This window comes from Pelobates fuscus, chromosome 3 (genome assembly GCF_036172605.1).
Source record: "Pelobates fuscus isolate aPelFus1 chromosome 3, aPelFus1.pri, whole genome shotgun sequence".
Classification (NCBI taxonomy): Eukaryota; Metazoa; Chordata; class Amphibia; order Anura; family Pelobatidae; genus Pelobates; species Pelobates fuscus.
Window position 1 is genome coordinate 416,097,370 of NC_086319.1, and position 72,089 is coordinate 416,169,458.

The 72,089-nt window shown below is 42.6% G+C and overlaps 1 protein-coding gene across 1 annotated transcript; it reads left to right on the forward strand.

Moving 5' to 3' along the window:
• The first annotated feature begins 30,959 nt into the window (after positions 1 to 30,959).
• Positions 30,960 to 33,500, forward strand: LOC134601556 (uncharacterized). Its single transcript, XM_063446075.1, has 5 exons — positions 30,960 to 31,022; positions 31,878 to 31,941; positions 32,050 to 32,118; positions 32,200 to 32,346; positions 32,483 to 33,500. The coding sequence occupies exons 1-5, from the start codon at positions 30,999 to 31,001 to the stop codon at positions 33,439 to 33,441; spliced, it is 1,263 nt and encodes a 420-aa protein (XP_063302145.1). The 5' UTR covers positions 30,960 to 30,998; the 3' UTR covers positions 33,442 to 33,500.
• The last annotated feature ends 38,589 nt before the right edge of the window (positions 33,501 to 72,089 follow it).

Below are 72,089 nucleotides of genomic sequence, written 5' to 3' on the forward strand. Positions count from 1 at the left end.
GATCAGGCCCGGTGCTTGTCAGCAGAATTAATAGAACTCAAAAGTAGGAAAAGCACTCCAAGGACTTCTTTCAATGTTGAAAAATAAATAACTTAACTTTATTCGGCAACTGCCATGAAAAATCAACGTTTCAGTCCTGTGTCAGGACTTTCGTCAGGATCCTGACGAAAGTCCTGACACAGGACTGAAACGTTGATTTTTCATGGCAGTTGCCGAATAAAGTTAAGTTATTTATTTTTCAACATTGAAAGAAGTCCTTGGAGTGCTTTTCCTACTTTTGAGTTCTATATATATGTGTAAATTTCTGTATTATTTTTACATAATTATGTGTTTTTATGAATTATATATTGAAGAATCTGCCTGAAAACCCAGGCAGAAAGTCCAGAGAATTTTGATGATATCATTAGGGAATGAGCTGTTTATGTATGAAAAATACAAAAAACAAATATGAGCACCAAATTCGCCTGGGTTTGTTAGTGGTTACTAAAATAATATTATTTTTATATAATTATGTGTTTTTATTAATTATATATTGAACAATCTGCCTGACAGCCCAGGCAGAAAGTCCAGAGAATTTTGATGATACCATCGGTGAATGAGCTTCTTTATGTATGAAAAATGCAAAAAACAAATATGAGCACCAAATTCGCCTGGCTTGTTAGTGGCTACTAAAATAAATGCAAATGGTATGCTATGATGGGGTAAATGTAACCCCTTGGCTGCCATATAATCTTAAATGCAACTCAATCTGGCAAATGTTAGTGTATAAAAACTGAAATTGGCAAGCTCTGTAGCTTTCCTAAACCCCCCAAAAAACCTGTAAATAGCGGATTTTGTTATACTCATGAGACATCACTGAACACAAATATGTGTAATTTATTGCAGTAAAAGCTAACAATATTATGACATTCACAGTTAAAATGCCATTCAGAACTTGGAAAATAAAAACATTTCTTAATTTCTTACACTTGTTTGGATTTTATTCTTTTTAAATTATGTTTCATATATAACTATTTGATGTGAAACAAAAGTCCTGTTTCTCCTTAACAAAATGATCTAATAAGTGCGGGTGCATTTAATATGAAAGAGGTAAATTATGGTTAAACAGACATATAGCTCAAATTCCAGGTTTTGTTTTGGTCCACTATTATATTTGGGGACAGGAGATATCAATACAATACATGACAAATATGCTGTGGTAATAAGATGTAGAGCCTTTTCGTTTTTGGCACAATCTGGGTGACTATGGCTCCTTTCAGGTATGATATACATTACAGATGTCTGTCCCAGGTTATCAGGGCCAAGTTTATCGTAAAACCTATTTTATTCAAGAATTTGTGATAGAATTTATCTTGATTCCAAGGCTCAAGCTTATAGGTGTCATATAATGATATCCTATATTAAAATTGGCTAATTTGGACTCAGGAAATGCTTGATGCTTAACACAACACTTAAGACCATATATGTCTAGTTCCGGGAGCAGAGAGCCCCCACCTGAGATTTCTCTTCTCTAATATTTTTCTTCCTTCTTACCTTGGAACTTATTTGTTATTTGTACATGCCGTTCATCCCTATGTCTTATCTGTACTCCCTTCCTATTACTGTTCTATGAGTATACTTACTTTTTAATGTATAAAACCCAGCTGATGAATGAAACGGCGGAGGCTTATTTTGAATACCAAAAGGTGTCTGGTGTCTAATTCTCGCTTCTCCAAGTGAGCTTGTAATAATAATTTGGGCTTCCTCTGAATAAAACAAAGATCATTATTTGGATGCACAACAAATTCTATCTGATTATTAGGTATAATAATTATCTTCAGAGCTCTAAGACCCAGGAGACACGGTGTAATTATTGTAGAATAAATGTGACAGTAACAATAGCAGAATAAAGAAATTACTTTATAACAAAATTATCTTAAAAGCAGAAATGATGTGATGGATTGGGGAGCAGATAATGTGTGTGGGGTGGAGTTAATAAATGTACGTATGAATGACGGTTTCTATCTATAGTTGTCTTGGATGTATGTTATTTCCTTTCTCTCCAAAAAAGTTAAAGTATATGTCTAGACTCATAGTTTGTTCCCTTGTCTGACTAAATGATGGACAGAACTGTATATCTGTAATCAGCACATAGTCTTGACTCCAAATAGAAGAGAAGAGGTGTACGGGTGTCTTGTTTGACATGTAGCTAATGGCAATGTGTGTGTAATGTGTGTAATACATTTATATATAATATTACATACACCACAGAACTATAAATATTAATCATGTGAAAGAAAACTATAAAATCCAGTAGCTCTCAGTGCTCAAAGGGCCACTGGTAAAATCCATACCAAATATGATATTCTGATTAGTGATGTACCGAACTGTCCGCTGGCGAACAGTTCCCGGCGAAATTAGCGTGTTCGCGTTCGCCACGGCGGGCGGACACATGCGCAGTTCGATCCTCCCCCTATTCGTCATCATTGGGCAAACTTTGACCCTGTGCCTCTCGGTCAGCAGACACATTCCAGCCAATCAGCAGCACTCCCTCCCTTCCACACCCTCCAACCTCCCTCCCAGAATCCATTTTCGATTCATTCGGAAGATGCATGCTTAGTGAGAGGAGGGAAAGTTTAGCTGCTGCTGATTAGATAGGGAAATTGATAGCTAGGCTAGGGTATTCAGTGTCCACTACAATCCTGAAGGACTCATCTGATCTCTGCTGTAAGGACAGCACCCCAAAAAGCCCTTTTTAGGGCTATAACATCAGGCTGCTTTTTTTTTTCCCCTGTGTAATGTAATTGCAGGTGCCTGCCTGCCAGCTTCTGTGTGAGGTTCACATTGGATACTGTGCCTACTTGCCCAGTGCCACCACTCATATCTGTTTTAACAATAGGTTAAGCTTTACATTTAAAATAAATATTTTTTTTTCACTGTAATAGAAGAGCAGTTGCCTGCCTGCCAGCTTCTGTGTGAGGTTCACATTGGATACTGTGCCCACTTGCCCAGTGCCACCACTCATATCTGTTTTAACAATTGGTTAAGCTTTACATTTAAAATAAATATTTTTTTTTCACTGTAATAGAAGAGCAGTTGCCTGCCTGCCTGCCAGCTTCTGTGTCAGGTTGGATGCCTTGCCCATTTGCACAGTCAGTGCCACCACTCATATCTGTTTTAACCATTGGTTAAGCTTTAGATTTTAAATAAATAATTTTTTTCACTGTAATAGAAGAGCAGTTGCCTGCCTGCCAGCTTCTGTGTGAGGTTCACATTGGATACTGTGCCCACTTGCCCAGTGCCACCACTCATATCTGTTTTAACAATTGGTTAAGCTTTAGATTTAAAATAAATAATTTTTTTTCACTGTAATAGAAGAGCAGTTGCCTGCCTGCCAGCTTCTGTGTCAGGTTGGATGCCTTGCCCATTTGCACAGTCAGTGCCACCACTCATATCTGTTTTAACAATAGCTTAAGCTTTAGATTTTAAAGAAATCATTTTTTTTCACTGTAATAGAAGATCAGTTAGTTGTCTGCAAGCATCTGGGTGTCAGGCCTACTTCAGCGTGTGCTCTGCAGACCTGTGCCAGCGTGCTTTGACAGTTGCCACTCATATCTGGTGTCTCTATAGCGTGCTTTTACAACCAAAATTTTGTTTCCACTGTAATAGAAGAGCAGTTTCCTGCCTGCCAGCTTCTGTGTGAGGTTCACATTGGATACTGTGCCTACTTGCCCAGTGCCACCACTCTTATCTGTTTTAACAATTGGTTAAGCTTTACATTTAAAATGAATATATATTTTTTTCACTGTAATAGAAGAGCAGTTGCCTGCCTGCCAGCTTCTGTGTGAGGTTCACATTGGATACTGTGCCTACTTGCCCAGTGCCACCACTCATATCTGTTTTAACAATTGGTTAAGCTTTACATTTAAAATATATATATTTTTTCACTGTAATAGAAGAGCAGGTGCCTGCCTGCCAGCTTCTGTGTGAGGTTCACATTGGATACTGTGCCCACTTGCCCAGTGCCACCACTCATATCTGTTTTAACAATAGCTTAAGCTTTAGATTTTAAAGAAATCATTTTTTTTCACTGTAATAGAAGATCAGTTAGTTGTCTGCAAGCATCTGGGTGTCAGGCCTACTTCAGCGTGTGCTCTGCAGACCTGTGCCAGCGTGCTTTGACAGTTGCCAATCATATCTGGTGTCTCTTTAGCGTGCTTTTACAAAGAAAAAATGTTTCCAGTGTAAGCTAATAGCAGACAGTCAGTGTCCTTCAAGCGGCTCTGTCAGGCCTTCCTTCAGCGTGTGCCCTGCACAACCCTGCCAGCGTGCTTTGACAGTTGCCACTCATATCTTGTGTCTCTATAGCGTGCTTTTACAACCAAAATTTTGTTTCCACTGTAATAGAAGAGCAGTTGCCTGCCTGCCAGCTTCTGTGTGAGGTTCACATTGGATACTGTGCCTACTTGCCCAGTACCACCACTCATATCTGTTTTAACAATTAGTTAAGCTTTACATTTAAAATAAATATTTTTTTTTCACTGTAATAGAAGATCAGTTAGTTGTCTGCAAGCGTCTGGGTGTCAGGCCTACTTCAGCGTGTGCTCTGCAGACCTGTGCCAGCGTGCTTTGACAGTTGCCACTCATATCTTGTGTCTCTATAGCGTGCTTTTACAACCAAAATTTTGTTTCCACTGTAATAGAAGAGCAGTTGCCTGCCTGCCAGCTTCTGTGTGAGGTTCACATTGGATACTGTGCCTACTTGCCCAGTGCCACCACTCATATCTGTTTTAACAATTGGTTAAGCTTTACATTTAAAATATATATTTTTTTCACTGTAATAGAAGAGCAGGTGCCTGCCTGCCAGCTTCTGTGTGAGGTTCACATTGGATACTGTGCCCACTTGCCCAGTGCCACCACTCATATCTGTTTTAACAATAGCTTAAGCTTTAGATTTTAAAGAAATCATTTTTTTTCACTGTAATAGAAGATCAGTTAGTTGTCTGCAAGCATCTGGGTGTCAGGCCTACTTCAGCGTGTGCTCTGCAGACCTGTGCCAGCGTGCTTTGACAGTTGCCAATCATATCTGGTGTCTCTTTAGCGTGCTTTTACAAAGAAAAAATGTTTCCAGTGTAAGCTAATAGCAGACAGTCAGTGTCCTTCAAGCGGCTCTGTCAGGCCTTCCTTCAGCGTGTGCCCTGCACAACCCTGCCAGCGTGCTTTGACAGTTGCCACTCATATCTTGTGTCTCTATAGCGTGCTTTTACAACCAAAATTTTGTTTCCACTGTAATAGAAGAGCAGTTGCCTGCCTGCCAGCTTCTGTGTGAGGTTCACATTGGATACTGTGCCTACTTGCCCAGTACCACCACTCATATCTGTTTTAACAATTAGTTAAGCTTTACATTTAAAATAAATATTTTTTTTTCACTGTAATAGAAGATCAGTTAGTTGTCTGCAAGCGTCTGGGTGTCAGGCCTACTTCAGCGTGTGCTCTGCAGACCTGTGCCAGCGTGCTTTGACAGTTGCCACTCATATCTTGTGTCTCTATAGCGTGCTTTTACAACCAAAATTTTGTTTCCACTGTAATAGAAGAGCAGTTGCCTGCCTGCCAGCTTCTGTGTGAGGTTCACATTGGATACTGTGCCTACTTGCCCAGTGCCACCACTTATATCTGTTTTAACAATTGGTTAAGCTTTACATTTAAAATAAATATTTTTTTTTCACTGTAATAGAAGAGCAGTTGCCTGCCTGCCAGCTTCTGTGTGAGGTTCACATTGGATACTGTGCCCACTTGCCCAGTGCCACCACTCATATCTGTTTTAACAATAGCTTAAGCTTTAGATTTTAAAGAAATCATTTTTTTTCACTGTAATAGAAGATCAGTTAGTTGTCTGCAAGCATCTGGGTGTCAGGCCTACTTCAGCGTGTGCTCTGCAGACCTGTGCCAGCGTGCTTTGACAGTTGCCAATCATATCTGGTGTCTCTTTAGCGTGCTTTTACAAAGAAAAAAGGTTTCCAGTGTAAGCTAATAGCAGACAGTCAGTGTCCTTCAAGCGGCTCAGTCAGGCCTTCCTTCAGCGTGTGCCTTGCACAACCCTGCCAGCGTACTTTGACAGTTGCCACTCATATCTTGTGTCTCTATAGCGTGCTTTTACAACCAAAATTTTGTTTCCACTGTAATAGAAGAGCAGTTGCCTGCCTGCCAGCTTCTGTGTGAGGTTCACATTGGATACTGTGCCTACTTGCCCAGTGCCACCACTCATATCTGTTTTAACAATTGGTTAAGCTTTACATTTAAAATAAATAATTTGTTTTCACTGTAATAGAAGAGCAGTTGCCTGCCTGCCAGCTTCTGTGTCAGGTTGGATGCCTTGCCCATTTGCACTGTCAGTGCCACCACTCATATCTGTTTTAACAATAGCTTAAGCTTTAGATTTTAAAGAAATCATTTTTTTTTCACTGTAATAGAAGATCAGTTAGTTGTCTGCAAGCGTCTGGGTGTCAGGCCTACTTCAGCGTGTGCTCTGTAGACCTGTTCCAGCGTGCTTTGACAGTTGCCAATCATATTTGGTGTCTCTATAGCGTGCTTTTAAAACCAAAATTTGTTTTTCACTGTTATAGATTGAATAGCAGTTACTTGTCTTCAAGCGGGTGTCTCAGGCCTACAGTGTGTGCTCTGCAGAACTGTTCCAGTGCACATTGCCAATCATATCTGGTGTCTCTATAGCGTGCTTTTAAAACCAAAATTTGTTTTTCACTGTTATAGATTGAATAGCAGTTACTTGTCTTCAAGCGGGTGTCTCAGGCCTACAGTGTGTGCTCTGCAGAACTGTTCCAGTGCACATTGCCAATCATATCTGGTGTCTCTATAGCGTGCTTTTAAAACCAAAATTTGTTTTTCACTGTTATAGATTGAATAGCAGTTACTTGTCTTCAAGCGGGTGTCTCAGGCCTACAGTGTGTGCTCTGCAGAACTGTTCCAGTGCACATTGCCAATCATATCTGGTGTCTCTATAGCGTGCTTTTAAAACACACATTTGTTTTTCACTGTTACAGATTGAATAGCAGTTACTTGTCTTCAAGCGGCTCTGTCAGTCCTTCCTTCAGCGTGTGCTCTGCAGAACTGTTCCAGTGCACATTGCCAATCATATCTGGTCTCACAGTAGCTTGCACGCATAGTACCACTAATCCCCCAAAAAATGACAGGCAGAGGCAGGCCACCCCGCAGGGGCCGTCGTGGTCGTGGTGCTGTGATTCCCTTTTGCCCTAGAATAATGCCCAGTTTTCAGAAGCCACGTACCCTGAACTTGAAAAGTTCTGAGGACTTAGTTGACTGGCTAACACAGGACACCCAATCTTGTACAGCCTCCGCTCGGAACCTTGACGCACCATCCTCCTCCAGCTTAGCTTCAGGCACCTCTCAAGATAGCACTCACCCGCCTGCCGCCACCACCAAAACTAGCACCACAGCCGCTTTACTTGGTATGTCAGAGGAGTTATTCACACACCCGTTTGAAGAAATGAGTGATGCGCAACCATTATTGCTAGAGGATGTAGATAACAGGGATATGTCTCAGGCAGGCAGCATTAAACACATGCAGGTACGGTGCGATGATGATGATGTTGTACCCGCTGCTGCTTCCTTTTCTGAGTTGTCAGATACAAGCGAAGCGGTTGATGATGACGATGCGTCCATGGATGTCACGTGGGTGCCCGCTCGGCAAGAAGAAGAACAGGGCGAAAGTTCAGATGGGGAGACAGAGAGGAGGAGGAGACGAGTTGGAAGCAGGGGGGGGTCGTCGCAAGGAGCTAGTGGCACAGTCAGACAGCATGCATCGGCACCCGGGGTCAGCCCGACAGCACGCCAATCAACGCATGCTGTGTCCACCACCAGAATGCCGTCATTGCAGAGCTCAGCAGTGTGGCATTTTTTTTGTGTGTCTGCCTCTGACAACAGCGATGCCATTTGCAAAATGTGCCAAAGGAAACTGAGTCGTGGGAGGTCCAACACCCACCTAGGTACAACTGCTTTGCGTAGGCACATGATCTCACATCACAAACGCCTATGGGATCAACACATGAGTACAAGCAGCACGCCTACTCTAAGCCGCCATCCTCCTCCTGGTCCAGCATCTTCAGCCACGTCAACCACTGCTGTCCTTCTTGCCCCCTCTCAACCATCCGCCACTCCGTCTCCCGCCTTGAGCAGTTCCCGCTCATCTGCCCACAGTCATGTGTCTGTCAAGGACATGTTTGAGCGTAAGAAGCCAATGTCACCAAGTCACCCCCTTGCCCAGCGTCTGACAGCTGGCTTGTCCGAACTATTAGCCCGCCAGCTTTTACCATACAATCTGGTTGAGTCTGAGGCGTTCAAAAAATTTGTAGCTATTGGGACACCGCAGTGGAAGGTACTAGGCCGGAATTTCTTTTCACAAAAGGCAATCCCCAACTTGTACTCGATTGTGCAAAAGGAAGTCATGGCATGTCTGGCACACAGTGTTGGGGCAAGGGTCCATCTGACCACTGATACCTGGTCTGCAAAGCATGGTCAGGGCAGGTATATCACCTACACTGCGCATTGGGTAAACCTGCTGACGGCTGACAAGCAAGGAATGCGTGGCATTGCAGAGGAGTTGGTGACACCGCCACGAATTGCAGGCAGTCCTGCTGCCACCTCCTCTACTCCTCCTACTCCATCCTCTTCCATAACCTCCTCGGCTGAGTCCTCTTGTGCCGCTGCTTCTTGCTCCACATCAACGGCACCCCCCCAGCTCCCCAGGTACTATTCCACATCCCGGATACGGCAGTGTCACGCCGTCTTGGGTTTGACTTGCTTGAAAGCAGAGAGTCACACAGGACAAGCACTCCTGTCCGCCCTGAACGCACAGGTGGAAAAGTGGCTGACTCCGCAGCAACTGGATATCGGCAAAGTGGTGTGTGACAACGGAAAAAATTTGATAGCGGCATTGAAGTTGGACAAGTTGACACATGTGCCGTGCATGGCACATGTGTGTAATCTGATCGTACAACGCTTTGTGCATAAGTACACAGGCTTACAGGACGTCCTGAAGCAGGCCAGGAAGGTGTGTGGCCATTTCAGGCATTCCTACACGGCCATGGCTCACTTTGCCGATATCCAGCGGCGAAACAACATGCCAGTGAGGCGCTTGATTTGCGACAGCCCTACACGTTGGAATTCAACACTCCTAATGTTCGACCGCCTGCTCCAACAAGAAAAAGCTGTTAATGAATATTTGTATGACCGGGGTGCTAGGACAGCCTCTGGGGAGCTGGGAATTTTTTTGCCACGTTACTGGACGCTCATGCGCAATGCCTGTAGGCTCATGCGTCCTTTTGAGGAGGTGACAAACCTAGTCAGTCGCAGTTGTGTGTGTGCGCGTGTGTATGGCTGTCTGCCTGTGTGTGTGTGTGTGACAGGGTGAAGATTTCTTGCACGTGGGTGTGACAGGGTGAAGATTTCTTGCACAGGGCGCCCAAAGGCCTAAGGCTGGCCCTGCGCATGGGTCAGTGGCTCTGCACCAGACTTCCCTCCAATTGATCAAAGTTAAAGGATTTCAAGTGGACTGATTACAATTACAGGGCCTCTAAAGAGTCCTGTATTTTTATTTGTCGTCACTACCTTCCCGCGTCGGGAGTCGGTCATTTGCGCCCCTGCTGCCTTCCTTGCATGTGGGAGTTGTTTGTCAGGGATTTGTCAATCCATATCTGCCAAGTGACCCTATGTAGGGGTAACAGTCCCTATTCTGCTCTGTGTCAGTGTGTATCATGGTCTCTGTGGACAGGGAACAGTCTCTATTCTGCTCTGTGTCAGTGTGTATCAGGGGTTTTGAGGACAGGTGTCAATCCATATCTGCCAAGTGACCCTATGTAGGGGGAACAGTCCCTATTCTGCTCTGTGTCAGTGTGTATCAGGGGCTTTAAGGACAGGTGTCAATCCATATCTGCCAAGTGACCCTATGTATATCTGCTGTCAGTACACAGGAAAAGTTTAAATATTTCTTGTTCTACGTTCTCTGCAACTCCACGCACCGACTCATCCAATACGTGAAGATCTGGGGTTTCTCTGACTCTCCTCAGTAGTGTATCAAACAGAGTCTGCACTGTGGTAACACGGACTTCTTCAGGACATAACTCAACTATTTGCAGATAGGCAGTCTGCAGCTTCTCTTTTTCACCTGTTCTCTTCTTTCTCTTATGCGTATTCTTGTCTATATGCAGGTGGTCTCTTGCCTTTCTTTTAACCAATTCGTTCCTTCCATATGGTTTCAAAAGATCTCTGGCATCATTACTTTCAACGCAAATAACGTCATCATAGTTAGTCTCCTCATTATTCACCGGGAAGAGAGTGTTTGCACTGACTACCCACAGCATGCTCTTGCCATTGCCTACTCCACCTTCAACGACAGGGTGCAAGTCCCAAGGAGAAGGATCATTCACTTTATTATCTGTCTTTATTTCACAAGTAGTGCCTGGAACATCCTCATGGGTCACAAGATGTAAATCTGGACTAATGTCAACCCCAGGGTCTGGAAAATCATCAATTTGACATTTTTCGAATAATCCCAGTGGGCTGCCACATTCTTCCTCCTCTGATGGTATTAAAGTTTGCAGAGATTCACTATGGGGTGGTGTCAAGCATTTTGGAGAACAATTAAGCATCTCCATCCCAATACGTTTCAGGTGTCCTATCAGCTCTTCCACCCTATGCGATACTATGGGCAGGCTACCCGTGACGTCATTACTCACGGCCCTATTTCACGCGGACACTCTGTGTCAGTGTGTATCATGGTGTCTGTGGACAGGGAACAGTCTCTATTCTGCTCTGTGTCAGTGTGTATCATGGTCTCTGTGGACGGTGAACAGTCTCTATTCTGCTCTGTGTCAGTGTGTATCAGGGGTTTTGAGGACAGGTGTCAATCCATATCTGCCAAGTGACCCTATGTAGGGGGAACAGTCCCTATTCTGCTCTGTGTCAGTGTGTATCAGGGGTTTTGAGGACAGGTGTCAATCCATATCTGCCAAGTGACCCTATGTAGGGGTAACAGTCCCTATTCTGCTCTGTGTCAGTGTGTATCAGGGGTTTTGAGGACAGGTGTCAATCCATATCTGCCAAGTGACCCTATGTAGGGGTAACAGTCTCTATTCTGCTCTGTGTCAGTGTGTATCAGGGCTGGGCTTTGAGGACAGGTGTCAATGTTAGGTGATTTCTGCCCTTTATGAATTAAAAGCAGACTCTGCATCAACTGTGCAATTTTCCATGGGAGTTTTGCCATGGATCCCCCTCTGGCATGCCACAGTCCAGGTGTTAGTCCCCTTGAAATAACTTTTCCATCACTATTGTGGCCAGAAAGAGTCCCTGTTGTTTTTAAAATTCGCCTGCCCATTGACGTCAATGGCGGTTCGCGCGGTTCGCGCGGTTCGCCGGTTCGCGAACATTTGCGGAAGTTCGCGTTCGCCGTTCGCGAACCGAAAATTTCGGGTTCGCGACAACACTAATTCTAATATGCAGGACGGGATGCAATGATTCCTCACTTTAGGCTGTCCATTAAGTACAGCACTTATATTTCCTCCAGAAATGGAAGCTATACCTGATAGAAGGCTTGTGCATTTGGTTTGGGGCAGAATTGCTATTCGGATGAATTTTAGCAGATAGACGGGTCATCCTAAATTCTGAATTTCAACCCACCACATGGCAGAATCTTAAAGCAAAGAAAATGGACAATGGATAAACTGTAATTAAAAACTAGCAATTTGACAGCAAGTCATTAATTAAATATAGAGGGGTATCTGGCACAGGTGTGGCAAGTGGAGGGGGAGGTGTGGCAAGTGGGAGGGGGGGGATCTATTAAACAAAATAAATTATCCCAATCTTGAAGCCGGACAAAGATCCAGCTAAATTGGTGAATTACCGCCCTATATCTCTCCTCAACAGAGATGTAAAGATCTATGCCTCGATCATAGCAGACCGCATAAAAATTTGTATTCCCGCCTTGATACACCAGGACCAGGCTGGATTAATTCCTGGCAGAGCAGCTTCAGGTGGTCTCAGAAGGATATTGGATGTTCATGATGTTGCATCGAGGAAGAATGTTCCCCTTCTGACCCTGTCACTGGATGCTTAGAAAGCTTTTGACAGGGTCAGATGGGATTTTCTGGGGAATGCATTGAAGTCATATGGCATAATGGGGGCAGTCTATGATGCCATTATGGCGTTATATACTATACCTTCAGCAAGGATGGTAGATCCAGGAATAGATGCAATCTGGTTTATCACGAATGGCACTAGGCAGGGCTGCCACCTGTCCCCTTTGCTTTATGTTTTAACCATCGAACCCCTGGCGGAAGATTGAAGGCAAAATGGAAAAATTAAGGGACTCAGGTTAAAAAAAGTAGAACACAAGATCAATTTATATGCTGACGACGTCATGCTTATGTTGCAGAATCCTAGATCCTCGCTGCCGGAATTGATAAAGATACTAGGTCAGTATAGTGAATACTCAAATTATAAATTAAATACTAATAAGACTACAATAATGACAACTAATATATCTAGTGAAGATCAGCATTATATTAAAATATCTTAGGATTTTGTCTGGGCAAAGGATAATACTATGTTCCTTGGTATTAAAATACCCTCCCCCTCAAAAAATATATAAATAAGACCTTAAAAGAATGGGCTAGTAGGGAGATTTCCTGGATAGGGCGTATAAACACTATTCGCTCATACATTCTGCCCAAATGGAATTATCTTTTTAGAATGCTACCAATACAAGTCTCAATTCCCTGGTTAAAAATGATACAGTCAGCGTTCTCTAAATTCATTTGGAAGGGGAAAAAACCCAGAATAAGTTTACATTTGTTATCTAAGAAAAAAAAAAGATGGGGGTCTTGCTGCCCCAAATATAATAGAATATCACAATGCCTGTATGTTGGCACATGCTGTTAATACCTTAAGTACAGATCAAAAAGACCAAGCCTGGTACCAAATAGAGCAATCTTTAGTAGAGACAGTCTGTCCGCCCTATTTTGGGCAACAAGAAAGGAGAAAAATAAGAGCAAACCAGTATGTCCAGGAAATTCGATTATTATTGACAGTATTTTGAGATACTGGAATAAAATCAAGAAAGACTTTAAAATAGAATACAGACTGTTTCCATTCTTACCCATAGAGGTGATTAAGGGGAATATTGAGGATATTAATATCAGCGGATGGTCACAGAAGGGAATTAAGAATATTCAAGAGATTATAGATAGAAAGGAAATCAAGCCATTCAACCAGCTACAAATAGAGTTCGAGATTGATAACAAGGAGATATTTACAAATTTAAGAATTAAGTTCTATTTGGCGAAATTCTTGGATTTCCAGCTCAATAAAAACTCAAGTAATCTTAAAAAGATTCTGGAAACTCGAGAATTAAAGGCCATATTACTAGATGTTACGAGTTCTTAAAGGACTCTCAGAAGCCCTCTGTCTAGAAATCTAAGATCAAGTGGGAAAAAGATCTACATATTGAAATTACTGAGCAAGATATGATAAGTGCGATAGTTAAGGTCAATAAATCGGTACATTGTCTGAATATAGTAGAGATTTTTTATAAACTCATAAACAGATATGGTCCCAGAAAAAATGGCTAAAATTTATAAAGATCAGAATCATGTTTGTTGGAGATGTAATTATGGGAAAGGAGATTATCTCCATGTATGGTGGCAATGTAAATGTTTAAGCAATACATGGAAGAATATCTATCAACATATTTACAATACCTGCCAGATATACAGTTGCAAGAAAAAGTATGTGAACCCTTTGGAATGATATGGATTTCTGCACAAATTGGTCATAAAATGTGATCTGATCATCATTTAAGTCACAACAATAGACAATCACAGTCTGCTTAAACTAATAACACACAAAGAATGAAATGTTGCCATGTTTTTATTGAACACACCATGTAAACATTCACAGTGCAGGTGGAAAAAGTATGTGAACCCTTGGATTTAATAACTGGTTGAACCTCCTTTGGCAGCAATAACTTCAACCAAACGTTTCCTGTAGTTGCAGATCAGACGTGCACAACGGTCAGGAGTAATTCTTGACCATTCCTCTTTACAGAACTGTTTAAGTTCAGCAATATTCTTGGGATGTCTGGTGTGAATCGTTGAGGTCAGGACTCTGACTGGGCCACTTCAGAAGGTGTATTTTCTTCTGTTTAAGCCATTCTGTTGTTTATTTACTTCTATGCTTTGGATCATTGTCCTGTTGCAACACCCATCTTCTGTTAAGCTTCAGCCGGTAGACAGATGGCCTTAAGTTCTCCTTCAAAATGTCTTGATAAACTTGGGAATTCATTTTTCCTTCGATGATAGCAATCCATCCAGGCCCTGACGCAGCAAAGCAGCCCAAAACCATGATGCCCCCACCACCATACTTCACAGTTGGGATGAGGTTTTGATGTTGTTGTGCTGTGCCTCTTTTTCATCTGTCCACAGAATATTTTGCCAGTACTGCTGTGGAACCATCCAGGTGCTCTTGTGCAAACTGTAAACGTGCAGCAATGTTTTGTTTGGACAGCAGTGGCTTCCTCTGTGGTATCCTCCCATGAAAGCCATTCTTGTTTAGTGTTTTACGTATTGTAGATTCGCTAACAGGGATGTTAGCATTTGCCAGTGACTTTTGTAAGTCTTTAGCTGACACTCTAGGATTCTTCTTCACCTCATTGAGCAGTCTGCACTCAGTCATCTTTACAGGACAGCCACTCCTAGGGAGAGTAGCAGCAGTGCTGAACTTTCTCCATTTATAGACAATTTGTCTTACCGTGAACTGATGAACAGCAAGGCTTTTGGAGATACTTTTAGAACCCTTTCCAGCTTTATGCAAGTCAACAATTCTTAATCGCAGGTCTTCTGATGCGAGGCATCATTCACATCAGGCAATGCTTCTTGTGAACAGTAAACCCAAAACTGGTGTGTGTTTTTTCTATAGGGCAGGGCAGCTGTAACCAACACCTCCAATCTCATCTCATTGATTGGACTCCAGTTGGCTGACGTCTCACTCCAATTAGCTCTTGGAGATGTCATTAGATGTCATTAGTCTAGACTTTTTCCACCTGCACTGTGAATGTTTACATGGTGTGTTCAATAAAAACATGGCAACATTTCATTCTTTGTGTGTTATTAGTTTAAGCAGACTGTGATTGTCTATTCAAAAGATTGGAAATAGGTCGCGCTGCAGTAACAATGTATAGTGGTAATATACTCACATATATTATTATATATTGTACTCACATAAAATGTAAAAGGCAAGAAGATGAATTAAAAATAGTCCTAATACTTAGTAAACTTCTATAGGGTCCAGTTGACCTGTAGAGACTTGAATATGTAATGAGTGCAATAGGGTATTATTATTATTATTATTGCCATTTATATAGCGCCAACAGATTCCGTAGCGCTTTACAATTTTATGAGAGGGGATTTAACTATAAATAGGACAATTATAAATAAACTTACAGGAACAATAGGTTGAAGAGGACCCTGCTCAATCAAGCTTACATTCTATAGGAGGTAGGGTGTAAAACACATTAGGACAGGAATTTGCAATCAAATAAGGTGGGCTGCCCTTTAGGAGAGGGCAAGAGACAGGTATGTGAGGTATTGGTTAGTCTTGGAGGCCATAAGCTTTCCTAAAGAGATGGGTTTTAAGGCACTTCTTAAAAGATGCAAGACTAGGGGAGAGTCTGATGGCGGTAGGCAGGCTATTTCATAGGAAGGGAGCCGCCCGCGAGAAGTCCTGCAAGCGCGAGTTGGCCATACGGGTGCAGACAACGGACAGGAGGTGGTCACGGGCAGAGCGGAGAGACCGAGAAGGGACATACCTATGGATCTGTGAGGAGATATAAGAGGGGCTAGAGTTGTTCTGTGCTTTATAGGTGTGAGTTAGCACCTTGAATTGACTCCTATAGCATACAGGAAGCCAATGTAAGGACTGGCAGAGGGGTGATTTGTGAGAGAAACGACTAGAGAGGAAAATCAGTCTAGCAGCAGCGTTCATTACGGACTGTAGGGGTGCAGTACGGCTTTTGGGAAGACCAATCAGGAGAGGGTTACAATAATCTATGCGGGAAATTACTAGAGCATGGACATGCTCCTTGGTAGTATCTGTGCAAGAAAGGGGCGTATGCGGGCTATGTTTTTAAGATGGAATATACAGGATTTGGCAACATGCTGGATGTGAGGCTCAAAGGGGAGACCAGAGTCAATTATGACGCCAAGACAGCGCGCTTGCAAGGATGGACTGATGTTGGTACCACATACTTGAAGGGAGAGCGAAAGAGGAGGATCAGTATTAGGAGGAGGAAAGACAAGGAGCTCAGTTTTTGAGAGATTGAGTTTCAGAAAGCGGGAGGACATCCAGTCAGAGATGGAAGAAAGGCAAGCAGTGACACGTTGCAGGACGGCAGGGGAGAGGTCCGGGGAAGAGAGATATAGCTGGGTGTCATCAGCGTACAGGTGGTAGTGGAATCCAAAAGAGGTAATAAGTTTGCCAAGAGAGACAGTATAAAGAGAAAATTGAAGGGGACCAAGGACGGAGCCTTGGGGGACTCCAACCGAGACAGGGCGAGGGGAGGAGGTATCATTAGAAAAAGAGACACTGGGAGAGATAAGAGGAAAACCACGAGAGGACAGAGTCACAGAGACCAAGCGATTGAAGAGTTTGAAGAAGGAGAGCATGATCAACGGTGTCAAAGGCCGCTGAGAGGTCAAGAAGAATTAGTATGGAGTAGTGGCCTTTGGATTTAGCTGCGATTAGGTCGTTAGTAACTTTGATAAGGGCAGTCTCTGTAGAGTGGAGAGGGCGGAAGCCAGATTGAAGGGGGTCAAGGAGAGAGTTGGAATTGAGGAAATGAGACACACGGGTAAAGACAAGTCTTTCCAGAAGCTTTGAGGAAAAAGGGAGCAGGGATATGGGACAGTAGTTAGAGAGGGTGGATGGGTCGAGGGATGTTTTTTTTAGTATAGGTACTATAGTGGCATGTTTAAGGTCAGCAGGGACGATGCCAGAAGAGAGTGAGCAGTTGAAAATGTGTGTTAGAGAAGGCACGAGACAAGTGGAGAGAGATCTGATAAGGTGAGATGGGACAGGATCGAGCGGGCAAGTGGTGGGGCGAGAGGAGCAAAGAAGAGCAGCCACCTCTTGGTCAGTAGCTGGGGAGAATGTCTGAAGGGTAGGAAAGGCATGATCTATGTGTGATTGAGAAACAGAAAGGCAAGGAGGGGAGAATTCTTTCCTTAGCTGTTCGATCTTGTCAGTGAAGTAACATGCAAAGTTATCAGCAGTTAGTTTTGGGGGTGGCCACAGCAGGGCGAAGAAGAGAATTAAAGGTTGCAAAGAGATGCCTGGGGTTGCGGGAACATGAACTAATGAGAGAGGAAAAATAGGACTGTTTGGCAAGGGCAAGGGCTGCACTGTATGAACACAATATGAATCTATAATGGAGAAAGTCTGATTGGGTACGATACTTCCTCCAGGAGCGTTCAGCACAACGGAAGCATCTTTGCAGGTAGTGCATTGATTTAGTATGCCATGGTTGGGGGCGGGTCCTCCTTGAAGTGCTTGTTTGGAGTGGCGCTGCAGTGTTCAAGGCAGATGTAAGAGTAGAGTTATATATGTAGATGGCCAGTGAAGGACAGGAGAGGGAAGGGATGCACAGCAGTTGTGAATCAATGTCAGCTGACAACTGTTGGAGATCAAGAGAATTAAGGTCCCTCCTTAGTTGAGGGGGGTTAGGCTGAGGTTGTTGGGTGAGGGGGTACGCAAGAGCAAATGATAAGAGATTAGATACTGTACATGCATAAGTGAAGATTAGGTCAAGGGTATTGCCAGCTACATGGGTGGGAGAATTTGCCCACTGCGATAGCCCGAGGGAGGAAGTAAATGAAAGTAATTTAGTGGATGCAGAGGTCAAAGGTGGGTTTATAGGAATATTGAAGTCCCCGAGAATTAGGGATGGAATGTTAGAAGAGAGGAAATAGGGTAGCCAGGCAGCAAAGTGGTCAAGGAAGAGAAGAGGGGAACCAGGGGGACGGTAAATAACAGTAATGTTAGCAGTGAAGGGTTTGAAAAGTCAAATTGAGTGTAATTCAAATGATGGGAAAGAGAGGGAAGGGGGGGTGGGAAGAGGTTTAAAAGAGCAGTAAGGGGAGAGGAGAAACCCAACACCACCACCTTTACATTCAGAGTTTCTTGGGTTGTTGGTAAGTTGGAGACCACCGAAGGACAAAGATGCAGGGGTGGCAGTGTCAGAGGGGGAAAGCCAGGTTTCTGTTAAGGCTAGTAAATCTATTGAACGAGAGATGAAGAAGTCATGGAGAGTAGTGGATTTAGTTATATTGCAAACAGAGCGTGCGTTCCAGAGGGCAGTATTGAAGGAGGATTTAGAGGAACATGAGATGGGTATGAGATTAGTGTGGATCCTTGGGTTAGTATGTGCTGAGTTTGTTGAGAGGGGACCGGGGTTTGGAGAGACATCACCAGCTTCTAGGAGCAGAAGGATAGAAAGTAAGTGAAGGTGGGAGTAGGATTTGAAAGTTTTGTAGGAGGGTATGTATGTAGAGGATTTGGGAGGAGTTGGTGGAGATAAGCTGGAAAGGTATGTGTAGAGTGCATGGGATGAATAGAGAGGGGAGGGGAGTAAGGTGGAAGTAATGATGATGGTGTTGCCAGAGACAGGTGAGTGAAAGGATAGGGATATTTTAGTGATGAGAGAAGTTAGTGTTACAGTGAAAAATAGAAGGGAGAACATTAGAGAAAATGTGTATTATATAGATATGTAGATCATATATACAAACACACACAAATATCAATGAGTGTTTAAACCATTGTAAGGATTCAGTGTGTTAAATGATTTCAGGTGAGGAGAGGTTTAGTGACTTGATTGGTGTGTTAAGGGAACCAGCTGATGTGCACTATTTATAAGTAAGTTGATGACCGTGGGGTGGGCAATCTTAGAGAGATGATACCTCTGCTCTGAAGATTCAGCAGGACTTGGTTGCTTGGGAGTGCTGGGTGTTAATGCTGTTTTAAGGGGCCCAGTCTGAAATATAAGGTCTGAGGTTAGAAAAAAAAAAGAAATAAAACACACTATTATGGGTGGGGAGACATGGGGCTATTGAGGTAATTAATTAGAGATGAAAAACTAAAAGGAGAGAACATTTGGGACAAAAAATATAGGAAGGATCAGATAGGTGAAAGTCATAAACCATGAACATAAATTTACTAGACTAGAGAGTAGTAACACTAGCTAAACAAACAATTAACAAAGAGTCTTAGAGAATGAACATAAAATAACATGATCATACCAGCTTTAAGAAAAACAAAAACAGAAGATCAGGATGGGAGATATAGTTATCAATTAAGTAGTGATAGTATAGGGAGGGAGATGGAATAGAACACAATTTTACAATAGGAGTTTAAAGGAAACAGTAATACAGGAATGCTTGAGTAGATCTTCCAGAGATGATACCTCTGCTCTGAAGATTCAGCAGGACTTGGTTGCTTGGGAGTGCTGGGTGTTAATGCCGTTTTAATGGGCCAAGTCTCTGCTCTGAAGATTCAGCAGGACTTGTTTGTTTGGGAGTGCTGGGTGTTAATGCTGTTTTAACCCCTTAACACCGCAGCCAAATGTACAAGTTGTGAACGAAACAAAACGTAAACAAAACCTGGCATTTGCGCTATATGTCTGTCCAACCGTAATTCACCTCTTTCATATTAAATGCACCCCCCCTTATTATATATCATTTTATTCAGGGGAAACAGGGCTTTCATTTAATATCAAATATTTAGCTATGAAACATAATTTAATATGAAAAAAATGGGAGAAAATAAGATTTTTTTTGATTTTTTTCGTTCTTCATGACATTTTAACTGTCAATGTCATAATACTGTTTGCTTTTACTGCAATAAAATACACATATTTGTATTCAGCAAAGTCTCACGTGTAAAACAGTACCCCCTATGTACAGGTTTTATGGTGTTTTGGGAAGTTACAGGGTCAAATATAGCGTGTTACATTTGAAATTGAAATTCGCCAGATTGGTTACGTTGCCTTTGAGACTGTATAGTAGCCCAGGAAATACATTTACACCCATAATGGCATACCATTTGCAATAGTAGACGACCCAAGGTATTGCAAATAAGCGATGTCCAGTCTTTTTTAGTAGCCATTTGGTCACAAACACTGGCCAAAGTTAGCGTTTGTATTTGTTTGTGTGTGAAAAATGCAAAAAACGCCAATTTTGGCCAGTGTTTGTGACTAAGTGGCTACTAAAAAAGACTGGACATACCCCATTTGCAATACCTTTGGTTGTCTACTATTGCAAATGGTATGCCATCATAGGGGTAATTTTCATTCTTGGGCTACCATAGGGTCATAAAGGCAACGTAAGCAATCTGGCGAATTTTAATGTGAAAAAAATTAAACACAAGCCTTATATTTGACGCTGTAATTTTTGAAAACACCATAAAACCTGTACATGAGGGGTACTGTTGTACTCAGGAGACTTCGCTGAACACAAATATTTGTGTTTCAAAACAGTAAAAAGTATTGCAGCAATAATATCGTCCCTGTAAGTGCTGTTTGTGCGTGAAAAATGCAAAAAATGTCACTTTTACTGGCGATATCATGGTTGTAATACATTTTACTGTTTTGAAACACTAATATTTGTGTTCAGCGAAGTCTCCCGAGTAAAACAGTACCCCCCATGTACAGGTTTTATGGTGTCTTGGAAAGTTATAGGGTTAAATATAGTGCTAGCAAACTAAATTCCCTATACTTTCGGCATGGGTGGTCAGGCAGGTCCCGCTAATTGTAATTAATTAGGATACCTAATTATGTAAAATTATTACATAAATATATGTGTAGAATTAATATATGTATATATATACATATGTGTATATATACGTATATATATATATATTTTTTTAAATATTTTTATTTATATATAGGTATATATATAGTGATATATACGTATATATTTATGTATATAGATATATATATTATTTCATTATAAGTGTATTTTGATATAAATATATATATTAATATCAGAATACAGTTAGAACGAAATAAAACACATCTATATATTTTTTAATATTTTATTTTTAATTATTTTTTTTATTTAATTTTTTTACGTATTTACATATTTTTTTTTTATATTATTTATAAATATATATATAACAATAATTATATATATATTTAATCAGTATCAGTCTACGTGTAATTTGATATTAATATATATATATAATTATATATATATTAATATTAAAATACACCTAGACGGTGTATGTGTATGTGTGTATATGTGTATATATATACTTAGATCATATATATATATAATAATATATATATAATAATATAATATAATATATATATATATGATCTAAGTATATAATTTATTTATTTTTACACTGTTTTAAAACATTTTTATTTGATTTTCAGCCAGCAGGGGGACCAACTGTCATTACAGTTGGTCCCCCTGCTGGCAATGCAGCAGGCAGCTATACCGGCCATGTGATTGTGAGGTCCTCGCAAGGACCTCACTCTCACATGGCCGGGAGGGCTCCTGGAGGGCGGACGTGCCGCGGGGGGCTCCCTGGGAGTCCCCCGAACCGCGATCGCCGGCGTGGGACCGCCAGCGACCGGGTAAGTTACTAAAAACCGGAGGGCGTACTATTACGTCCGGCGGCGTTTAGAGCCGCTTTTAAAAGGACGTAATAGTACGCCCTCCGGTCTTAAGGGGTTAATGGGCCAAGTCTCTGCTCTGAAGATTCAGCAGGACTTGTTTGTTTGGGAGTGCTGGGTGTTAAAGCTGTTTTAAGGGGCCCAGTCTATGCTCTGAAGATTCAGCAGGACTTGGTTGCTTGGGAGTGCTGGGTGTTAATGCTGGGTGTACTGATCTACTGGAGTCTACTGGAGTCTACTGGAGTCCATGGGAGCATGGACTAGCTCAAGTATTTCTGGCATTCAGTGGCATCGATCCCCCACTGGTAGGATATAGGTGTTGTTGATCTGAAGAGCTCCTCAGTGTGTAGAGAGATAAAAGCCAAATATAGTGCTCACTTTTAGAGCCAAATGGGAATTTCACCTTGGATTATTAGACCATGTTATGCATCTGCAAGAAAGGTCAGAGACTTGAAACACTGCTGCAGGTCTAAACTGAAACCTGTGATTGTCTATTGTTGTGACTTAGATGATGATCAGATCACATTTTATGACCAATTTGTGCAGAAATCCATATCATTCCAAAGTTCACATACTTTTTCTTGCAACTGTATATACCTTTCACACCACAGAGCTTTTTGTTACATCAGGGATGGCCCTCTATGCCTAGTGAAAAAAGCATGTTAATAAAACACATTTTAATGGCAGCTAAGATCGTTCTAGCTAGGCATTGGAAAAGCAATAAAGTGTTACAGTGAGCTGAAATTAAAAAAACAAGTAACATACCAATGCAAAATGGAAATTGGAACAATTCAAGGAAACTCTGTCGGTTTAAGGAAAATTAGTAGGTGGAAAAATATAGTTGATAAGTTTATGGTTAGTAATGAAGGTTTATAATATAGAAGGTTTCTGATGCCCCCAGTGTGTGTTTGACTTCGGAAAGAAACTAGCGAAAGATGCACCCATTTGGTAAGTAAATGCATAAATGGCTAAAATAATGCTAGTTCCTCAGGACTGTATGTGTGTTTCAGTGTGAATGTTGTTTGGTGATACCTCAGTTCTGCTACTCATGTAATTTATAGATACTGTAATCCTACTGCAGTTTATTTTAGCTCTGCAATATATGGATTTTTATGTGTACGTATTTAAAGCTATATGAAGCAATGTCTGTATTAATGCACTTTATAGACATTTGTTTTAATGGAAACACATTTAATTGTATATTTGTATCGCTCATTGAGGTATTGTACGTATTTTTGATAATTGTAAAAAAAATTTTGGAAAAATAAAAATATATTAAAAAAATAAATAAATAAAAAAAATGAGGTGATATGCCAATGTTTCATTCAGCCTCCACCTATGAGCAACTGGTGGAGGTAATTCATTAAATAATGAAGTTGGGGAACATCCTAGTATCCCCAAGCCCTCATCAAATAATGGAGTATGGTGGACATGCAGGTTTTTGATTCGGGGATAATAATGACAATAGGGCTGAGGTAGACATATTATTGTGGTCATGTCCTGGGTCCCTTGAGTTTGTAAGCCCCTTGCCAAACAATTAAAAATATTTTACCTACCAGACTTATCCTAATAATTGTGAGGGAAATCCAATACATCTAATACATAAACATTAGATGCCCAGGCAGTAGTTTTTAATTACAGTGAGTAGTCACTCACTGCAGACGTTTCCCTAGACATTCCCTCTCCTGCTGCTCAAAGACGTGTGAAACATAAGGGAGATTTTAGCATCCTTTCTACTAATATGTAGGTCATTCTGACCCCCGTCGGCTCTTTTCTAGTGTTTTTTTTTTTAACATTTTCAGTTCATCCAGAGGATTTCCTCTGGGAAAGTGATTAGGAGAAACTGAAACAGCAGATAATTTGGTTGGCCGAATGAAAAAAAAAAAAAGAGGGAAATTAATTTAAATTAATCAATTTTTTTGCCATGCACAAGTCCTGTTAGTCCCAAAACAATATTCTTAGCATTGGGCAGTTCGTTTATTTTACATGTTTAACTTTGGTTTGAAGAAAAAAAACATATTTATTGTTAAAAGTTAAAACACCGTACAATTGCATTTTGCACTTTATTTGGGAACTGTCACTTCTCTGAAATGTATTCCATCGAATAAAACATTAAAAATCCTATAAGTTGTTTTAATCTTTTATTAATGAGATGTGTAAACATCACATCCCGGTTCAGACAAGACACAGTCACAGCAAACATTGTACACAATGAGGAGAAACATTAATAATATCAAATTATAATCCAGGAAAGGTACATTAGCTTTTTGCTTATTTCCTAATAAGATAGCTGAATGTATAATTAGGTAGAGTAGAAACATGCAGCATCATATAAGGGATATGCAGAATACATTTCTCTGAGTATAAGGGGCATGAAATTTTTACCCCACAAAAAAACACCAGGCATTATATGTCAGAGATATCTATGGTATACTCCTTTGTGTAAATTAATAAAGGAAAGTGATGGGTTAATAGATCACATTCCACCAAATATTTAACAATAGCCATGGTTCTGAGATTGTTGGCCATTCGGCAGAAACACCATACGTACAGAAAGGGATCTGAGAGAGAAAAGGAGGACACTGTTCAATAGGGGGCATGTGAGCTCTTGCACAGCTTGATCTGCTGCTAATGTCTTGGTGCCAGATACGGTAGGACATGTTCAGAGGTCTTGTGGAGTCCATGCCTCAATGTATCAGAGCAGTTTTGGGAGCACAAGGGGGGATTTAGATGATATTAGGCAGGCGGTTTTAATATTGTGGCTAATCAGTGTATATATGTAAATTAAACAAGGTTTCCATTTATTCTCTTTATTTGCAATGTTTACCCTGGATTTATCTTGTCTCAACTGGATTACGATGTCATTTACTAAATCTTTAGTAAAAATTTTAAAGAAAACAGAGCGTCTCGTGATAAAGATTAGCACAAGCTATGGGTGATTTTCAAGGTTTTATTGAGTGTCGTTAATTCCAGACAAGTGACAGTTTCCCTTTAATGCTTTTTATCAAAATAAAAATACTGCGTATGTACCTCTCCGTAGGAATTTTATTTACTATAATGAACAGCCAGAAAACTTCCCAAATAAACCCCTTCTCATTGTGAAGTATTCCCCACCAAACAATGCGTCGGACTCGGAGATAAAGTACTCAACTTGTCATGATATCATTCACAACACATTTATATGCAGGGCCATGGCTTCCTCTTTTACTTCCACTTAGTTCTGATGTTAAGTTTTATATATTTTATATCTCCCTTCTTGATTATTTGTTCTAGTGTCCAGATTGTGTATTGAGTGTAAAATATAGAGGGCTGTATTGTCTGCACACTTTTTGCATGTTAGTAGTAGTGTACAGCTACACAAGTCATCAAACTAACTTTTGACAGGTGCCCCGCCCCTTTTTAGTAAACCACGCCCACTGCGCAATATAACCCCGCCCAGTGCGCATTGTTGTGTGATCCGCCCCTTTTTGACTAAACCACGCCCATGACACCTTATGGGCCCCGCCCCTAATACATTTTTATTTTGTCAGGTGCCCCACCCCTATTTATTAAACCACGCCTGTTGCGCAATATGACCCGCCCATTGCGCGACGATGTGTGTACCGCCCCTTCTTTACTAAACCATGGCACTAAACCACAACCATGGCACATTACGTCCCCAGTGCTATTTTTGACGTAGTAACGGCCATTTTTATGAGTCCACACACACGGCGTGTTATGACCACGCCCATGATCTTTATTACATATTAGCGAACATTTTAATGAAGCCACATCACGGGGTGTTATAGACACGATACAATGTTCATAGAGTGTGCCACCATATGGTTGTATGAGGTATTACATTCTTTGATTGGATTTTTTACATTTATTTTTAATTTCATTTAGAGGAAGGATATTGCTGAGTAAAGGGATTGTGTCTGGGCATGTTTTTGAAAGATGTGTCTGGGATCTTTTTTAACCCCTTAAGGACACAGGACATGTGTGACATGTCATGATTCCCTTTTATTCCAGAAGTTTGGTCCTTAAGGGGTTAAAGTATAGAACAAACACAGAGGACAGATTTATATAAATCGGATAAATAAATAAATGCCAAATTAACTCATATAGCAATGTTTATTAGACAAAAAAAAAGTCAATGCAATATTCACAGGAAAAACAATAATACAATATCCGCAGGAAAAGCTATAATACAATATATGTAGGAAAAGCAATAATCATCAAATGTATTAGTCAGAAAAGCAAGGAATAAACATCACAAATTCAACCAATCAGCAGGATGCTTTAGTATACGTGGGCGCTTCTTAGGTAGCAAATAGCCGTGAGATGTAGTTAATCCCGGGGTGCTAAAAGAAATATTTGGTAACGATTGTCTCTTTTGAAAATGGGGTGTTATGTCCCGAGTCTCACTTGGAAGGCTCTGCAATTTCAATCGTTCCAAATATTGCTGAGTAAAGGGGATGTGTCTGGGCATGTTTTTGAAAGATGTGTCTGGGATATTTTTTGAATGCATAGAACAAACACAGAGGACAGATTTATATAAATCGGAGAAATAAATAAATGCCAAATTAACTTATGTAACAATATTACTAGACACGTGTGGCAATGCAATCAGATCTAAAACCAAAAGTGTTTAGATGAGCAATGACAGACAGATGGCATTTACAACCAAGACAGGGGTTCCCAGGATGACAGCCGTAACAGAATCAACAACTTAAATGTTTTCCTTAAACACATGGGACAGTATGACTATTGACAGACAGCCGGCATTTACAACCCAGGGGTGGGGTCTCATGGTGACAGCTGTAACAAGATAACCAACTGAATAGTATTCTTTAATCATGATGCCCAACAGCAATAATATATCAGCATTAAAATCAATATATTACACACCAAGAGAATCAGGTAGCTACAGCGGTATTGATAAATTCTATAACTCAATTAAAAAACATAACATAAAAAGAACAGTTGTTAAAGAATGGTTGGCAGATCAGGACACTTACACGTTACACAGGCCAGCAAGACGACGATTTGAACGCAATAAGATTTGCGTCTCTAATATTGACGAACAATGGCAAGCTGATCTTGTCTCAATGATTGACTTTGCTAAGCAAAATGATGGTATAAAATATATACTGACCGTCATAGATGTGCTGTCAAAATATGCATGGGCTGTGGCTTTGAAGAATAAATCAGGAAAAAACGTTGCTGCTGCTTTTCAGAATATTTTCAGGTCGGGACGTGTACCTCAAAAGTTGCAAACAGACAAAGGCAAAGAATTCCTGAACAAGAGTGTAAAAACAGTCCTAAAAAAATGTGAGGTTATACACTTTACAACCAATAATATGGTGAAGGCCGCTATTGTCGAGCGTTTTAACAGAACATTGAAAACTAAAATGTGGCGCTATTTTACAGCACGCAATACATACCGCTATGTAGATGTTCTGGATGATCTGATATATAGCTACAACCACACAGTACACAGAACAATACGGTGCGCTCCTGCAGCGGTGACGCAGAAAAACACACGCACGGTGTGGAAAAACATTTACGGGGAGTATTTCAATCATAAAAGGATTAAACCAGCGCTGAAAATTGGAGACCAAGTCAGGATATCAAAGTATAAAGACATTTTCAGTAAAGGGTATGAGCAGACCTTCACTGATGAAATATTTGTAGTGGACTCATTAAATACCAAAGGTATAAAACCACTCTATATGTTAAAAGATTGTAACGGCGATTTAATTGAGGGATCATTCTACGCTGAAGAAATACAGAAAATACCTCCAAATCACAATCGTATTTACAGAATTGAAAAAGTTTTAAGACAGAAGAGCGACAAAGGTAAAATATTGTACTACGTTAAATGGTTAGGTTACCCAGCGTCATGCAATAGTTGGATTGACAAAAAGCAGTTAACCACCCTCTAAACAACAACACGACTATGGAGGACACAGCATTTTACGTAACACTGCCTAGTAACGCATCGCACGAAATATACCCTCAAAACGAAATATCCAATTATACGACAAAACTATCCAAGCCGATTATCTTAAAAGGTGAATGGGAAGTTGGTTTAACAGAAATACAATATCCCCATACATGGAACACTTTTGAAACCGCTGAAGGCTACATATATGTTGGTTTAGCCGGCGGACCCCTAAAACAGCTGAACGTAAAATCAGGGTATTATGATGATGTTCAGAAGCTGGTTCGGAATATTAACAAGATTATTGCCGCGAATAATGATCTGCCGGTGGATATTAAACTGGAATATGACGTTTTGGAGCGCTATGTACATGTTGTCGGCCGTGATACATTTATAGCCAGCGACAAATTGACTCATATACTTGGAATTGACTCTAATCATTTTGATAGAACTATTTCAGGAACTATTTGTGCAGATATAAAAAGCAGTTTTTATACCCTGTTTGTATACACAGATATAATAGAGCATCAGCGGGTGGGTGATAGCTTTGTACCGCTGTTACGGTCCGTTGAAATTACAGGTAATAACAATGAGATTATAACTCAGAAGTACATCAAACCGGATTACTTACCAGTAAGTAAGCATCATTTCGATACTATCACAATAGAGATAAAGAACGACCAAAATAGAAACGTCTCATTCAAGTACGGAAAGTCTATCGTTAAGCTTCACTTTCGCCCCCGTCGCAGCGTCTACTACTAGCAAAACAAACATGGTTGCTGTTAAAATCTATGGCGAACCACACATTTACAGTAATTATTATAAGACACAGGCTGGTCAGGGACTGCCGGGATTTCATGGTAGTACGTATATGTACGGTCGTGGTTTAGGGGGCATATTTAGAAGCTTATTCCGGAGAGCCGTACCATTGTTCAGGCGCGGTTTAGAATTGGTGAAACCACACGTGAAAACAGCGGCTAGGAACATTGCAAAGGATGTTGTGGGTAGAGTTTCAACGGCTGCGATGAATAAAATAGTGGGTGAACCCCAGGACGGCTCTGGTTTAGTATACATAGGTACAAATAATCCTAAAAGGAAACGGAAACGATCAGGAGTATTTCCTGCAAGTACAACGTACACCCGCAACAAAAAGGCTTGCACTCCTGCTAGAAAGAAGAGAAGAGTATCACGAAGGAACGCTAACAACATATTTTGAACAGCTGACATGTCATTTATACTGCATCCGTAGAATGCGCCAAATCAGAACTGGATCTTTTTGAAATAAAGCCTACTCAGACCAGCATAGAAAAAAGCCTGTATGTGGAAGTACAACCGTTGGCCGCCATTTCGGAAACTTCACCACTCGAATTCTACATAGCATGAAGCGGTGAACATTATTTCGATTTGAATAACACGCTGTTGTACATTACGTGTAAAATTGTTAAAAATGACAATACGCCGATTGCAGATGGAGCACGAGTGAGTCTAATCAACTACCCGATAGCGACACTGTTTAATCAGCTAGATGTTACACTCGGGGATAGGCTGATATCACAATCTAATAATCTCTACGCTTACCGAGCCTACATTGAAACACTGCTCAATTACAGCGCTGATGCTTTATCAACTCAGTTTACAGCCGGATTATTTTACAAGGATACTGCGGGAAAACATCAAGACAGAGTTTTGGATGGTGACAACACAGGATTTACAAAGCGGGCACATATGACAGCACGCAGTAAAACTGTTGAATTACTTGGACATCTACATAGTGATCTATTTTTTCAGGACAAACTAATACTGAACGGTCTGGATTTGAAAATAAAGCTTACCAGAAATAAAGACACGTTTTGTTTAATGTCCGCAGACGCTGAACCGTATAAACTTCAAATTCTAAATGCATCTCTGTTTGTTAAAAGAGTCCAGATATCCCCGGCAGTGCGAATAGGTCACGCGCAAGGCCTTCTAACAGGCAACGCTAAATATGCCATAGAGCGCGCTAGTATGAAAGTGTTCAGCGTACCCACAGGCAGTCGTGTTTGCAATCAGGAAAATATATTCTTGGGACAGATTCCAAAGCTGGTCATTTTAGCATTTGTCGACAATGAAGCTTTTTCAGGCGCTTATGACAGAAATCCCTTGTGTTTCAAACACCATAATGTGAATTTTGCGGCACTCTATCTGGATAGTGAACAAATACCTGCAAAGCCTTTTCAACCTGATTTTGAACATTCTAACGCAGTGCGTGAATATATGTCATTTTTATTATTGGCACAGAAGAATTGTGGTGATTCTGGAATTATAATTAACAGAGAAGAATTTGTGGCCGGATATACATTATTCGCCTTTGATCTATCACCTGATCAGGAATGCAGTAGCCATTTTTCACTCATTCGTAGCGGTAACCTAAGGGCGGAAATACGTTTTTCGAGGGCCCTGGAACGCACTGTAAATTTGCTTGTCTATGGACTGTTTGAAAACATTATTGAAATTAATCAAAGACGGGAGGTTCTTTATGATTTTCTCTAAAACCTAACCATGAACACCTTAGAAATAACGCATATTTTACGCAGCGACCCATATTCCAGAGGTATATTCGTTGGTGTGTTCCCGTGCGATTTACTACCAACCTCTAAACTGGACAGCGTACCAGCGGCATTCATTATAAATACGGATCCACATACATTATCCGGGGAGCACTGGCTGGCTGTTTATATTGATGATAAGAGACAGGGATATTTTTTTGATTCTTACGGACTAGCACCGACAAGTGAAATATTCCCTAAAGAAATACTGATATTTTTAAAAAGAAATGTTAAACAGATATTCTTTCAAAATGTTCAGTTGCAAAGTACTCTGTCTACAGTGTGTGGGGAGTTCTGTATTTTTTTTATTCATCATATGTGTAAAGGGATTGCTTTTAAAGAGCTTTTAAGCCATTTCACAAGTGAATTAAAACAAAATGATCGTTTAGTATCCCGTTTTGTGTGGCAATATATGCGTGGGTTAAAAAATAGACGTGTTCATAGCGTTCATGTACAGAGATGTACGGCGTGTTATCGTCATTAGTATCTTGTTATGATTTTTCTTGATCTCAATAAAATCAGTTTTGTCTGTTACAATTAGTATGTATATATTTATTACTGATGACCCTCATGCACCTGTCTGACCACATCACAATGACCCTCATGCACCTGTCTGTCCACATTTACACAATGACCATCATACACCTGCCCGAACCCATCAAGAAAACACAAAAAAAAAAAAAAAAAAAAAAGGTATAAAAAGACATGGCTCAAGACTAGGGGTCATAAGGCATCTCCTGGTTACAACTACATAATGAATACCCAAGACACAGATATGGTAAGTAATTCTAAATCATCATTCTTTTATATTTAAAATTGTATGTTTTTTAAAATATGAACGTCTATGGGATTGTTTTATTTCTAACTGTAGGGGACTGTAGTATAGACTGTATGCCATTTGTATTTGTTTTTATTTTCAACAACGTAGGGGTCTATTATATAGAGTCTGCACTGTTTGTTTCCGCGTCTTTCTGTTCTAAAATGTTACGTACTGAACATAGTTAGTAATGTTTTTAATGTATGCAAAATCCTTATCTATGCATTTGCGGGGGTGTTATGCTGTGCTTCTCCGTGCATGTTATAGCATAACATTTTTTTAAATATGCTGTGATGCTACAGCATCAATGGGATTGTTTTATGTCTAACTATAAGGGTCTGTAGTATAGACTGTGTGCCTTATGTTTTTTGCGTTTTATTTTTAACAACGTAAGGGGCTATTATATAGAGTCTGCATTGCTTGTTTCCGTGTCTCTGTGTTCTAAAACGTTACGTACTGAACATAGTAATGATTTTAATGTGGGCAAAATCCTTATCTATGCATTTGCGGGGTCTTATCCGTGTATGTTGTTTAATATATTTGTTATACTGGGGTTATATATATTGTACATATGTGTTATGCTCAGCTTATCCTTGCATGTTATAGCATAACATTTTTAAAATATGCTGTGATGCTACAGCATCATACATATCACTGTGGTTGCTATACATTTCACTGTGGCTGATATGCATTTTACTGTGGCTGTTAGACATCTCACTATGCCTGTTTTGTCAAACAACTGATTGGTGTCATTAATTGTAAAATGCTGTCATAGTGTTCCCGTCATAAGTGTTCAAATACTTTATCGCGTTTCAGGGAAAAATCAGTCCGCCAACGAATGAAAATGGGTTACCCAGAAGGCTCACGGTCGCCTCACAAGGTTGTAAATTTTCTATGTTGATAAGTGTTGTTTAAAAATTCCAAATGTTTATTTTGGAGTCTTTTATGCATAAAATAAACTAAGTCTTATTGTATTTTATTTATTTAGGTCCTTTTAATACTGGAGTATTGGCTGACAGACCCACCAACATACATCCACGTAGACCATTAAAAGCAGGTGTGTGTTTATATAATGTTATATGCTGTTGTATCATACCCGGTTTTATCCCTGTGATAATTATATTTCTATTTATTTTAGAAACATCCATAAAAAGTACAAAAACCTCAGAAGTTTCTGATGCATGTACAGGCATTAGCCGCTTACCAACGGCGGATCACGGTCGTAAGACATACAGCGCGAATGCCGGAGAACGCAGGGACTGCAACCCGCATAAATTAAAACAGGGTAAGTATACGTATGAGTTGGTTTTTATTTGTATATTTATTTACTACATAAATATAGTATTCATATCTGAGGGTCTGTTTTTAGGCTCTGTATGTACATTGATATATTAACATATTCATTTATTTTTTCTATACAGCATCAAAGTTGTCTTTAACCCGGAGCCGCTCTACAAGAGATATTACAGTCACACGTGATGACGAACAACCGTCAACATCTACCTCAGGGGTTTTAAGGCAGCGTCCATCTAGTGCGACATGTGTAGCAAAGGAGCCTCTACAAATACAGTCATTAAACACAACAAAACATACATTTTGGGGTAAGTCAGCTGTCACATCACCAGTCAATGTATCAGGGTGTCGACATTTCACTGTAGCATCAAATATACCTGTGAAACAATCCATTACCCCTGTAAATGTTCCTATACAACCAATCCCTAAGAAAAGTAGAACTGTTTTACAGGATATAACACAAGCCACCAGCAACGATAACAATATACATAGAGGAACTACATCATTGACATCCAGAAATACCTCTGTAAAGGTGCCAACACCACCGCCACCTAAGAAAAGTAGATATGACAGCAAAAACACACACATTTATACAGAGACCACATCACCTCTTGATGTTAGAAAATGTATGTTGTGGTTCACGCGTTCTGCTCCTTTATGGTTTGAAGTCAAGGATGCGGTAGACCATACAATCAATGAAATACTCAAAATAGTGCATAATGCTGCTCTTTTAAAGCAAAGCAGGCCTCTGAGTCTAAAACTTTACGCCGCTAGGCGCCCATTTAGTATTGGCCATTCATTGTTATCCCACGATGGCCGTGACAGTCCATTGGGAATAAGAGGTCTTATACCAAACCATAAATTACCCCGTGACAACGTCGGTGATTTATTACAGTGGTTTTTAAGGGAATTTGGTTTTTGGTTCGCTTTAGAAACCTTTATTGACTCTGTAATTAGTGAGATCCGTAACATTGTTATTGTGACTGATGATGAGCTTAGACAAACTCATTTTTTAAACCGTTTAGAAAGACTTGACCGTGCTACCGATGCCTTTCGTTCAGGTCTAAATTTACTGACCCCCGCGTGACTAGTCATGGTTGGACGGGGTTTATTATCTCAATCCAAAAAATGGACCAGACAGAGACTTGTAGCTAAACGCCGAGCTAGAACCGTAAAACGTGCCATAAATACATTGCGAGGTGCATTACGTTCTCCGATGTCTAGGCAACGCCGTAAGACCCCTTGTGATACAGACAAATGCTTAACCCCTGTGGTACTTCCAGCTGAGGATGGCGTTGACACTCCTGTTACCCCTGTGACACCCCACACAAATGATACTGAAATAGCCCCATCACCTACAGATCTTTCCCCAGAGATACAACAAAGTCCATTTAGTCCTGAGAATATTAACGATTCGCAGGAGCACCCCAAAGTGCAGAACCCCAATGATGAACTAGAGGCTCCTGTATTTTTGGAGCGTGTTGAACAACGCCGCAGAGATATTAACAATTTCAATGCCGTGGAATATTATGAACATTTTCGGTTTGTAAATTTAGACAGAATAACATCGTTTTCAGACGCACTCCAGTCTGTACATGATGCTATTCAAGAGCTTTTAAACAGAATGATGCCTGATATAGGGCCAAGCGATTTTGTTCAATTAAGACTAGATAGCGATGATCTTGGCAGACCGTTACACTCTATTAGACGTTGTAGAGATGAATTGAATGCAGAAACCTTTTTAAACGCAGTGTCAAACTTGGTACAGAGCAATGCTGAAATTATTGGCAGCAGGTCTTTAAGGCTAGTTGTAATCATTGTTAGGAATAGAGTCGGTGGTGTAATGCATCGTAGGCGTCTTCGGTCAACACCCTATAGTTGTATCATTGCCAGGAAAAAGAGGTGGCTTTATGATTTAAACAATGATAATAATAACCTGTGTCTAGCAGCTAGCATTTGTGCCCTTGTGGCTCAGGATAATCCTGCAGACTCTGTGTTGTTGAAGAGAGCCAGGGAAATACATAAAGCTGTAGGTATCCCTGATGATCGTCTGGTTAGTTTTAGCGACATCCCAGCTTTTGAACAACATTTAGGCATTACAATTAAAGTAATGTATCACAATCATGGTTCGTGGCACTATTTTCATTCAGACAAGCCCTGTAAAGATAAAGTTGTGTTTATATACCATGAGGGCGAACATTATTATGGCATTAAAAAAATTAATGCGTTCATTGGGGAATCATACTTCTGTAAGTACTGTCACACACCATTCTCTCACAAAAACAATCATTCCTGCCGGTATTTTTGTAAGGCCTGTCACAGACAGAACTGTGTAGAAGTGAAAGGGGAGATCCCTAGATGTTCCAGTTGTCGCACTTTTTGTCGTTCACAGGAGTGCTTAAAGTTGCACAAAGAGCTCTCCGTATCCGGAAACATAGAGTGCCGTCAGAAAGCTTATTGTGATTCCTGCGGCCGTTACACTGTAATGGCCGAGCATAAGTGTAAAGGTTTCCAATGTCAGGTTTGCTATGACACTGTAGTCACGCTTGATGGCCATGTTTGTTATATGAGAAGATACACCCCAGAAGACCCTACTAACAAATACATTTTTTATGACTTTGAATGTATGCAGGAGACCGGTGTACATATCCCCAACTATATCTATGCTTCAGAGTTAGTAGGGGATAAGTGCTGGGAGTTTGAGGGTACATCGTGCCTAGAGGAGTTTGTAATAACATTTATAAACAAACCCTTTAGTAGCTACACATTCATAGCGCATAATGCAGGTAGGTATGACTCTTACTTTGTGGTGAATCAACTTCTTAAGGAGAAAATAGCTATCGAGTTGTTGGCGCAAGGTGGTAAATTACTTTGTGTGACTGTCGCTGATCTAGGTATCAGATTTATCGATTCTTTAAATTTTCTCCCCATGAAACTAAGTAAATTGCCAAAGGCCCTGGGGTTCGTCGGCTGTAAAGGATATTTTCCACACTTTTTTAACACATCCCAGAATCAGTCCTATATTGGCCCTATGCCTTCGGTAGACTATTATGGTTATGACCAAATGATGTGTGATGATAAAAAGGAGTTTATGGTCTGGTATCAAGAGAACCAACATTGCCAGTTCAATTTTCAAGATGAACTTAAAAAATACTGTATAGATGATGTTAAAATCTTGAAACAGGCCTGTGTCTGCTACAGAGAAAGTGTGATGGAGATGACCAAGAAGGTAAAAACTATTATGGGCCCCGACGGTCCTGAAACCGTCATTAATGATATTGACCCTTTCCAACTCACTACATTAGCGTCTGTGTGCATGGCCATGTACAGATTTAAGTTTTTACCGAAAAATACCATAGCAATTTTACCCTCTGACAATTATCATGCAAATCAGAAACGTTTCTCAACAAAGTCTATACAGTGGTTAATGTATGTTGCACACAAAGAGGGGATCACTATTCAGCACGCTCTACAGGGTGGTGAAAGGGCTGTTGGTAACTATTTTTTGGATGGGTACGCTCTGATTGATGGCCAGCATACAGCTTTTGAATTTCAGGGTTGTTTCTACCACGGTTGCCCAGTTTGTTTTAATGAAAAGGCATTTAACACAGTTACAAAGACTACCTATGCACAATTACACCACAAAACCAATGTTAAAACCCATTTTCTAAAAATGCTGGGTTATGTGGTCCGTGAGATGTGGGAACATGATTGGTCAAACCTGTTAGAAACTGACAAGGATCTACAGGCTTTTCTTATCGATAAAGATTTTCCACAACCGCTGGAGCCTCGTGATGCCCTTTATGGGGGCCGCACAAACGCAATCAAATTGTACCACAAAGCGGCCCCAGGTGAGAGCATACACTATTATGATTTTACCAGTCTATACCCTTACGTCAACAAAACAAAATTATATCCCACGGGTCACCCGGTAATCGTTTATGATAATTTTCAGCCTTTTGAACACTATTTTGGCCTTGCTAAAGTAACAGTGTACCCACCCCGAGGTTTATTTTTCCCTGTTCTACCGGTTAAAATGAATGGCAAACTTATGTTCCCATTATGTCGCACATGCACAGCCAATAACCAAACAACACATTGTGAACATAATGAGGAGGAACGATCTTTGACAGGTACTTGGTGCACTATTGAAATACAACAAGCCCTGATTAAGGGCTACAGGTTGGGAAAAATCTTTGAGATTTGGCACTTTCCTTACTCTTCCGATACCTTATTTGAAAAGTATATAAAGGTGCACCTTAGGGATAAACAGGAATCCTCAGGTTACCCTGAATGGTGTACGACTGATGAAAAAAGACGCCAATACATCGATGCTTATTACGCTAAAGAGGGTATTTTGTTAAGACCAGAGAAAATAGAAGTAAACCCTGCAAAAAGACAGATTGACAAATTGTTTCTTAATTCTTTATGGGGCAAATTTGGTCAGAAACCTAATTTGCAAACCACAAGTCTTGTATCTGATCCTGACAAGCTTTTTGGGTATGTATTTTTACCTGAATATGAGGTGTCTTCTCTGTCATTCATAAATGATGACACAGCCATGCTCAGTTGGAAGTACGCCCAGGGCTGTCACAGTCCGTCTCGCAATACCAATATATTTATTGCATGTTTTACCACCGCCTATGCACGACTTGAACTGTATAATGTTTTAGACCGTCTTAATGAGAGATGTCTCTACCACGACACTGACTCTGTTATTTTTGTTAGTACAGCGGGTGACTGGAATCCACCTCTAGGGGACTATCTAGGCGAGCTGACTAGTGAAATACCCTGTGACACACACATTACAGAGTTTGTATCTGCAGGGCCCAAGACTTATGGTTACAAACTATCGATGGATAAAACATCTCTAAAGGTGAAAGGCATAACGCTTCATGCCAGTAATGCCCAGTTGATTAACTTTGACAGTTTAAAAGACCTGGTGTTGGACTACCCCTTGCACTCAGACCCTGATGAACAGAAAAGAATAGTGGTACGACAGACCTCAATTGTCAGAAATAAACTCCTTTGGCAGATAGAGACGCGACCACTACAGAAAACACAAAAGTGTGTTTATACAAAAAGATATTTGGTCGACAACTTTACCACTCTCCCATTTGGCAAGAGTTAGACCTAATACAGCGAACCACTCAGAGCTCTGAGGCCTCTCGTGAGTCTGTCACTCAGAACCTAGATAATGAGATTATGTCTATTCTTCAAAATAGAGGTGTGTCGGATGATGAGAAGATAAAGAGGTATACCACTATATTGCATAAATACTTGGTACGTGCTAAACAGAGTGAAAGCGAAAAGTTGGGCTTGACACTTTTCTTACCTCCTGGAGAATCCTCAGTACCAAACATCCCTGTAGCACATCCTCATGCTGCTGGAGTCTCTGATGTTTCAGACGCTGTATTTCATGAAGTTGTTAATAATGTAAATGTCCGTTATAAAAAAAATGCTGAATTGTTGTTGAGTAGAATGTCTCAATTTAAGCACATTACCGCTTGGAATGATAAGGGTGAATTTGTTTATAAAAACACTGTTGTACCGGGATCCAGCATACTCGATTTGGTACGTAGTGTTACCCAGAGTCACAATGTTACGGTACGTAAATTACCTCTGGGCTGGGATACTTTTCTTCAGGCTATGGCTGACCTGAACATACCTTCTACAGTTGTGGGCAACACATCAAATAGAGACTATTTGGAACAATTGAAATTGCAGAGACTTCCAAGTGAGACTCGGGACATAACACCCCATTTTCAAAAGAGACAATCGTTACCAAATATTTCTTTTAGCACCCCGGGATTAACTACATCTCACGGCTATTTGCTACCTAAGAAGCGCCCACGTATACTAAAGCATCCTGCTGATTGGTTGAATTTGTGATGTTTATTCCTTGCTTTTCTGACTAATACATTTGATGATTATTGCTTTTCCTACATATATTGTATTATAGCTTTTCCTGCGGATATTGTATTATTGTTTTTCCTGTGAATATTGCATTGACTTTTTTTTTGTCTAATAAACATTGCTATATGAGTTAATTTGGCATTTATTTATTTATCCGATTTATATAAATCTGTCCTCTGTGTTTGTTCTATACTTTAACCCCTTAAGGACCAAACTTCTGGAATAAAAGGGAATCATGACATGTCACACATGTCCTGTGTCCTTAAGGGGTTAAAAAAGATCCCAGACACATCTTTCAAAAACATGCCCAGACACAATCCCTTTACTCAGCAATATCCTTCCTCTAAATGAAATTAAAAATAAATGTAAAAAATCCAATCAAAGAATGTAATACCTCATACAACCATATGGTGGCACACTCTATGAACATTGTATCGTGTCTATAACACCCCGTGATGTGGCTTCATTAAAATGTTCGCTAATATGTAATAAAGATCATGGGCGTGGTCATAACACGCCGTGTGTGTGGACTCATAAAAATGGCCGTTACTACGTCAAAAATAGCACTGGCGACGTAATGTGCCATGGTTGTGGTTTAGTGCCATGGTTTAGTAAAGAAGGGGCGGTACACACATCGTCGCGCAATGGGCGGGTCATATTGCGCAACAGGCGTGGTTTAATAAATAGGGGTGGGGCACCTGACAAAATAAAAATGTATTAGGGGCGGGGCCCATAAGGTGTCATGGGCGTGGTTTAGTCAAAAAGGGGCGGATCACACAACAATGCGCAATGGGCGGGGTTATATTGCGCAGTGGGCGTGGTTTACTAAAAATGGGCGTGGCACCTGTCAAAAGTTAGTTTGATGACTTGTGTAGCTGTACACTACTCATGTTTATTTCTATTTAATCTGAATAATGTATTCAGTATCGCAGTTTTGCATAGTGTAGCTAATTGTATTTCTATCCTCAAAATGTTCTTTTAACGAGACAATTACAATTACAGGCACTCTCTCAAATCCTAGATTATTCTATTCTTTAAAAAAAATCTCTAAAAAAAAAAAAAAAAAAAAAAAACAGTGTTTAAATATCTCTGCAGAATTTGATAAAACAATCTCTTTATGCAAAGTATTCCTAATGTTTATAGTCTTTATTATAAAGTCCTCTGCTGTGGGTGAGAATTCTTCAATAAGTCATTCAGCTTCGTTACCTATACTCGGCTGCTGTAGCTTTTCATTCTGTGTCAGTACAGCAAGAAAGAGAAAAGGATATTTATTTGCTTCTTTATAAGTTAATAAAAAGTTAAATGTTCTAAACTTTGAAAAAAGGGAATTAAACATTGAGCAATATCATTTTATTTCTTAATTCTTAACTTTCCTTATTTTAGAATTTGTGACGTTTAAAGAAATTCCCTTTTTTATGAATGCATGTGATATTTTATCTCATTGTCTAACTTTCAGATGAAATGTTAAATGCTGAGGTCTATTTACTAAACACAGACATGGGGCTGGGTTCTCTGCTAACTGAATACTAATCTGCCGTAAACGTCACTGGAGGAACTGTCATTCAGTAAGCAGAGTAAAGTATTGCAAAATATAGAGCACAAGGTTTCTACCTTTACCGTTATCTCCTACATTTCTTTATTCCAATATTAAATCTCTACTTGAACAATGTCGTCATTTTAAGTACTGTATTTCACTCAGCTGTAAGAAATACCCATAACGTACCTTCACAATATTCAGCTTACATTTTCTTGCAGGATCTTTAATACATTATCTTGTGTGACTTCAAAATGTAGATCTGTATTCTGAGTTCTTGGCTGATATTATAATGTATGACTCAATGCACTTTGGGACACTTGTTAGAATTCACAAGTGAGTTGCAATGGCTGGATTCCCCTGTCTTGTAATAGTTAGAGAAGGAATGCATGCTTATCTCAGTGGAGAAAAAAAGTACATTTGGCTTCATTGCTTACTTTTTTTTTTTACTTGCAGAGTTAGTCTAAGCACCAAAACCACTCAAATGTATCTCTATTCAACATATTGAGCCTTCTGATCCATCCACTAGCCACCATTTTGCTAAGACTTGGATTGCTAACTTATCCACTTGGGTTGAGAGTCACAAAGCCAGACAAAGAGTTAACAAAGTTTGCTTTCTTCTGACACACTCTATCAGCAGGTCAAAGTAACAATAGAACACACAAAACGAACATGTAACAAAGAGCTCAAACAGATTGCAGCATACTGGGTTTCATATACCAGGGGCCCGGCAGTACTTTACGTGCCCACTCAACGTATCATATATAGAGAAGCCAGGCATCATGTTCTGTGCCCACTCACTGTGAGGACAGTCTCCGTTTCTCTCCAAGACTGAACTCCTTGTTCTGTTATCGGACCCCTTCTATAAACATGTTAAATAGAAGGGGTCCCATAACAGAACCCTTAGGGACACCCCTTGCCACCTCTGTCCAGCCTGAAAATTTACCATTAATGACAACTCTTTGTACTCTATTTTTATGCCAATGTTCTACCCAAGAACAAGCATTTTCATCTACACCAATATCCTTGAGTTTGAACACTAATCTATTGTGTGGAACTGTATCAAATGCCTTGCCAAAATCCTGATACACACTGACACAGAGCAGAATAGAGACTGTTCCCCGTCCTCAGAGATCATGATACATACTGACAAAGAGCAGAATAGAGATTGTTCCCCCTACATAGGGTCACTTGGCAGGTATGGATTGACACCTGTCCTCAAAGCCCCTGATACACACTGACAAAGAGCAGAATAGGGACGATTCCCCCTACATAGGGACACTTGGCAGGTATGGATAAACACCTGTCCTCAAAGCCCCTGATACACACTGACAAAGAGCAGAATAGAGACTGTTCCCCGTCCTCAGAGACCATGATACACACTGACACAGAGCAGAATAGAGACTGTTCGCCCTACATAGGGTCACTTGGCAGGTATGGATTGACACCTGTCCTCAAAGCCCATGATACACACTGACACAGAGCAGAATAGAGACTGTTCCCCGTCCTCAGAGACCGTGATACACACTGACACAGAGCAGAATAGAGACTGTTCACCCTACATAGGGTCACTTGGCAGGTATGGATTGACACCTGTCCTCAAAGCCCATGATACACACTGACACAGAGCAGAATAGAGACTGTTCCCCGTCCTCAGAGACCATGATACACACTGACACAGAGCAGAATAGAGACTGTTCCCCCTACCTAGGGTCACTTGGCAGGTATGGATTGACACCTGTCCTCAAAGCCCCTTAGACACACTGACACAGAGCAGAATAGAGACTGTTCCCCGTCCTCAGAGACCATGATACACACTGACACAGAGCAGAATAGAGACTGTTCGCCCTACATAGGGTCACTTGGCAGGTATGGATTGACACCTGTCCTCAAAGCCCATGATACACACTGACACAGAGCAGAATAGAGACTGTTCCCCGTCCTCAGAGACCGTGATACACACTGACACAGAGCAGAATAGAGACTGTTCGCCCTACATAGGTTCACTTGGCAGGTATGGATTGACACCTGTCCTCAAAGCCCCTGATACACACTGACAAAGAGCAGAATAGGGACTGTTCCCCCTACATAGGGACACTTGGCAGGTATGGATTAACACCTGTCCTCAAAGCCCCTGATACACACTGACAAAGAGCAGAATAGAGACTGTTCCCCGTCCTCAGAGACCATGATACACACTGACACAGAGCAGAATAGAGACTGTTCCCCCTACATAGGGTCACTTGGCAGGTATGGATTAACACCTGTCCTCAAAGCTCCTGATATACACTGACACAGAGCAGAATAGAGACTGTTCCCCGTCCTCAGAGACCATGATACACACTGACACAGAGCAGAATAGAGACTGTTCCCCCTACATAGGATCACTTGGCACATATGGATTGACACCTGTCCTCAAAGCCCCTCATACACACTGACACAAAGCAGAATAGAGACTGTTACCCCTACATAGGGTCACTTGGCAGATATGGCGTGGTCGTGGGAGGAGGAGGATGACTTTCACCTCTTCCCCTGTTAGATTCCCGTTGTGCTGTGACATCACTCTTATACGCTGTGTAAAGCATACTTTTTCATTTATTTTGCAAATGCTGCATCCTTTCCGACTTGTAATTCAGTAACATTTCCGCCACTGTCTGCTTATACCGGGGGTCTAGTAGCGTGTACACCCAGAACAGGTCGTTCTCCTTCAGCCTTTTTACAAGAGGGTCCCTCAACAGGCACAACAGCATGAAAGACCCCATTTGCACAAGGTTGGATGCCGAGCTACTCATTTCCCGTTCCTCCTCCTCACACAGAGCAGAATAGGGACTGTTCCCCCTACATGGATGGATTAACACCTGTCCTCAAAGCTCCTGATACACACTGACAAAGAGCAGAATAGAGACTGTTCCCCGTCCTCAAAGCCCCTGATACACTCTGACACAGAGCAGAATAGAGACTGTTCCCCCTACATAGGGTCACTTGGCAGGTATGGATTAACACCTGTCCTCAAAGCTCCTGATACACACTGACACAGAGCAGAATAGGGACTGTTCCCCCTACATAAGGTCACTTGGCAGATATGGATTGACACCTGTCCTCAAAGCCCCTGATACACACTGACACAGAGCAGAATAGGGATGTGGAATAGCACCTGGGGAGCTAGGGGAGGGGGTGCCGTTGATGTGGAGCAAGACGCAGCAGCAGAAGAGGACTCAGCCGAGGAGGTTATGGAAGAGGATGAAGTAGGAGGAATAGAGGAGGTGGCAGCAGGCCTGCCTGCAAGTCGTGGCGGTGTCACCAACTCCTCTGCAGAGCCACGCATGCATGCTTGGCAGCCGTCAGCAGGTTTACCCAATGCGCAGTGTAGGTGATATACCTGCCCTGACCATGCTTTGCAGACCAGGTATCAGTGGTCAGATGGACCCTTGCCCCAACACTGTGTGCCAGACATGCCATTACTTCCTTTTGCACAATCGAGTACAGGTTGGGGATTGCCTTTTTTGAAAAGACATTTCGGCCGGGTACCTTCCACTGTGGTGTCCCAATAGCTACAAATTTTTTGAACGCCTCAGACTCCACCAGCTTGTATGGTAAAAGCTGGCGGGCTAGGGGGGCATGTCCTAACTACTGAAGCGAGAAGTCGCCATGCGTACGCCAGGCATACCGTACGCAACATGCAGGAGGCAGAGGGAATCCTGGGGCAACTGGGTCTACCCCTGGACTCGCTACTCACATCGAAGCCTCCAACAAACTCCACGCTCCCTCCATATTGGGGCAACGCCGAGGCTCCAACATTTGTCCCTGGAAACCTAGCCGGGACATCATGCACAACTTGAATGTAAAACGGGACTAACAGGTCAACCCTGCTTACGGAGACTCTCAGGTCATTGATCGTGTCAAGAGGAGGGGAACAACTTCAAAAATAGATTCCTGGCAAATTCTTGAAAAAAAGTGCAAACATGAATCTGGAAAGTACAGAAAGTACAGTGCTTAATCGTATTGGTGTACTAATTTACAGTATATCTAAAAATGTTTTACATATTTTCTGATTTTAATTGCCATGTGTACCTTTCATATGCTCATGTGAAACGTTTTACCATTTAGGGCCCGAGTGGGGTCATTTAAACAGATCATACCTCGAGTGCAGAGTGCGTTTAATCCGACTCGTTAATGTTAGTTATTCACTAAGCTTATTGAAAACATAGTTGGCTTAAAGATGTTTTCGATTCAAGTTCTTGTACCCCACGTTCAAATTAACATTCAAATGACAATTCATGACAGATCACACAAGTGAATAGCCCTGCCAACGTCGTATCAGAATTTTTTGTTATCTAAGAAGAAATAAAAATGCATATCAACGAAAAATGCTGGCGGGCTAATAGTTCAGACAAGCCAACTGTCAGATGCTGGGCAAGGGGGTGACTTTGTGACATTGGCTTCTTACGCTCAAACATGTCCTTGACAGACACCTGACTGTGGGCTGATGAGCGGGAACTGCTTAAGGCGAGTGACGGAGTGGCGGATGGTTGAGAGGGGGCAAGGAGGAAAGCAGTGGTTGACGTGGCTGAAGATGCTGGACCATGAGGAGGATGGCGGCTTTGAGTTTGTGTGCTGCTTGTACTCATGTGTTGATCCCATAGGCGTTTGTGATGTGCGATCATGTGCCTACGCAAAGCAGTTGTTCCTAGGTGGGTGTTGGACTTCCCACGACTCAGTTTCTTTTGGCACAGGTTGCAAATGGCATCGCTGTTGTCACAGGCAGACACACAACAAAAATTCCACACTGCTGAGCTCTGCAATGACGGCATTCTGGTGGTGGACACAGCATGCGTTGATTGGCGTGCTGTTGGGCTGACCCCGGGTGGCGATGCATGCTGTGTGACTGTGCCACTAGCTCCTTGTGACAACCTCCCCCTGCTTCCAACTCATCTCCTCCTCCTCTCTGTCTCCCCATCTGAACTTTCCCCCTGTTCTTCTTCTCTTCTAGCGGGCACCCACGTGACATCCATGGACACATCGTCATCATCAACCGCTTCACTTGTATCTGACAACTCAGCAAAGGAAGCAGCAGCGGGTACAACATCATCACCACCACACCGTACATCCATGTGTGTAATGCTGCCTGCCTGAGACATAGACCAGATATGAGTGGCACTGTGCAGTGGCAGAGGTCGGCAGAGTACACGCTGTAGGCCTGACACACCCGCTTGAAGACAACTAACTGCTATTCAATCTATAACAGTGAAAAAAGTTTTTTGGTTTTAAATGCACGCTATTGTGACACCAGATATGAGTGGCAAATTACACTTGCTGAGGTTGGCAGAACACACGCTGAAGGCCTGACACCCGCTTTAAGGACACTGACTGCTATTATCTTACACTGAAAAACTTTTTTTCTTTGTAAAAGCACGCTATACAGACACAAGATATGAGTGGCAAATTACACTTGCTGAGGTTGGCAGAGCACACGCTGAAGGCCTGACACCCAGACGCTTGCAGACAACTAACTGCTATTAGCTTACAGTGAAACACTTTTTTTGTTTTTAAAGGCACGCTATAGTCACACCAGATATGAGTGGTGGCACTGGGCAAATGGGCACAGTATCCACTGAGCCTGACACAGAAGCTGGCAGACAACTAACTGCTCTTCAATCTATTACAGTGAAAAAATGTTTTTTCTTTTTAAATGTCAAGCTTAAGCTATTGTGACACCAGATATGAGTGCTGGCACTGGGCAAATGGGCACAGTATCCACTGAGCCTGATACAGAAGCTGGCAGACAACTAACTGCTCTTCAATCTATTACAGTGAAATGTTTTCTCTTTTTAAATGTCAAGCTTAAGCTATTGTGACACCAAATATGAGTGGTGGCACTGGGCAAATTGGCACAGTATCCACTGAGCCTGACACAGAAGCTGGCAGACAACTAACTGCTCTTCAATGTATTACAGTGAAAAACTTTTTTGTTTTCCAATTCAAGCTTAAGCTATTGTGACACCAGATATGAGTGGTGGCGCTGGCAGACAGGCAACTGCAATTACATTACACAGAAAAAAAAATGCAGACTGATGTTCTAGCCCTAAAAAGGGCTTTTTGGGGTGCTGTTCTTACAGCAGAGATCAGATGAGTCCTTCAGGACTGTAGTGGACACTGAATACCCTAGCCTAGCTATCAATTTCCCTATCTAATGAACAGCAGCTACACTTTCCCTCCTCTCACTAAGCATGCAGCTTCAGAATGAATCTAAAATGGATGCTGGGAGGGAGGTGGTAGGGTGTGGAAGGGAGGGTCTGCTGCTAATTTCCTGGAATGTGTCTGCTGACCGTGAGGCACAGGGTCAAAGTTTGCTCAATGACGACGAATAGGGGGCGGATCGAACCGCCCATGTGTTTGCCCGCGGCGGTGAATGCGAACACGCTATGTTCGCCGGGAACTATTCGCCAGCGAACAGTTCGGTACATCACTACTTGGAATTAGTTAGAAAGCCAGTACAATAGATTATGTATTACTCTTTAATGTCTAGGATGTCGCAACTACCAGAAGGCTGGGACAAATTGTCTATCCCTAGCACTCCAGCTAGGTCGAAATACTCCATCATGCAGAGGGGCAACACTAGCCCAACCTCCCTCAGGTCTCTATTCCAAGAATGAAGGCAAATAGTATATCACATGGGGAAATGTTTTCTACTCCTAATTGAACAGTCCAATATATGTGTTTCTTTGACAAATTTCATGAATTAAAATACACTGCCCTACAGCAGGTCCTACGTAGATTGCTATACCGAATTGCAGATATACCAAGATGGAATTAAACTGTTGTAGATACAGGCTTGAAGAATGTTGCTGTTGTGATATTAATCTAACGTTAGTAATATATAAACCATTAGAGAAATATCACTTGACTCAGATCTACGTTTTAATGACTCCAGATTCTTTTCTAGGCATTTAATAATGATGCTCACAATACAATAGCGTATTCAAAGGCCTATTATAATTACACCTAACTATCCTTCGGTATATGTCTAGCTCGATGTGTGAACTGATCACCTACTGCAAGGGAAGGGCAGTCGCTAGTCTCATATCTCACTTCTGTGAGAAAATGGTCACCATTTGATCAAACGCTGGTAAAAGACGCGCAATTCACTGTGATTCCAACATAAAATACTGGTATTATTATTGAGTAAATTCTCTACAGTGTTGTAGTCTCTAATGTACTGTGTACTGCTATTCTGCTATACTATACTCTGTTTCATACAGCGATACCCTATACTACTATATATATATATATTCAGCAACTTTCTGTATACTACATACCGCACTTTGCACCCTGTTACTTACTGTAATACTCTATATTGCTACACTCAACAATACACTTCATACTGCAATACTCTACAATCCGCAACATACTGCGATACTGTCACGGCTTACCTTGGTTGGGAGTCCGGTAGGCAGAGATATGTGCTTACCATGGCAATTAAACACAGGCCAAGGTGGTCAGGTAAGAATTCACCTAGCCTGAGAGTCTGTGCACAGGGGCTGTGCAGGATAATGCTCCAAGTCGCAGTACAGGTGCGGACATAAGCAGGAGAATCGTCGTGGGTAAGCCAAAGGTCAGAGGGTGCCAGAAGTCAGGACTTGAACTGTATGGTGGCTCAGAGGAGAAACAGCAGGCCCAGTATCGCAAAGTACACAGGTTCAAATCCCTTTCTGTGGCGAACTTGTCTGGATGTCACAGTGAGAACTGTGACAAATACACTTTACATATATGCACGGCAACATACTACATTTACTATGTAAATGACTGTGGTACTCTTTACTACTACACTACATGATACTCTTGATGAATATACTCTACAACATACATACTACTATACTTAGGCCCATGTTCAGCCACAAAATATTTAATTCACGTATCTAAGTTCATCATTTGGTCAAAAAAATTCATAGGTATTTGTTATGTGTAACCGTATAACTGAATGCTGGTTAATGCAATCGCAAAGAACTATAATCTCTTTTGGGTTCCCTTTACCTTGCAATGAAATTTATTCCACAAGGTCTTGCTTTCATATCCTGATTACTTAAGTTTTCACCATTTTCAGTTGAATAATCTCTATATTTCGCTTGACTAACATGCCACCTTTGATTGGTGCATGTGGAGAGACTTTCTACTTAAATGGAAAGGGGAAGAATGTTTCACCCCATTATTAACTGATGACTTCTTTACAATTTGGACAGACGCGGCTGCCACTTCCGGGTTCGCAGCAAGTTTGCCCATAAGCGGTTATGGGCAGGTTGGCCAGAGGAAACTAAGAACATCCCGGAATTCACTACCACTTCAACCTTAATTGAGCTCTACCCGATCATGTCAGCTGCAGTTACTCGAGGGGCATTATGGGCAGATCAAACTATCGGGTGTTTATCAGATAACCTGGCTACATACTACATTATCAAAGGATGTTCGACGTCCCTGACCATAATGTGCTTCATGAGAATACTGACTTGGTCAGCTGCTAATAACTACTTTCTTGGTATGTGACCATATCCCAGGAATTCACAACATTGCCATTGATGACTTATCTCGCTATCGATTACAGGAATTTTGTAGAGCGTCTACATTTTAACTGGTTCTGGCTAGAATTTAATATTGTAAACATGTTTTTATGGAACAACGGCCAATTTTACTTATTTTTGCCACCTTCACTTAAAATTATTTGAACACTACTAACAGTTTTCTGTCATCCTATAAAATTAGAATCATGTTGTAAGGTGTTAAAATTTTGAGTACTATTCTTCCACCCTCTGGATTACCTATCCCAGGTCATTTTTTCCAGTCACGGTCCTATCTCATCGATGCAGCACCTTTTGAACAACACACAAATCACAACATAATTACCGCCATTTATCTAGCTTTCTATTGGTTTCTCAGAGCAAGAGAACTTACTTCCATGAACGTCACTTACCCAGCCTGTACCGAGCTGCAGACCTCCTCCTTTGCTGCACTCTCAGACCCTCCGGCATCCGGGAGCGGCCGTTCCAGTCTTGTATATAGTGGGTTCTCAGAGTAAGTTTATTACAGAGGTTGTGGATATTTTCACTGGCGTTGGCTATTGTTGGCATCTCCTCGTTTCTCTCCTAGCTTTTGACTCTCAAGGCAGGTCCCCGTGGTTCCCCAGCTCTGCGCTCAATGTGAAGGGTGGCATAGATTACGTCAATACGCTACTGTTACTTAAGTGAACTTAATATATTTTCACTATTTATAATTTAAAAGTGAATTAAAGTAATACATTTGTGACGAGACCAATCTCGCCACATTGTATTGGAGGAGCCTGGTTGCCCGCCTGTTGCCTCTGGACTATGGCCCCATGTTAAAAAGCTTGATTTCCCCCTGCAAAGACACGAATGCCGGGTCATTCGGTGCTTGACCTGTTTGAGCGGTGATACCCCAGATAGCTATGCCATGGAGCCCATTCGTATAATGAAAGACTATGGGAAAGACTTTGGCTCCATGGTAATTGAACTGAATGTGTGGGATCTGAGCGCCATTCAGTAATAATGTGCGCTCACATCTGAGCTATCTGGGGATATGTTGAATGTACCTGTTTTATGCAATGGCTGCACAGTTATATATTTTTATGTATTTTATTGTCTTTTGCTGCCATGTGTTCAATGGAGTATTGCCTCTGTCCTTGGAGATAATTGGATTACTTCCCAATCATCTCCAGGATAGACGACTCTGTGGAACTGGTTTTGGGCAGAAAAGCCATGCTTCATTTGGTCACAAAGGACTACGATCTATCTTTTGAACCACTGGACCAATTTGTATGATTTTGACGTATGTTTTTATTTGGAGTATGCTGATTCTGAAAATGTAAGTTATGTGAATGTGATGCGTACTTTTAAAGTTATGAATAATGTGGAAAAAATGTATTTCTCTGCCTGTAATAATTACATTACCCATTTTGTAAGGTAATTGTATCACAGGCAGAGGGGAGGATTTTGTGTGGGAGTGTCTGAGTGTATTGTACGTGTTTATTGGTTGTTTTCCAAAACCCTGTTGGTGGTACTAATGTGTATATAAGAACAATAAACCCACAGCTCTGTCTGTTCACTGCTTGACCCCAACACGGAGCTTTGTCTCGTTCTTGGGGGGATTTACTGTATGCTGTTAGAGACTGATTGCCAGGAGTGTAAGCCGCTTGGGTGCTTTTCCTGTTCAACTGCTAGCAGCTATTCGTGAGGTTCCAGTTAGGGAGTTTGGAGTGCTACTTGGTATCCTGTTCGGGAGTTTGAGGTTCTGCAGTAGCTGTGCCTGTGTCTCTGGAAGGGGAAGATCTACTAAATGGCGGTTTAACCCCTTTATGCCCGGGGTGCCGTTACAAAATTAATATAACAAGTATGTGTTCTATTTTAACATATTTTTATTTTTAAGAACTTTATAAAGGCAGTCTTGATTTCTTGGTTCCTGAGACATTAAATTATTGGATTTAACAAAGGGGTCACAATGGTGTACATAAAGGATACAATCTTATTCATTACAGATTATTTTTTTCTTGCTGGAATGGCATAGATAGCAGTTAGAGTCCCATAATACATGCACACAATAACCAGGTGGGAGTTGCAAGTGGAGAAGGCTTTCTGTCTCCCAATAAAACACTCTGCTGCTGGAGGACAGGACCGACTGTCTCTGCCCCCTGTAACTCAGTCTGCCGCTGGGGAAAGGAGGCTGGGCTCTCTAGTCCCTGCCGTATCTGCCGCTGGGGAGGGAGGTCAAGGCTCTCCTCTCCCAATAAAACACTCTGCTGCTGGGGGACAGGACCGACTGTCTCTGCCCCCTGTAACTCAGCCTGCTGCTGGGGAATGGAGACTGGGTTCCTAATTCCCTTCAGATCACATTGCTGCTGGGGGATGGACACTGGGCTCCCTATTCCCTGCTGATCACCCTGCCACTGGGGAATGGAGACTAGGCTCCCAATTCCCTGCAAATCACTCTGCCGATGGGGAATGGAGACTGGGCTCCCTATTCCCTGCAAATCACTCTGCCGATGGGGAATGGAGACTGGGCTCCCTATTCCCTGCAAATCACTCTGCCGCTGGGGAATAGAGACTGGGCTCCCTATTCCCTGCAGTACCTGCCGCTGGAGTTCCTCCCAACGTGCCAGCTGGCCTTCTCTTTCTGCCCGGTATTGCAGATTCTTGAACACTAGGTTCCTCATGGACTGCACATATTTCTCAGCTGGATTGGGTCCGAAGAACTTCAGCCGCAATCCCATCATATTATCGAACTCTCTCCTAGAGTAGCTGTACTCCACTGCTGGTTCCATCCTGGTCAGGGTCGCTGTACTGAGACATGCGTTGCCCTCAATTTGTAAATCCAGGGAATGGTGTCTCCTGTGGCTGTCCTTCTGGCTGTAGGAAAATTCCAGCTGCTTGCCACCTATTGTAATGGCACCCCCAGGCATAAAAGGGGTTAAACCGCTGTTTAGAAGACCTTCCCCTTCCAGAGACACAGGCACAGCTACCGCAGAACCCCAAACTCCCGAACAGGATACAAAGTAGCACTCCAAACTCCTGAACTGGAACCTCACGAATAGCTGCTAGCAGCTGAACAGGAAAAGCACCCAAGCGGATTACACTCCTGGCAATCAGTCTCTAACAGCATACAGTAAATCCCCCCAAGAACGAGACAAAGCTCCGTGTTGAGGGTCAAGCAGTGAACAGCCTGAGCTGTGTCTTTATTGGCCTTATATACACATTTTACAGACAGTCCCACCCACAGGGTTTTGTGGAACATCCAATCAAAACATACAACACAGATAAACACTCCCACAATGACATCACAATCGCTCCTCTCTATCCTGTAGATAATTGGGAAGTAATCCAATTATCTCCAAGGACAGAGGCAAATCTCCATTAAGCACATGGCAGTAAAAAGACAGTAAAATACAATAAAATACACAAGGTTACATTTATTACATAAAATACAGACATGCAACATATCCCCAGATAGCTTAGGTCTGAGCGCACATTATTACTGAATGGCACTCAGACCACACACATACAGTTCAATTACCATGGAGCCAAAGTCTTTTATTACATGAATAGGCTCCATGGCATAGCTATCTAGGTTAAATGAGTTCATTCAGTAAATCCGTGAATGATCCGGCCGCATGTGAACTGCAGACTGCTGCCATCCGGTGTTCAGTATGCGTAGTCGCGGCCAACCGGTATAGTCAATTAAGCTGCGGTTAACCGCAGCTACTGGGCGGCCAATTAACGGCGCCTGCCAGCTAACCGTGGCTCCTGGGAGGCCAACAGACGGCTGTTTGTTAGGTAGATAGAATCTACCGAACGCCTGGCAGAAATACATGAATAGACCTTTCTGCATAGGAAAATAAAGTATTTAAATGCCGGTCCATAGTCAAAAGGCAGCATGCAGGCAACCAGGCTCCTCCAATGCACAGTGGCGAGATTGGACTTGTCACAAAGAGACTGACAGGTAAGTTTCTACATTTACCTGTCACAGCACTCTGATTGGTTGGCTTGAAATCCACAAATCAGAGTGCTCTGTGTCATTTTACACAGCGTGGGAAAGTTCTTTGGAATTTTCCCACACTGTGTAAAATGACACAGAGCACTCTGATTGGTGGATTAAGTAGCCAATCAGAGTGCTCTGTGTCATTTTACACAGCGTGCCGGCTAAGGAGGACATTAGGTACCCCCCTTATTGTTATTTAGGGCCCCCACCCAACACGCAGGGGTGGGGGCTGGGGTAAGGACATTAGGTCCCCCCCTTTTTATAAATGGCCCCCACCCACTGCTAAGGGGTGTGGGCGGAGGGGGAGGACATTAGGTCCCCCCCCTTTTTATTTATGGTCCGCACCCACTGGTCTAGGGGTGGAGGCGGGGTCCCCTACCTTTTTGTTATTTAGGGCCCACACCCAACACGCAGCGGTGGGGGCCGGGGGGAGGACATTAGGTCCCCCCCAATTTTTATTTATGGCCTCCACCCACCGTAAAGGGTGGGGGCAGAGGGGGAGGACAGTAGGCCCTCCCCTTATTGTTATTCAGGGCCCCCACCCGTCGGACAGGGGTGGGGGCAATATTTTTTTTTTTTTACAGTGAGCAGCCACTGGCTGCTCACTGTTTACTAGACACTCCCCTATTCGCGGTATAGCGAGTAGGGGCAGAATTTACTAATACTAAGTAATTTTTACCTAGTATTAGAAAATGTGGCTGAAAGACCAATTTAGGTGACCAATTTAGATCTTTCAGACTTTTGGTAGATAGCTCCCTAATACCGTGTGAATTAGGGAATTATCTACTAAGTGGCTGCTTATTTTATGTTAATTTTAAGTGATTTCCCTATCCACATTTGTTTGCAGGGAACTTGTCCTACTCTTACCCCCATTTTACTTCCTTTTGCAGCCCTCTAGCCCTTTCCAGGAGTTTTTAGAGGCATTTTTGTGGCCAAAAGTTCGGGTCCCCATTGACTTCAATGGGGTTCGGGTTCGGGGTTAAGTTCAAGCCCGAACCCGGACTTTTTTTCAAAGTTCGGCCGAACCCACCGGACCCAAACATCCAGGTGTCCGCTCAACTCTACTAATGAAATCATATCTAAAAGATTCTATGTCACTTTTAAGATTTTTATGTAATTTTAACTGGAATCCAAACCTCATTTTAGTTACATGTGTCGTACAATCATTGTATATAATAATTCCCCACAATATAGGATGTGAAGCTGTCAAAAACCCACTCAAAACTGAAGCACAAATCCCTGACAACCAAATTGATTTTATCCTCGAAGGCATCAATATTATACTTTAAAATAACTACTTCTGATTCTTAGATTTTTTTTATCTACAAAAAAGAGGCACAATGCTATGGGGACCTGGTTCGCCCCCAGCTATGCAAACCTCTTCATGGCCGATTATACCACTATATGCAATATATACTAGAGCTGGTCATAGCTCTTTTTCTTTTTGTGCATATTTTTTCAAAATCCGTCAGTTGCCTATGAAGGTGGTCCTTTCCAGCTAAGCTGGTGACATACGATTGCACCTGGTGGTACCGAAAGATGTCTAATTGTGTGGGCCGTGTGTCTCCGAGCAGGTCCTCAAGGGGACGGAGTCGCCCCCTCGAGCACCACTGATCTAGGTATATCCAGTTCGCCTGATGAAAGTTCCGCAGTGCCGTCGGGTGGAGTCCCCCTGCTAGATTTGGGTTGCATGCGATCGGGGTCAACGGGTTCGGTGATGTAGTGAGCCGATGGGTGTAACGAACCTTGCACCAGACATTGAGCGTCGCGTCTATCATGGGGTTGCCCGTCCGCAGTTCTGCGAACGTGGTGCCCCCCAACCACAGTCTCGAGGGGATTGTACCTCCTGTTTGCTGCAGTTCCATAGCCACCCAGCGCTTTGGGCTCTTGTCTACATGCCAGTCTGTGAGCCTGTGCAAGTGTGTGGCTTTATAGTAAGTGGACGCCGAGGGCAGTCCCAGTCCCCCGGATTGTTTAGGTCTCTCCATCGTCGACTTGCGGACCCGCGAGGGTCTATGATTCCAGATGAACCCACGGATCGCTGTATCCAGCGATTTAAAGAATGATTGTGGGATTAAAAGTGGCAGGGTGGCAAAGAGATACAGCAACCGTGGCAACACGTTCATCTTGATCGCGTTAATCCTCCCGAACCAGGTGATATAGTAAGCCGTCCAGCGGTGGAGGTCTGATTGTATGTTCCGGAGGAGGGGCAGGAAATTCAGTTGGTAGGTTTGTGAAAGGTCTTTCGGTAGCCAGGTACCGAGGTACCGTATCTTCTCCGTGCACCACGAGAAGGCAAACTGGTTGCCTAGTCTGTGGGCTTCGCCTTCGTCCTTCATTATCGGCATCGCCTCCGACTTGTCAAGGTTCAATTTCAGGTTTGACACCTGGCGGTATTCGTCAAAAGCCTTTAGTAGGTTGGGCACGGAGACCAGAGGTTGTTCCAAAAAGAACAACATGTCGTCGGCGTATGCCGCTACCCGATGTTCCTCTGTGCCCATGCGAACCCCCGTTATACCCCCGTCCCGTCTGACCGCCTCCAGGAATGGTTCCAGGGTGAGGGCAAACAGGAGGGGGGACAGGGGACAGCCTTGTCGCGTTCCATTACATATCGGGAAAGACCGCGTGAGGGCTCCGTTTATCCGTATCCGGGCAGTCGGAGTGGTGTACAGGGCCGAGATCCACATGCGCATATATGGACCAAAGCCCATGTGATGCAGCGTTTCCTTCAGGTATGTCCAATCCACCCGATCAAACGCCTTTTCGGCGTCCGTCGAGAGGAGGACGACGTCTCGCTTTCCGGCCCGTGCGTTATGAATTATGTTTAGCGCTCGGATGGTGTCGTCTCGTGCTTCCCTGCCTGGAATGAAGCCGACCTGATCCGGGTGGATCAGGTCGGGCAGTAACCGGGATATCCTCAGGGAAAGGGCCTTCGTGAACAATTTTAGATCTGCGTTAAGCAGTGAGATCGGCCTATAGCTGGCACAATTGCTCGGGTCTTTCCCTTCCTTGGGGATCACCGTGACTACAGCCGCTAGGGTGTCCGTGGGGAACGCACCCCCTTCTCGCAGGGCGTTTAGGCCAGTCAGAAGTCTCGGTAGGAGCTCCTCTTGGAACGTCCGTAAGTAAGTCAGGGGGAGGCCGTCTGGACCCGGTGCTCGGTGTGGTTTCGAACGTTTCATTGCAGTCGCTAGTTCTTCAAGGGTGAGGGGGTTGTCCAGCTCCTCCGCGAGTGCCGGTGTGAGTTTACGTGTTACATGGTGAGCTAGATAGTCCGTTACTCGTCGGTAATGGGTCTGTGCAGCAGCACCCTGTTGGGTCTGGGATTGGTTGTACAGGTCCGCATAATAGGACCTGAAAGCGTCCAGAATGCCCTCAGGCATCCCCGTAGTTCGCCCATTTGGTGTATGGATTTTGTGTATGTGTTGGGATCTACGCTTTTCCTGGAGCATCTTCGCCAGGAGTTTGCCGCTTTTGTTGGAGTGCTCATAGAAGAACCTGGCGGATTTTCGCATGGTGTGCAGCAGGCCCTGGGAAAGGTGGTTCGTGAGTGCTCTGCGGGCTTCTGTGAGCCGTAAATGTATGTTGTCGTCTAGTGTGTGCTTATGTGAGTTTTCTAAGTCTGCTATCTGTTTCGTGAGGTCTGTAAGCTCGCGTGCCCTGTCTTTCCTGCGCTGTGTGCACACGGAAATGAAGTGCCCTCGGACTACGCATTTATGGGCCTCCCACAGTGTCAGGGGGGACATGTCTACTGTGTCATTTTCCTCAAAGTAGTTCCTGATAGTCTGACGGGCAATGGTACAGGTCCCTAGGTCGTCCAGCAGGGACTCATTGAGCCTCCATTGGCGTTCCATGGGTTTGAGCAGTGGAGATTTTATTTCCACCGCGACTGGTGCGTGGTCTGACTGATAAATAAGTCCTATATTAGCCTCCCGGAGAAGAGGCAGGCTACCCTGGGGCATGAATATGTAATCTATCCTGCTGTATTGTTTGTGCATCGGGGAATAGTAAGAAAAATCTTTGTCCTCCGGGTGCGCCGCCCTCCAGCAGTCCACTAACCCAGCTTTGGTCAGGGAACGTCTGATCGATCTAAGGCAGTGTTCCGGGACCGTACTAGCTCCCCGAGAGGAGTCCATGCGCGGGTCAAGAGGGACATTAAGGTCCCCTGCCAGCACCACGAGGCCTTCCTTGAACCTGTCCAGTTTAATCAGTGTCTTGGCTATGAATGTGTGTTGTTGCCTGTTGGGGCTATAGATGCACGCGAACGTGTGGGGAACGTCTCCAATGGAGCCTTTAAGGAAGATGTATCGACCCCCCGGATCAATGAGAGTAGCCTTGTGTTGGAAATGTACCGAGTGGGCGAATAAAATCGCCACACCCACCTTCTTCATGTCTGGGTGGTTGGCAAAGTAACCCTGTGGAAAGCGTCTATTTTCCAGTTTTGGCGCGGAAGAACCGCGGAAATGCGTCTCCTGCAGGAACGCTATGGACACCCTGTCGGCCCATAACCTGCGCAGCAATTGAGCTCGTTTCTCAGGGAGGTTAAGACCCCTAACATTGTGGGACCAGAGCTTAAGCAGCGCCGGTTTAAAGGACTCCATAGTCTCTTCGCGAGAGTCCCCCGCCCGGGCTCAGCGGGGTATCGTAAGGGAAAGCTTCGTCGGTCTAGTCGGGTCTATTCGGGGAGAGGGAAAGGTGGGTGGGGAGGTATGTGGTGAAGGTGTGGTCAACCGTCTAGGTAAGTAGGTCAGTCGGGGAACAAAAGGCAACAATGAACCTTGGTCGGGTGTAGGTTGTCGGGGGTACTAAGGTGAAGCCCCTTCCAGTCCCGGACCAGTATGTACAGTATAGGTCAGTTGCGTGGGGTGCGTGGGAGGCTACCTATGGTGTCGGTCGCCCTCTCTGGTAGGTGAAGTCAGTAGTAGACTCCCTCAGCTCCCAACCCGCCGAGTGTGTCTTCCATCGGGTCAGTGCCCGGCGAGTCTCCCTATCTAAGCTATCGCGGGGTACCCATGGCGGCCCTAATCCCCCTCTCGGGACCCCCGTGTCGGCCATGTAATATGCTGAGAACGGGTGGGGACCCTTGGTGTCCCGAGCCTAGCCTGTGTGGGAATTGCCGGGATCCCTGCATCCCCCAATTTCGTGATTGTGAGGGCTAAAGCACTTCCGGGCCCACTTCCCTGTGTCCTGGAGTGGATATATAACATACAGAGTCGGGGGGGGTCTCCCTGCCCTACTGGATAGCTAACGTACAGGACTAATGAACAAAAACATCAACTTAGGCTAAAACCAAGTAAAACATGTACATAACATTCAGTTGCATGGGCTAAAAATCTCCTCCGCCCGCCAAATCAACATGGTCCCCCCGGAGACGCAATCGTTCCGCACCGCGTCTTGCTCCGCGCCCGCCAGGGTATGACCCCCAGCTGGAGCCCGGTCGGCCGCGGGCGCATCACGGGTGCGTGGCCAGGCCTCCCCCTCCACCCGCCCGCACCCCCCCCTCCCACCCCCGGCCCCAACAGCGGCTCGAGGCCTGATCACATCTGTCAATTTATAGGCATAGTCTGGGTGATATTCGGCCCCCTTTCCCTTATCTCATGGCCGGTGGTGGTGCAATGTCCAGCAAACATCCCATCCCCCCGTCGGGGTGGGGCCCCTTGGCCGGCATGGTTATCCCCCCATTGATCGTCTCACACCCCCCACCCCACCTGATAATGTATCCCCTGTTGTGGGTTTGCAAGACCCCTTGCTAGCCACCCGCTAAAACATGTCGGAATGCTTATCTTACCCATCCCATACCCCTCCCCAAAACATCGGCCCCCCCCGGGTTAGGAAGATCCCGGGGAGTCTCAGGGTCCCAGTGAGGGAGGGGGGGGAAGGGGGGGGGGGGGGGCACAAAGACAGTACATACCCCTGGCGTACAGTCCTGGTGTCTCTGGGCCTCTGCATTTCACTCTATGCTGTGGGAGGTCAGGGGCTGTCCACTGCTCGGGCCTGGCCGGTAGGAAAAAAGAAAACGGTGTGCAGGTCATTCGTCGATGCGGGTTCTGCGTCCCCGGGGGCCCAATCGCAGCTTATTCCTCCGGCGCGTCCGGGCCACCTCTACGTTGGGGGGGTGTACTCGGCATGGGTCCCCTTCTGAGCATGTCGGCTGGTGTAGTCGGACCCGTAGGCCTTGCGGGCGGATAGTCCAAAATCCAGTTAGGTACAGGCAAGTCCGGTAGGCCCAGCGCGTGCAGGAAGCGTGGGACTTCTGTGGGCCACCTCAAGACGTGCCATATATTTCCAATCCTCGCTTGTAAGCTGAACGGGTATCCCCATTTATAGTGAATCCTCTTCTCTTGTAACGCATTTGTAATTGGCTTTAGGGCTCGTCTCGCATCCAGGGTGATGTTGGATAGGTCTTGGTACAGTGCAATAGGTGAGTCCATGTATCGGAGTGAGCGTTGTGAGCGGGCCGACCTCATAATGGCCTCCTTTAGCTGAAATGACCGGAGACAGCAGATCAGGTCTCTCGGCTGACCATCCCTGCGCGATGCCCTAAGCGCCCTGTGAGCTCTCTCAAGTCCAAAGTCTGGCGGTGCGGCCTCGCCCAGGATCTGGGTAAATAGGCCTTCGAGCAGCTCACGTGGCGATTCACCTTCAGATTCCGGCATGCCCCTGATGCGGATATTATTACGTCTGCCTCGGTTATCAAGGTCCTCTACTTGGCGTCTCAACTCTAGTAGGATATTGCCTTGCCTTGTGGCTGCCAGCTCTGATGCCCGGTGGTGTTGGGTGGCCTGCAGGCTGTGTACCTCCAAATCGTCCACTCTCTGTTCCAGCACCGCCAGGTCCCGCCTCACTGCCGTGATTTCCTCACGTACCGCTGCTCGAAGCTCCGCAATGAGTTCAGCCTTGTCTCCCCTCGTGAGCATGTTCGCCGCAATAGCCGCCATGTCCGCGGACAGCTGGGTGAGAGTATCTGTTTGTGTGTCTCTTGCGGGGGATCCCCGCGGGGAGGGATCGTGGCTGCTCATACCCGGGGACGCAGGCGCCATATTGTTTGGGCCTCGTGCGCCGGCCAGCGGTTGCGGTGTAGCAAGAAAATCGTCCATAGGTCCCGTCGGGTGTCCCGAGGAGGGCAACGTCGGGCCGGGAGTGGCCCCCTTCTTAGTTCTCACCATCAGCGTGGTTGTATGGGAGTTTAACGCTTTGTTATAGGGGCTTTAGCGGGTTAGGGCCTGGGAGCTCCGAAAGCGTGCGTCCTACTCCATCAGCAGCCAGGCCACGCCCCCTCTCATAGCTCTTTTTCATGTGAGTGCAATATTTATATTTCCTATGTGTTGTCCATCAATCGCAGACATATTGCACTATTAGGCCACTCTGTCTTTTCTCTTTCCACATACGGAGATTGAAGAGACCCAGACCTTCAACATCCCCCAAGCACAAAGAACCCAGAATCCACAGCTGCATTTATTATTATTTTTTTTAGAGACATTTTACATGTAAAGATCTTAAGTACTTTTCTCTGTGGCAAAGTATGGTATTAATAATAATATTGTTAAGCTTCAACAGCATTAAACTCGTGTCATGGTAGAAACAACTGAGATTAATTCTGATAAGTTTCACACTTTGGTTGACTCAGTTTATACGGTCACTCATGAAACTGATTGGGCTATGCTATGTTCTCAGATTCAGGCTGATCTTTCTACAGATCTTAAATTTCAGTTGCAAAGTTTATAGTCTGGTAGATGGCCAGCTTCTTTGAGCCTTGCTGCTTCAAAATCTGTGACTGATTTTACAAAGACTTATCTTTTGTGGTTCTCTTATCTGACACCACACACGACATATGTGTCATTCATACATTAATACCATGGGCAGGTAAAGATGCTATTATTTATTGTTTAGCTAATATAGATCTACCTTCTAACGGTTCCTTATTATTTCACATCAGTAACTTTAACTTTAACTTTCACATCAGTGGGTAACCCAAGGTGCAGGAAGTTCTTACTGGACGCTTGTAGACGTTTTGTTCTGTCATTCTAATGCTAATCCTAATATTTGTTCTCCATCTCAGTACAAAACATGTTGGGTTGATCAGGATGTAGGTAGTTTCCATGGTTAGTTTAATGTTACAAATCCTGTCTATTACTTGGGGTAAGATCAAGTTTGTTTAAATTTATTTCAGCCTGATCAAATTCTTTTCAAAACACAGGGTGAATCTCTTACTAGAACACCCTTATTGCCTGGTACATTGTGTAATACCATTCCTGTGTCTCAAATAGCTTCTTCGGTATGGAACTTCTCTATGCCACAATCTACTAAGATAAGGTTAGATTTATCATGGGAACAAATTGTCGATTTTCCCATATCAGATTTGCCCCTAGGTATGGGTTCTGAGATAAAAAAAAAATGTTTAACAGACTCTACCTCACTTACAACATTGCTAGATTCCTTAAAAAGTGTTTCACATCAAGCTCAGATTACTGTCACACATGTGCAAGGGATTCTTAAATAGGCCTCAGTTTTTTTGTCAAACAAGATGGACAGACCTCCTGGTGGGAATCTGTTTTGGGATACAGTTGTACTGCAACATTAATTTTTAATATTATGTTACATCCAGTTGTAGCTATTTCATGCTTACAACTGTTTTTATTTATATTTATTTGTGTTAGTGGTTGTTATATCAAACGTTTACATCGTAATCTGCCAAGAAAGGTGGCTGTGTTACAAGACTTAGAATTTAGATTAATAAAACTTGCAGATTAGCCACTTCCATGCCATGTAATGGAAGGGGTTAATGCCCCCAGAATGTCAGGCGTGTATTTTAAACACAGGACAACCCCTTGATTGAAATGCGTCCTTCCATGTTTCCAGTCAGGCCCTGCCCCACCAGCCGTGTTGATTCTTAATGAGTTGAGGGATCTCTTCCCTTCACCTTAGCCAGACGGCTGGAGACCATACAGTGCAGCCTTATTGCGGCCAAAGGCAGGCGAAATACTGCTTAAATAGCAGTACTGAGCCTTAGTCAACCTCACCTCTGATACGGTTTAAGATCCTTTCGCCTGCCATTTGGCTGCCAGTACAGCTACCCTCGGTCCTTAGTGAATTACCCTGTAAATATATTTAATTTTGTTAATAAATAGCTAAATAATGCTTAAATGTGGCACAAAACAGAAAACAAATACAAAGATTAACAGAAAGTATGCATAGCGCAATGTCTCAAAAGACCTTACACCAGGGGCGTATTAGCCGCGAGGCAAACAAGGCATTTGCCTTGGGCGGCATTTTCCAGGGGGGCGGCAAAAAAAGCCACCCCCAAACGCCCAGGGCAAATGTCTTGTTAGCCTTGCGGCTAACAGACATGCTGGGCTGCTGGGCTGCTGGGCGGTCGGGCGGCGCTGGTGGGCGGCTGGCGAGGGAGCACTTCCTCTGAGCTGTCTGCTCAGCTCCCTCGCGCGCCGCAGAGTGAGGCTGGGAGCCGGAATATGACGTCATATTCTGGCTCCCAGCCTCACTCTGTGGAGCGCGAGGGAGCTGAGCAGACAGCTCAGAGGAAGTGCTCCCTCACCAGCCGCCCGCCAGTCAGTGCCGCTCGCCCAGCAGCCACTAGACCACCCTCTCCCCCCCGCCACCCCTGCATTCCCAAAGGAATCCAGAGGCTGGGGGGGTGTTTAAATAAATTTAAAAAAACGTGTTAATGTGGGTGAGTGTGTGTTAGTGTGTGTGTCTGTGTGTGTGTGTCTGTTAGTGTGTGTCTGTTAGTGTGTTTCTGTTAGTGTGTTTGCCTGTGAGTGTGTGTGTCTGTTAGTGAGTGTGTGTGTCTGTGTCTGTTAGTGTCTGTGTCTGTTAGTGTGTGTGTCTGTTAGTGTGTTTCTGTTAGTGTGCTTGCCTGTGAGTGTGTGTGTCTGTTAATGAGTGTGTGTGTCTGTTAGTGTGTGTGTGTCTGACTGTGTGTGTCTGTTAGTGTGTGTGTCTGAATGTGTGTGTCTGTTAGTGTGTGTGTTTGCCTGTGAGTGTGTGTGTCTGCTAGTTTGTGTCTGCTAGTGAGTGAGTGTGTGTCTGTTAGGGAGTGTGTGTGTCTGTTACTGAGTGTGAGTGTGTCTGTTAGTGTGTGTGTGTTTCTGTTAGCGAGTGTGTGTTTCTGTTAGCTAGTGTATGCGTAGAATGCGGGGCGGGGGGAAAGGTTGGGTGGGGTTGGCGCGGGGGGGCGCCTAAATTTTGTCCTGCCTAGGGCAGCACAAAACCAGTATACACCACTGCCTTACACCCACAAGGTAGATGGGCCTACTTAAATGTAAGAGAGAATAGACAACAGAGACACCGTCAAGATATAGTAGCATCACCTTTTCAGTTACATCTGCAACTTTACTTAAAATAAGTCTACTATCTAACTCACTAACTTTGCAGATACCTGCCAAGTGACCCTATGTAGGGGGAACAGTCTCTATTCTGCTCTGTGTCAGTGTGTATCATGGTCTCTGAGGACAGGTGTCAATCCATACCTGCCAAGTGACCATATGTAGGGGGAACAGTCTCTATTCTGCTCTGTGTCAGTGTGTATCATGGTCTCTGAGGACAGGGAACAGTCTCTATTCTGCTCAGTGTCAGTGTGTATCAGGGGCTTTGAGGACAGGTGTTAATCCATACCTGCCAAGTGACCCTATGTAGGGGGAACAGTCTCCATTCTGCTCTTTGTCAGTGTGTATCAGGGGCTTTGAGGACAGGTGTTAATCCATACCTGCCAAGTGACCCTATGTAGGGGGAACAGTCTCCATTCTGCTCTTTGTCAATGTGTATCAGGGGTTTTGAGGACAGGTGTCAATCCATATCTGCCAAGTGACCTTATGTAGGGGGAACAGTCCCTATTCTGCTCTGTGTGAGGAGGAGGAACGGGAAATGAGTAGCTCGGCATCCAACCTTGTGCAAATGGGGTCTTTCATGCTGTCATGCCTGTTGAGAGACCCTCGTATAAAAAGGCTGAAGGAGAACGACCTGTGCTGGGTGTCCACGCTACTAGACCCCCGGTATAAGCAGACAGTGGCGGAAATGTTACTGAATTACAAGTCGGAAAGGATGCAGAATTGGCAAAATAAATTAAAACGTATGCTTTACACAGCGTATAAGAGTGAGGTCACAGCACAACGGGAATCTAACAGGGGAAGAGTTGAAAGTCCTCCTCCTCCTCCCACGACCATGCCATATCTACCAAGTGACCCTATGTAGGGGTAACAGTCTCTATTCTTCTCTGTGTCAGTGTGTATCATGGTCTCTGAGGACGGGGAACAGTCTCTATTCTGCTCTGTGTCAGTGTGTATCAGGGGCTTTGAGGACAGGTGTCAATCCATATCTGCCAAGTGACCCTATGTAGGGGGAACAGTCTCTATTCTGCTCTGTGTCAGTGTGTATCATGGTCTCTGAGGACGGGGAACAGTCTCTATTCTGCTCTGTGTCAGTGTGTATCATGGTCTCTGAGGACAGGTGTCAATCCATACCTGCCAAGTGACCCTATGTAGGGGGAACAGTCCCTATTCTGCTCTGTGTCAGTGTGTATCAGGGGCTTTGAGGACAGGTGTTAATCCATACCTGCCAAGTGACCCTATGTAGGGGGAACAGTCTCTATTCTACTCTGTGTCATTGTGTTTCATGGTCTCTGAGGACGGGGAACAGTCTCTATTCTGCTCTGTGTCAGTGTGTATCAGGGGCTTTGAGGACAGGTGTCAATCCATACCTGCCAAGTGACCCTATGTAAGGGGAACAGTCCCTATTCTGCTCTGTGTCAGTGTGTATCAGGGTCTCTGAGGACAGGTGTCAATCCATAAGTCAAGGTGTCAATCCATATGTCAAGGTGTCAATATGTCATATGTCAGGTGTCAATCCATATCCATTGCGATTTAGGAATGTTAGGTGATTTATGCCCTTTATGGATTAAAACCAGACTCTGCATCAACTGTGTAATTTTCCATGGGAGTTTTGCCATGGATCCCCCTCCGGCATGCCACAGTCAAGGTGTTAGTCCCCTTGAAACAACTTTTCCATCACTTTTGTGGCCAGAAACAGTCCCTGTGTGTTTTAAAATTCGCCTGCCCATTGAAGTCAATGGCGGTTCGCCCGGTTCGCCGGTTCGCATACATTTGCGGAAGTTCCCGTTCGCCGTTCGCGAACCGAAAATTTCGTGTTCGCGACATCACTAGTCCTGACATTTAGTAAATGAGTCAGAGTGCTGCTGCCGGGTTTCCATGGCAACACCCTTACTAATTCACTGACTATTTACTCTGCTCTCCTGCAGCAAGCTTGGTCACTAAGGACCAATGGATTATACCCCAATCCCTGCAAAAAGTCCAAGGGGATAAAACTATTTAAAAAAAAACATTTTAATAAATAATTGGAAAAAAATATGGGGGGGGGGTTACATCCTCTCCCATACATCTGTCCACAGGTAATTTCACACACATCCCACTCAGTCAAACCCCACCAATATCACACATCACTTTTGCCAGTCCCCACCCTTCCCCAACACACACACAATCACAACAATTGGGGCAAGTGTTCTTGCTTCCATGCCTTGTAGTTTCTAGTTACAATCTTAAAACATGAGTAATCTTGCTGTTGCACAAGTGATGATGGTGGATTCCCTTGATAAATATAGGGCGCGTTTGGCGCATCTGGTACTATCGCTCCTTATTACATAGTTACATCGTTACATAGTTACATAGCTTAAAAGAGACTTGCGTCCATCAAGTTCAGCCTTCCTCACATATGTTTTTTGCTGTTGATCCAAAAGAAGGCAAAAAAAAAACAGTTTGAAGCACTTCCAATTTTGCAACAAGCTAGGAAAAAAATTCCTTCTTGACCCCAGAATGGCAGTTAGATTTATCCTTGGATCAAGCAGTTATTACCCTATATTGAAAGATTATATCCTTGAATATTCTGTTTTTGCAAGTATGCATCTAGTAGCTGTTTGAACATCTATATGGACTCTGATAAAACCACTTCTTCAGGCAGAGAATTCCACATCCTGATTGTTCTTACAGTAAAAAAACCTTTCCTTTGCCTTAGACGAAATCTTCTTTCTTCTAGTCTAAACGCATGACCTCGTTTCCTATGTAAAGTCCGGTTTGTGAATAGATTTCCACACAATGGTTTGTATTGGCCTCGAATATATTTGTATAATGTTATCATATCCCCTCTCAGGCGAAGTTTTTCTAAACTAAATAGGTTTTAATTTGTTAACCTTTCTTCATAGCTGATATGTTCCATTCCTTTTATTAATTTTGTAGCCCGCCTCTGCACTTTTTCTAGTGCCATAATATCCTTTAGAACAGGTGCCCAAAATTACACAGCATATTCAATGTGTGGTCTTACCAGTGATTTATAAAGAGGCAAAATGATATTCTCGTCCCGAGAATGAATGCCCTTTTTCATGCATGACAATACCCTACTGGCCTTGGCTACTGCTGATTGACATTGTACATTGTTGCATAGTTTGTTGTCTATAACAATTCCCAAGTCCTTTTCGTGTGTTGTTATCCCTAATTCGCTTCCATTAAGGGTACACGTTGCTTGTGTATTCTTTACGCCGAAGTGCATAACTTTGCATTTTTCAACATTAAATTTCATCTGCCATTTGAGTGCCCAGTCCTCCAGTCTATCTAATTCCCTCTGCAGCAAAGTAATATCTTGCTCACATTGTATTTTTTTACAAAGTTTTGTGTCATCTGCAAACACTGAAACTTGGAGGCTTAACTGCAGGAAAATGAAGACATTGAAACTGTACATCTGCTCTACTATCCAATACCATGAGCCAGACTACTAAAAATCACAGATCTTTAGAAATAATAAGAAATATATTAAACTTTTACATTTTTTTTCCCCATGTAGTTTTTTAAAGCTGCCTTGATTTCTCGGTTCCTCAGACTGTATATTAAAGGATTCAATAAAGGGGTCACAACTGTGTACATAAGGGACACAATCTTATTCATATTAAATGACTGTTCTCCTGATGGAAATACATAGATCACCGCTAGAGTCCCGTAATACGTGCACACGACAGCGAGGTGGGAACTGCATGTGGAGAAGGCTTTCTGTCTCCCAGTGGTGGATGATATTCTATGTATAGCGAAAAAGATACAAACATATGTAGAAATGATAAACACAGTTTCAATGACAGCTTCTGGAGTAGCTAGAATATATATTACACTTTGAACAACTTTTGTATCTGAGCACGAAGCCTGAAAAAAAGGTGTAAAATCACAGAAGAAATGGTCAATATTATTTGAAATGCAAAATTGTAAATGACACAAGAATATATTAACCATCATTGAGAGACTTAAACCCAGTGTCCAAGACAACACCACTAGTCCAAGACAAAATTGGAAATTCATTATCGTTACATAATGCAATGGTTTACAGACAGCTACATATCTATCGTAGGACATCATGGTGAGAAGAAGACATTCTGTAGCTGTAGACACGCTAAAGAAATATAGCTGAGTAATGCACCCACTAACTGTCATGGGGCTACCATCTTGTAAGGTGACATATAATAAATTTGGGGTAATAGTCATACTAAGTATAATATCACAAAAGGACAAGTGGCTGAGCAAGAAGTACATGGAAGACCAGAGAGATCGAGTAGTAGAAACCAGCATTATCATTAGAAGATTTCCAGTTATTGTCATCATGAACACTATGAGGACAGCAGCAAATAAAATTATTCTAGAGGTGCATGGAAGCTGGAACCCAAGGAGGAAGAATTCTGGAATAGCTGACTGGTTATGTCTTGGAATCATCTGATGGAAGAGCAAAATGGACATTAATAAAAGGTCACACACTTAAAGGATTTTTGAAGGAGCTATAACAATTACTGTGAGAGTGGAAAATGAAAAATGTGTGCCACTAAATTGAAAATGTTTACACAATTTATTGATTGGAACTATAAAAGTCCTTTAACCCCTTCCCGGTGTTAGGGCATGCTATGATGTCCTGGATAAAGAGGGCTTTAACGCTGTTAAGGCAGCATAGCACATCCAAGCAATCAAGCCCTGCCTGCAGCCTTTATACTTACCCTTCTTGCTGGAACCAATTGAGGGGACTGCCTGAAAAGCCATGCAGTCCTTCTGTAACCACTACTGCTGACAATGACGGAAGACAACCAATCACATGATCCAGATCAGCTGGAGTGCAAGATTGCCTGCAGTGAAATGCTGTTTTTACATTAAAAAGCGTGCAGGGATTGTCAGCAGACACCAGAACAAGTACAGTAAGCTGTAGTTGTTCTTGTGACTGTTGTGTCCCTTTAAGGCAGAAAGACCCGCAAACAATTTGAAGACAGCTGCAGTAAAGGCCTGGCAAAGCATCACAAAGAAATAAACCCAGCATCTGTTGATGCCTGCAAAGTATTATCGACAAAGTATTAAAACGTAGTCTACCGGCCTATTTTATCCTAACATAAATAAACACTTAGATATAAATTACATATATAAATGTATATTTCTGTATTATTTTTACATAATTATGTGTTTTTTTATTAATTATATATTGAGGAATCTGCCTGACAACCCAGGCAGAAAGTCCAGAGAATGTTGATGATATCATTAGGGAATGAGCTGTTTATGTATGAAAAATGCAAAAAACAAATATGAGCACCAAATTGGCCTGGGTTTGTTAGTGGCTACTAAAATAAATGCAAATGGAATGCTATGATGGAGTAATTTCCATTCCTTGGCTGCCATCTGATCTTAAATGCAACTCAATCTGGCACATGTTTATGTATAAAAACTGAAATGGGCAAGCTTTCCTGAATCCCAAAAAACCTGTAAATAGCAAATTTTGTTATACTCATGAGACATCACTGAACACAAACATGTGTAATTTATTGCAGTAAAAGCTAACAATATTATGACATTCACAGTTAAAATGCCATTCAGAACTTGGAAAATAAAAACATTTCTTAATTTCTTACACTTGTTTAGATTTTATTCCTTTTAAATGATGTTTCATATATAACTATTTGATGTGAAACAAAAGTCCTGTTTCTCCTTAACAAAATGATATAATAAGTGCGGGTGCATTTAATATGAAAGAGGTAAATTATGGTTAAACAGACATATAGCTCAAATTCCTGGTTTTGTTTTGGTCCACTATTAGTTTTGGGGACAGGAGATATCAATACAATACATGACAAATATATAATAGTATGCTTTGGTAATAAGATGTAGAGCCTGTTAGTTTTTGGCACAATCTGGGTGACTATTTCTCCTTTCAGGTATGATATACATTACCGATGTCTGCCCCTGGTTATCAGGGCCAGGTTTATCTTAGAACCTATTTTATTCAAGTATTCAATCTGATTATTAGGTATAATAATTATCTTGTGATTATTAGGTATAATATCTTCATAGCTCTAAGACCCAGGAGATACGGTGTAATTATTGTAAAATAAATGTGACAGTAACAATAGCAGAATAAAGAAATTACTTTATAACAAAATTATCTTAAAAGCAGAAATGATGTGATGGATTGGGGAGCAGATAATGTGTGTGGGGTGGAATGAATAAATGTACGTATGAATGACGGTTTCTATCTATAGTTGTCTTGGATGTATGTTATTTCCTTTCTCTCCAAAGAAGTTAAAGTATATGTCTAGACTCATAGTTTGTTCCCTTGTCTGACTAAATGATGGACAGTACTGTATATCGGTAATCAGCACATAGTCTTGACTCCACATAGACTAAGAGAAGAGGTGTACGGGTGTCTTGTTTACACTGTGATTGACATATAGCTAATGGTAATGTGTGTAATACATTTATATATAATATTACATGCACCACAGAACTATAAATATTAATCATGTGAAACAAAACTATAAAATCCAGTAGCTCTCAGTGCTCAAAGGGCCACTGGTAAAATCCATAACAAAAAGTTTAGTGGAAAAGGGGTATCCACCTATTCAAGACAGGTGAAAACTCCTAACCACTATAGAGTACCTCCTTGGATAAAATGTCACAAAAGTTGGGTAATATAACCTTTATTAACACCTAAATATGTGAAAATATGTGAAGTGAAAAATATACAGGTGTAAAAGTGTTAAATAACCGACACCGTTAAAAAACTGGGCACGCTAAGATACACGTTGCTTAACTGTGAGGTGAGACAAATATGTCTAAATAACCATCAGTAGGATAGGCACACCTTAACAGAAAAAACGCAACACAGTATCTAGCAGTACCATATAAACACAGTATCTAAACTGGAAACAAAAACAGTAAATGGAGATACAAAGTATCCAGCGGTATCAACCTAAATGGTGATAGGGTTATAGACAGATATATGGATGCCTGAAACAATGTCCCATATAAACAGGGACAAATTCCAGAGTAGTGTAGACACAGTAATAGAGGGTAGTAAGGGTAGTGGGAATAAATCCCATGAAAGTAGGATAGCCAACGCTATCCTATCCTATTCACTCCACTTAACATTTACTTTCTCTTGGAGGTATTTTCAGCCGACGCTATGCTCTCCAATTGAATTAGATTAATTTAATTTCCGTTTTTCCTTTCTATCTGGGCTATGACTGGCGACATCTAGCTGCCCTCTACTTTAGACTGGGGGGATTTACTGTTAGGCTGCCTTGAAGCAGCAGATAGCAGTGTGGGTTTATACAGACAGTTTAGGCTAGATGAGGGGTTATTAGGGTCTCTCTACTTTCATGGGATTTATTCCCACTACCCTTACTACCCTCTATTACTGTGTCTACACTACTCTGGAATTTGTCCCTGTTTATATGGGACATTGTTTCAGGCATCCATATATCTGTCTATAACCCTATCACCATTTAGGTTGATACCGCTGGATACTTTGTATCTCCATTTACTGTTTTTGTTTCCAGTTTAGATACTGTGTTTATATGGTACTGCTGGATACTTTGTATCTCCATTTACTTACCTTTTTTTGTTTCCAGTCTAGATACTGTGTTGCGTTTTTTCTGTTAAGGTGTGCCTATCCTACTGATGGTTATTTAGACATATTTGTCTCACCTCACAGTTAAGCAACGTGTATCTTAGCGTGCCCAGTTTTTTAACGGTGTCGGTTATTTAACACTTTTACACCTGTATATTTTTCACATATTTAGGTGTTAATAAATGTTATATTACCCAACTTTTGTGACATTTTATCCAAGGAGGTACTCTATAGTGGTTAGGAGTTTTCACCTGTCTTGAATAGGTGGATACCCCTTTTCCACTAAACTTTTTTCTCTATGATTCAGGGTTAAGCCCTTCATACCTCCTGTAACCTTCCTAAGGGGTATAGGGGTGGTTTTTTTCCACCACCTATTCTCCCTTTCTTCTGTCTCAAAATCCATAACAAATATGATATTCTGATATGCAGGCCGGGATGCAATGATTCCTCACTTTAGGCTGTCCATTAAGTAAAGCACTTATAATTCCTCCAGAAATGGAAGCTATACCTGATAGAAGGCGGGTGCATTTGGTTTGGGGCAGAATTGCTATTCGGATGAATTTTAGCAGATAGACGGGTCATCCTAAATTCTGAATTTCAACCCACCACATGGCAGAATCTCAAAACAAGCACAATGGACAATGGATAAACTGTAATTAAAAAAATAGCAATTTGACGGCTAGTCACTAATTAAATATAGAGGAGTATTTGGCACAGGTTCCCCTGTGCCTTCACCTGTGGAAAGTGGGAGGGCGATCTATTAAATAAAAAAAATGAGAGGATATGCCAATGTTTCATTCAGCCTCCACCTATGAGCAACTGGTGGGGTTTATTCATTAAATAATAAAGTTGGGGGATATCCCAGTATCCCCCAGCCCTCATCCAATAACAGAGGAGGGTGGTCATGCAGGTTTTTGATGGGGGGGGATAATGATGACAATAGGGCTGAGGTAGACATATTATTGTGGTCACGTCCTGGGCCCCTTGAGTTGGTAAGCCCCTTGCCAAACAATTAAAAATATTTTACCTACCAGACTTCTACTAATAATTGTGAGGGAAATCCAATACATCTATTACATAAACATTAGATGCCCAGTTACTAGTTTTTCATTACAGTGAGTAGTCACTCACCGCAGATGTTCCTCTATACATTCCCTCTCCTGCTGCTCGAAGACGTGTGAAACATAAGGGAGATTTTAGCATTTCTACTAATATGTAGGTCATTCTGACCCCCGTCGGCTCTTTTCTAGTGTTTTTTTATTGGTTTTTTTTTTTTTTTTTTACATTTTCAGTTCATCCAGAGGATTTACTCTGGGAAAGTGATTAGGAGAAACTGAAACAGCAGATAATTTGGTTGACTGAATGAAAAAAAGAAAATACAGGGAAATTAATTTAAATGAATCAATTTGTTTGCCATGCACAAGTCCTGTTAGTCCCAAAACAATATTCTTAGCATTGGGCAGTTCGTTTATTTTACATGTTTAACTTTGGTTTGAAGAAAAAAAACATATTTATTGTTAAAAGTTAAAACACCGGGGGCGGGGCCGGACCGCCGAGCTGGACGGTCGCAGGCAAGCAGAGCTCCTGCAACACCACGCTGAAAAATATGCCTTTAACTCGAAAAACAGACCGACAGCTACAAAACCTGCGGCCAAGGGACCACTGGTTCCAGGGAGAGGCTGGCTCCCCGAGCTACAGTCCCCTGGAGGGGATATTCTCGATAACCTACCTGAGGCCTTCTCCGGCGGTGAGTGGGGTGGACGGCCGCTACCCCACTATCCTGCCATACAGCACCCAACCCAAGA

Bases quoted from the DNA above. Each gene is read 5' to 3' on its own strand.
- LOC134601556 (XM_063446075.1), top strand. From the start codon at position 30,999: ATGAATACCCAAGACACAGATATG. The intron at 31,023-31,877 runs GTAAGTAATTCT...ATCGCGTTTCAG, and splicing joins ATACCCAAGACACAGATATG to GGAAAAATCAGTCCGCCAAC. The intron at 32,119-32,199 runs GTGTGTGTTTAT...TATTTATTTTAG, and splicing joins ACGTAGACCATTAAAAGCAG to AAACATCCATAAAAAGTACA.